At 39.0% G+C, this 72,089-nt stretch overlaps 1 protein-coding gene and 2 long non-coding RNA genes across 3 annotated transcripts in view; 2 read left to right on the top strand and 1 right to left on the bottom strand.

The window, feature by feature from the left end:
- Positions 1 to 29,091: 29,091 nt before the first annotated feature.
- Positions 29,092 to 55,633, top strand: LOC136848564 (DNA ligase 1-like). Its single transcript, XM_067120852.1, has 7 exons — positions 29,092 to 29,271; positions 35,347 to 35,735; positions 36,745 to 36,820; positions 46,128 to 46,333; positions 49,479 to 49,653; positions 52,220 to 52,357; positions 55,548 to 55,633. Exons 1-7 carry the CDS (start codon positions 29,217 to 29,219, stop codon positions 55,610 to 55,612), a joined length of 1,104 nt encoding a protein of 367 aa, XP_066976953.1. The 5' UTR covers positions 29,092 to 29,216; the 3' UTR covers positions 55,613 to 55,633.
- A 4,454-nt stretch (positions 55,634 to 60,087) lies between these two features.
- Positions 60,088 to 68,788, top strand: LOC136848418 (uncharacterized). The gene is made up of 3 exons (XR_010856012.1): positions 60,088 to 60,389; positions 64,629 to 64,754; positions 68,134 to 68,788. It is a non-coding gene; the product is annotated as an uncharacterized lncRNA (long non-coding RNA).
- A 119-nt stretch (positions 68,789 to 68,907) lies between these two features.
- Positions 68,908 to 72,089, bottom strand: part of LOC136848417 (uncharacterized) — a 10,495-nt gene continuing 7,313 nt past the window's right edge. Inside the window, exon 4 of the long non-coding RNA XR_010856011.1 lies at positions 68,908 to 69,213. This is a non-coding gene — a long non-coding RNA (uncharacterized lncRNA). The remainder of the gene's footprint in view (positions 69,214 to 72,089) is intronic.

Genomic DNA, 72,089 nt, shown 5'->3' with positions numbered 1-72,089 from the left:
AACTGAAAACCAATAGTTCAGTTACAGTCTCCTACCTCACCTCCTCTCTCTCTCTCTCTCTCTCTCTCTCTCTCTCTCTCTCTCTCTCTCTCTATAAGCATAACCTCATTGCCAGCATCGTACGGGATGTAAGAACCAAATCTTCTCCCGCCTGCCAATAACCACAATGTTTGGCCACACGAATATTTACAAGAAATCCCTTATATTCACCTCCCTTGTATCTCGTTCCTTCACAAACGAAGGGGTTTATGCAAATCACAGACGTGATTTTTATTCAGGGACTTCCTGAAGGAGACATCAAAGAACCTACTTGAAACCAAGGTTTGGATTTCAGCCAGTTCCTCCCCAGCCAAGTGGCTGTTGGGATGAATGATAAACAAGATTGTGTGTCGGTTCTGGAAACCTGAGTCTATAGAATTTTGACAACGTGTTCCTAATGAACACCATAATATTCTTTGGAAGTTTGAATTTCAAGTGAATGGCCCCTGTGGGCTTGTTCCATATGGATTGGTTTCATCTTCTGAATAATAATAATAATAATAATAATAATAATAATAATAATAATAATAATAATAATAATAATAATAATAATAATAATAATAATAATAATAATAATCTGCCTCCACTGAATGCCGGAATAAAAGGAAGGTATTTTGGAAAGGGGGGACGTCTGGAATAAAAAACTTAACACTGAATTTGATCATTTAAGTTCTACAGAATTCTGATAACGCGTCAAGTTGGAGAATCTGATTCCAGTGAATGCCGGAATGAAGAGAAAGGAAAATCTTGCAATAATAGTCCCTGTAACATCTGAGGAAAAATTAGACATTGAATTTGATAGTTTTAGTTTTACAGAATTTTGATCTCGGTTAAGTGGGGGAATCTGATTCCACTGAATGTGGGAATGAAGAGAAAGGAAAATCTTGCAATGATATCTAGTTCCTGTAACATCTGAAAACAAAAAAAATGGACATTTAATTTGACAGTTTCATTGATGAGATATTCGACCGAAAGATTGTCAGCGAGAATATAGCTCCAAATTTTATCGTTAATTTTTCTTGGAATATCAACGTTAGGCCAAAGGTCAATCGCTGGAACCTGTGAGGTCATTCAGCGCTGAGAGGGAAACTGAGAGTGAGAAGGTTTGAAATGTGTAACAGGAGGAAAACCTCTCAGTTGCACTGTGAAACCAGTGTTAGGAGAGGGTGGAAAATAAGATGGAAGAAAGAGGATATCAACGGAGGTGGTGGCCTATCCTATATCGTTTCCAGAAGCTCGATTATGGCTAACTTTAACCTTAAATAAATTAAAAACTACTGAAGCTAGAGGGCTGCAATTTGGTATGTTTGATGACTGGGAAGGTGGGTGATCAACATACCAATTTGCAGCCCTCTAGCTTCAGTGGCTTTTAAGAAATGAGGGCGGACAGAAAAAAGTACGGACGGACAGACAAATCCGGCACAATAATTTTCTTTATCACCGGCTTTATCACTAAAAGGAAGTGATAAAGCTTCTTCTTCTTCACAATAAAGGGCTAAATGGCATATCACTCGTTCTGAAGAAACTCAGTAGAATTAAACCGTGTGCTTAAGAAGTTTTAAGTTTTAGAACTCCGGAAATAAGATCATCACACGTTAATCAGGCTTCCATCCAACTACTTTTAGTTAGTGAGAGAGAGAGAGAGAGAGAGAGAGAGAGAGAGAGAGAGAGAGAGAGAGAGAGAGAGAGAGAGAGAGAGAGAGAGAGAGAAGATTGATAAATTTAATTTTATGTTAGCTGGTGTCAAAACAGCAGAGAGAGAGAGAGAGAGAGAGAGAGAGAGAGAGAGAGAGAGAGAGAGAGAGAGAGAGAGAGAGAGAGAGAGAAGATTGATAAATTTAATTTTATATTGTCTGGTGTCAAAACAGCACAGAGAGAGAGAGAGAGAGAGAGAGAGAGAGAGAGAGAGAGAGAGAGAGAGAGAGAGAGAGATTTAATATTTTACTGTCAGGTGTCACAACAACAGAGAGAGGGAGAGAGAGTATTCAGTAAGGCTTACATTTTGCCTCCTCTTTCTGATATTTTTTAATTAACCAGAACTCGAAATATAAGTGAAAACTTTTCGTAGAGAGAATACCTCAGTAAGCTTTAGGTCCTCTATCTTTAGACGTGGGTCCTGAACGCACACAGAATCTAAGGCCCTAATCCCTATCTCGCAGATGTTTTCATCTGGATGGCTTCGTGAAATTCCTTCGATGGAATTTGCAAAAGGAAAAACATAAAACAACCTTACAAATCAACCGACCAGCACCAATATGCAGTAAATGTGTCTCGCTACCGAACTACTCAGTTCCAGAGGTCTTTTATTCCTCACACCGTTGGACTGTGGAACAGCCTCCATGAGGATGTCGTGCAATTGAAACTTCAGAAGTTCAAGCGAAGGTGCAATGCATTAAGACTCTAGTACAATTCTCCTTGCATTTCGGTAATTTACTTACATTTTTCCATGTTATGCTTTCTTTTCTAATAAGTAATCTCTTCTTTCTGTATTTCCCTTTATTTCCTGCTATTTTTTTCTAAAGAACACCATACCCTTTGGAAGCTTGAATTTCAAGTCAACGGCCCCTTTGCTGGGGTTGTTTCATATGAGTAGGCATCTTCTGAATAATAATGGTAATAATGATAATAACAGTAAAGTGTGTATGTGTGAGTATATGTGTATGTATGCGTGTGTGAAAATGTAATTTCATCACGGCTCCGCTTTTCCGACTGCGAATTCCTGAGATGTATGCTAGTATTGTATCAACCCTGGTTTTTTTTACATGCCCCTAGGTTAGGTTAGGTTAGGTTAGGTTAGTTAACGTTAGGTTGGGCTAGGTTACGTTAGATTAGAATCTCTAGAGCAATTTGGGTGTGGGAAACATAATGAGATTATTTTCAAGATAATTCTATGGTTAGTTTTTAAGGTATGGCGTCCCACTTTTTTCGGGGAAAGGTCCAGGACTCTGTCATGTCAGCAAATAGGTGAATATTCACCAGTTCATAAAAACGATTCACATCTAATCAACATCAATAAATATTACATCTAATGGAGCAAACAAAAGTGGGAGCCAGCTGACATTTCAATCTTTTAACGAAAAACTTGAAGATTATCAGAACAGTATCAGAGGGAACAAAATCTTACTGCAATAAAGATTGAATTTACGTTTCAAGTTAATAATTTGATAGTCATCAAATCCACAGATTAACTTTTCTTTCTATTATACTTATAAAAAAAGTATAAAATGCGACGAAGTTCTTCGGAGCAATCGAGTTTTCTGTACAGCTGCTACAGTGCATAATCAAGCCCACCGAAAATAGATCTATCTTTCGATAGTTTCGATATAGGCCGCGGCCCATGAAACTTTAACCACGGCGCTATGGTTGCCTGGCCTACATCGTTGCCAGATGCACGTTTATGGCTGACTTTAACCTTAAATAAAATAAAAACTACTGAGGCTAGAGGGCTGCAATTTGGTATGTTTGGTATGTGGATGGTCAATATGCCATTTTGCAGCCCTCTAGCCCCAGTAGTTTTTAAGATCTCAGGGCGGACAGAAAAAGTGCAGACAGAAAAAGTGCGAACAGAAAAAGTGCAGACAGAAAAAAGCGCGAACAGAAAAAAGTGCGGACGGACAGACAAAGCCGGCACAATAGTTTCTTTTACAGAAGCTAAAACATGTACGGCTAAAGTGGAATATGTACTATTTTTACATGTGCACAGTAGAAGCTACTGAACAAGGCCGTATTTATTTCATTTCTATTAGATTCTGCCAACAAACTCGGAAACAGTATGCAATGAAACTGAATATATTTGCAGACTAGACTTAGAATGAACTAAATCAAGAGAAAATGATCTATTCCCCTTATAGATCTTAAATTTAATTGAATAACTATAGAACAAAGATCTATAACTCTCCTCTAAGCATTTATGCAACAGAACTGTCATCAAACAGAGAGTTAATTGTAGAATTAATGCCTCTGTCCTGCAATCAGTGTTACTGACTCTTGCAACAAACTCCACCAGGATGATGTTTGAAGCAATTATTTATAATAACACCTCAAAGCAGGCAGAGTAATTACAAGGTCTTATCTCTCAGCTCAGCTCTAAGCTTGTATCCTAAATTTGCATGTATTCCATGTGTCAGTATATTGACTGTGCTATAGATGCTGTAGATTATTATTATTATTATTATTATTATTATTATTATTATTATTATTATTATTATTATTATTATTTAGAAGATGAACCCTGTTCATATGGAACAAGCCCACCAAATGGGCCACTGACTTGAAATTCAAACTTCCAAAGAATATGGTGTCCATTCGGAAGAAGTAAGAAGAGGTAAAGGGAAATACAGAAAGAAGAGATCTCACTTATTAAAAAAAGAAACAAATAATGAACAAATTAATAAATAAATAAAAAAATGTGAATGAATCACTAAAATACAAGGAGAACTGTATTGTGGTAGAAATGTATTATATCTTCCCTAATACAATTCTCCTTGTATTTTGATAATTTACTTATATTTTTTTCTATTTATTTATCTATTTATTTATTCATTTATAAATTGGATTACGTGTATTGCGCTGGAATAACTTTCGATCTCTTACGGTGCGCTCCTTTAGGGGGATGGTGCCGTCAGTGCCCCTCACGCGGTACACTGTAGGTATTACTTAAGGTTCTTTGCAGCGTCCATTCGGCTCCTAGCTGCAACTCCTTTCATATTCTTTATCTTCCATCTTACTTTCCTCCACCCTGTCCTAACAGTTGTTTCGTAGTGCAACTGCGAGATTTTTCTCCTGCCTATACCTTTAAAATCTCTTTACTTTCAATTTCCCTTTCAGGACTGCATGACCTCATAGGTCTCAGCGTTTGCCCTTTGGCCTAAATTTTACATTCCATTCCTCTGTATTCTTACAGAGCGCTGGCGTGTCATCCAAAATCCAACGGCCGAGTCGTTTTTGACTCCTGTTTCGTCATTTTCTGCAATGTTGTGAACTCATTATTTTGAAATTTTGTTTGTTTGTTTAAATCTTTTGAACTAGCAGCTATACAGAACAAGTATTCAACTTTCAAACGACACATGAATAAATATCATAGCTTGCGTAATAACTTCCACAGGCAGTGAATAAAGTAAAATATCTCTACTAATCACAACTCAGGCTCTGAGACATACGGCGCTTCCTAGGGAAATGGTGCATTGTATGTTTCACGTGATCACGAAACTTAACAGATTAATTATTATTTAAAATATGAAATTATTCATATGGATTAAGACCAACAGGCCACTGATTTGAGAGGCAAGCTTCCTCAGTATAGAATGTTCAAATTTGAAGGCAAAGAAAATAGAAAGAATTAATTGAATAAATAACAAAAAAAAAACAAGTAAAAAATGCACAGAAGTTTCTTCGGCGCAATCGAGTTTTCTATACAGTGTATAATGTTGTATGAGCCGCGGTCCATGAAACTTTCAGCTACGGACCGGTGGTGGCCTGCCCTATAGCGTTGCCAGATGCACGATCATGACTAACTTTAACCTTAAATAAAATAAAAACTACTAAGGCTACAGGTCTGAAATTTGGTATGTTTGACGATTGTAGGGTGGATGATCAACATACCAATTTGCAGCCCTCTAGCATCAGTAGTTTTTAAGATCGGAGGGCGGACAGAAAAAGTGCGGACAGAATAAAGTGCGCACGGACAGACAAAACCGGCACAATAGTTTTCCTTTACAGAAATCTAAAAAAAAACAGACACAGTTGAGTGTGCGTAAATGCGTAAATATTAACGCCACTTTGAGCCAGGAAAAACGTCATAAGTGTTCCACGGGATTTTTAGTTTTCTGAAAAGAAAGCTATTGTACCGGCTTTGTCTATCCGTAAGCACTTTTTCTGTCCGCCCTCACATCTTAGAAACAACTGGGGCTAGAGGGCTGCAAATTGGTATGTTGATCATCTACCCTCCAGTCATCAAACATTCCAAATTGCAGCCCTCTAGCCTCAGTAGTTTTTATTTTATTTAAGGTTAAATTTAGTCATAATCATACTTCTGGCAACTGTATAGGACAGGCCATCACTGCCGGCTGAAAGTTTCATGGGCCGCGTCTCATACAGCATTATACCGAGACCACCGAAAGATACATCTATTTTCGGTGGCCGTGATTATACGCTGTACAGAAAACTCGATTCAGCCGAAGAAACTTCGACGCATTTTTTACTTGTTTAAGGTAATATGCGAAAAAGAATGGCCGCCAGCAGCACTACCAGACGGGCATAAGACGTCACAAACTCTTCCTTTTTTTCTCAAGTGAAATAAAATCAAGAGTTTATGACCATCTGATAATGGACCTTGACGCTTATATCTTCAAAGAAGAATTATTACGGCGAAGCCTCTCTAACCTGCCAAAGATGACACCTTTCCTGAACGTCCTTGAACTAGGGGATCCTTGGGGGAGGGGGGCGAACCTGGGCACGCGAAAAATAATGACTAAATAATAATATTGAAGATTTTTAGATAATAATGACATATATGAGAAATATAAAAATGGGAAAAAATAAAAATCTATTATATATATACAATATATATATATATATATATATATATATATATATATATATATATATATATATATATATATATATATATATATATATGGTGCTAGGACCGTTCGTTACTGGACCGTTCGTCCCCGGACACTTCGTTACCGGACATTTTGCTACAGGACAGTTCGTTAGTAGGACCCTTCGCTACCAGGCCATTACGCTACCAAGAGCTTTTTTTTTTTTAGATTTGTTGTGAGCTCATTTTTTAATTAGATAAATGTGATAATAATAATAATAATAATAATAATAATAATAATAATAATAATAATAATAATAATAATAATAATAGTTTGTCATTTTTGTTATATATAATAATACAATAGTAATACTATATATTTATTATAAAATTGAAATATTTACTGTACTAGTTTGGTCATATATTAGTTTAGTCATGTATTATAAAATAAAAAGAAAGTTTTTATTAATATAGCTTCAAATTATGAGCAATGGCTCGAAGAAAATCCAATTTACATTCAGGGTTGTAGCGACTAATAACATTAAGAACCCTCTGCTCAGAGTTCTTATACTTTCTTTTCTTTGAAGGTAGATTGCCGCAATTTACTTGTATGATTTTTGTTCTCGCTAGTCCTTCTTCGTTTTTCAAGGCATCAATCAATTTCCATATATTTGTATGTGAGCCTGTAACTGAAGTTCTAAGAGAGCTATGAAAACCCTCTAAGTTGTTATTTGCCCTGGGCATTTCATTGACTGTCCTCTGATACACATTCCACAACTGTATAGGAAACAGGGGTTCTAGTCGTCTTCTTGATCCCGGCCTCGTTCATCACCAATGTAATTTGTAGAAAAGTACGAAACTATTTCTTCTGGAATTTCATTATCATCGATCAACTCCTCAAACCCTGAAAGAACGTCATTTGGCGGTAAAAATGCCAGTGCTGGGAAACAGCGCACTTTTAAACTAAATCTTGATGATATCGTTCCTTGTACCCTGCTTGAACTGTATGTTTGTAAACATTCTGAGATAAATGAAATAAACAACAGCTAACTTCTGTTTCTTGAAAAACAGCCTTCAGTGAATTAATGACAGCCTTTTCAAAATCAACCACAATGCGATCTGGCTCATGATTTTGTACGAGGTCTTTAATTACAGAAAAAGGCGCTTGTAAGTGGCTTCGGTTTTATCAGGTAGTAGTGCAAAAGTCGGGGATACTTATGTCTTTAGTTTGTATATGCAACGTATATAATTGATAGTATATAATTGGACAACATTTGAATGTTCCATCACCTGCCCATACTTTAAACTTTTTCAAATCACTTAATCCATCTGCAGATGCAAATACCAAAATCCTTTCGAGATCGTCTTCGTCACTGTCGTATTGCAGAAATAATAACCCAGTACTCAGTTTGGCGTAGTCTTCGGGAATCAGATAACCATGCCTTACTTGTGGAATTGGATGAGATTTATTTTCCTTTTGCCTCCATCGGCGTATATTACGACTTATATTTGATGGACAAGGAAGTTCAGCTATGGCACATTCATGTAAATTCTTTAATTCAGTAGCAATCAAAGTACGTGAAGAGTCCTGGGTTCCAAGAGCTTTATCTTTGATTTGATTGCTTGCACATTTTGCACTTACAGAAGAAGCCGTGGTAGTATGATTGTGTTCACCGACTTTCTTTATTATTACATAATTATCCTCATCAACGTTTGTGTGCACTCTTGCTTTACACGTCCGATTTTCACACATCCAATATTGTTTTGTCCCATCACTATTTTCCTTCTGCTTACAGTATATGTAATTCAAATCATCCACCAACTTGATTTGTTTTCTTCTGGATTCAATCGTCCTGGGCATCTTGACTAAGGGTTCAGTCACTTTTAAAAAGAGACACTTAGCAAATGAAATACGTTGGTTTAGTTACAGTAACAAAGTAAAATGTATAATAGTATCCAGTATTTAAGTAACAAGGTAAGATGTATAATAGTAATTATGTTAACAACTATTCAGTATTTCAAGTTAGGAACTACATTAACAAGGTGATCAACATTTAATTACAAAAATAATAGTAGACAAAACTTTGACCTTTTGGTAGCGTAATGGCCTGGTAGCGAAGGGTCCTAGTAACGAACTGTCCCGTAGCGTAATGTCCGGTAACGAAATGTCGGGGTACAAACGGTCCACTAACGAACGGTCCGGACACCTATATATATGTATATATATGTATATATATATAACTATATCTACATATATATGTGTGTGTGTGCGCCCCCATGAAAAATAAAAAATAATAATACTGAAGATTTAGATAATAATAACATGAATGAGAATTATAGAAATGAGAAAAAAATACAAAAATCTCTCTCTCTCTCTCTCTCTCTCTCTCTCTATATATATATATATATATATATATATATATATATATATATATATATATATATATATATATATATATATATATATATATATATATATATATATATATATATATATATAAATATATATATATATATATATATATATATATAACATGAAAATTGGTAGCCCCCATGAAATTTTCTGGATCCCCTAGTGATTCCTTTTTAGGATTTTGTGGAATTGGCCAATCGGTGGAATTGGGAAGAAGATTCCCTTGAACAGCCAAGTTCCCCCTTTTAGGGCAACCCTGAAATATTAGCTTCCTGCACTTAGCAGGGACGTTGCTACGCCTCGTTGATTGATAGGTCTCGCATCGTCAGGCGTCTTTCAATCTCATCGATATCAGCAGTCAGAAGTTCAAGCGAAGGTGCAATGCTTTACTACCCTAATGCTGTTCCCCTTGCATTTTAATACATTTTCATCTATTTTTTAATTTATTAATTTATTTTTTTATTTTTTGATAAGTGCGATCTCTTCTTTATGTATTTCCCTTTACGTCCTCTTACTTCTTCTTAATGATCACCTTGATATCGTTTGGAAGCTTGAATTTCGAGTCAGTGGCCCCTGTGGTGGGCTTGTTCCATATGAATAGGTTTCGTCTGCTGAATAATAATAATAATAATAATAATAATAATAATAATAATAATAATAATAATAATAATAATAATAATGCTCAAAATTAAAGTATTTGTGATAAAACAATGTCTTCTGTATTACTTTTTTCTCTACTCCAAAGTCAGAATCCTCTCCTTTGGCGAGAATAGATTCCTGTAACAACTTTCTTTTTTATTATACAACGGATTGTAAGATTAATAGTTGCTGACTATCTATGCTATTTAAATCTTCTTCTTCTTCTGACTTATCATACCCACTGTACAGCAGGGAGGATCGGCCGCTCGAGTCAACTTTCTCCATCTATTTCTATTCCTTGCATCTTCCTCCCCCAGTCCCACCTCACCTATATCCCTCCTCACCCTACACTCCTCCTCCCCATCACTGGCATGTTCTTGGCTCTCTTGATTGGTTCCACCTCCTCTTTTCTTATTACACGGCCACAGAATCTCAGACGAGCTTCCCTAACCTTCTCCTTTGCAATACATATACCACACATTGTTCTTGTATCTTGACTCTCATCCTGCTATTCAAATACAGGAGATAATCCTACTGAAGAATACATCATTTAGATGGTACAAGACTGTAGCGGTAATTTCTTTATCAGAAACATATTTCTGTTGCTTTTATCAACATTTCAAACACTCACGCAAAGCTAAACACAACACAAATATGCTCTCTAAAGTACTCATTTATCATTAGTAACGTACTTTATTTATCATAAAGCACTTTATTTATCTAAAGTACTTATTTATCATAAAGTGCCTATTTATCATAAAGTACTTATTTATCATAAGTAACGTATAGATTGCATGGTTACACTTACTTCATCAACTAAATAATCATAAAAGCTTTTGTATGCTTAAGTACAATCGTCCTTAGACAGGGATAACTGACAGAAAAAGCCTGCCTAGTCTGTCGCCATTTTCTCAAATCTGACTTTCAAAAGAACGGAATTTTTTTTTTATTAATAGAAAATATTAAGCAGAAATATTAGTAAGTATCACAATCAATTCGTTAAGGAACAACTATAATGAATGACATAAGAAAACAAGTAAAAATTGCACCGAAGTTTCTTCGGCGCAATCGAGTTTTCTGTACATCGTAAATCAAGGCCACTGAAAACAGATCTATCTTTCGGTGTCTCGGTATAATGCTGTATGAGCCGCGATCCATGAAACTTTAACTACGGCCCGGTGGCTAGGGGGCTGCAATTTTCTATGTTTGATGATTGAAGAGTGGATGATCAACATACCAATTTGCAGCCCTCTAGCTTCAGTAGTTTTTAAGATCTGAGGGCTGACAGAAACAGTGCGGACAAACAGACAAAGCCGGCACAGTAGTTTTTTTTTTTTTTCAGACAACTAAAAAACTGATGTAAAGGACCTGTGTCAGATAAAACTTCCCCCCCCCCAAAAAAAAAAAACTTGGCTCAGTTTGTGTTTAAACAACCTCTTCACTTTGAATGGGGAGTGGCTGTGCGTATATATATATATATATATATATATATATATATATATATATATATATATATATATATATATATATATATATATATATATATATATATATATATATATATATATATATATATATATATATATATATGTTTGTTTTATATTATGACCACAAGGAATTTTGAAATCGATTGGTTCTAGTCACTAGCGGATCCAGGGGTATAGGGCACCTGGGCACATGGCCCTCCCCATGAAAAACAATGACCAAATGATAATATTGAAGATTTAGATCATAATAACATAAATGAGAGATATAAAAATGGGAAAAAATAAAAAATCTGTTATCGAAATAATAATAAAATTTTGAGAAAAAAAAAATAATAACAATAATAATAATAACAATAATCTTAACAGAAAAGACCTGGTTTAGATCCTGATGTGAGTCAGAAATTTATTTAATAATCTTAACGAAAATAATAATGGATTCGGTGTTTCCTGGTAGAACAGGTGATTGCTGTCCATTTCATAATTTCTACTTGTGTGTATGTATATATATATATATATATATATATATATATATATATATATATATATATATATATATATATATATATATATATATATATATTCATATACATATATATATTATATATATGTGTGTGCGTGCGTGAGGGTGTGTGTATGTCTAATAAGAACATTGGTGGGCCCACCGACGAAATTTTTCTAGTCCAAAAGAAGATTCATCGTCACTTTACAAGAAATCTCTCGAGAGGATAAATAGATGTTTTTTGTGGAAAAGAAACGAGCCAATAGCTCGAGAAGACTTGGAGTGGGATATGAAATTTAGGCCAGAGGCCAAGCGCTGGGGCCTGTGATGAGGTCATTCAGCGATGAAATGGAAACCGACAGTAAAAAGGTTTGACAGGTGTAACAGGAGGAAAACCTCAAAGCAGTTGCACTGTGAAACAACATTTAGGAGAGGGTGGAAAGGTGGAAGAAAGAGAATATGAACGGAGGTATAGCAAAAGGAATGAAAGGGGTTGCAGCTAGGGTTCCGAATGAACGCTGCAAAGAACCTGAAGTCATGTCTACAGTCCACAGCGTGAGGTGCACTGATTGCACTACCTTCCCTAAGGGATTCAGTATTTTGGGGAATATTGCGAGCTATTTGCCCAACTCAAATCACAGCGGTTTCCACAATAACGATGCAAATATGGGCACAGTTGACATTAATTAATTATATTGCTTATAATCTGTTTATCCTCGTCGACGGTATGAAATATGAAAGGAAAAATTATTTTGGGATTATTTTTTCTTGTTTTCCTGCGTCCTCGTAATTTGACAAGTCCAGCGGAAGCGTAATGATGTCCTCAGTTCTGGTTGGCAATTTGCGTAATGGAATTCTTTTCAGTGCAAATCTCTCTCTCTCTCTCTCTCTCTCTCTCTCTCTCTCTCTCTCTCTCTCTCTCTCTCTCTCTCTCTCTCTCTCTCTCGCATTACGACGCATGAAATGATTATGCTCATGGATTCTGGCAACAGGGGAATCTTTTTATTCGTTTTGGTATGATTTAAGTTAAAAGCTTTCTTACGCGTCACCAGATTTTTGGGTTGAAAATCAGAATTGCTCTTTCCAAAGAGAGCATTATTTTCAAGGAACTTGGTAACCAGATAACTGAAATCTTTACGCATAGACATGTCAGTGAAGATTGAACTTATTCATATATGTTAACTGATATATGATCATTTATTTACATTTTTTTGTTTTCTGTAAAAGAAAACTGATGTTCCGGCTTTGTCTGTCCGTCCACACTTGATTCTGTCAGCACTTTTTCTGTCCGCCCTCAGATCTTAAAAGCTACTGAGGCTAGAGGGCTGCAAATTGGTATGTTGATATCCACCCTCCAATCATCAAACATACCAAATTACAGCCCTCTAGCCTAAGTATTTTTTATTCTATTTAAGGTTAAAGTTAGCCATAATCGTTCATCTGGCAACGATATAGGCCAGGCCACCACCGGGCCGTGGTTAAAGACTCATGGCCCGCGGCTCATACGGCATTATACCGAGACCACCGAAAGATAGATCTGTTTTCGGTGGCCTTGATTATACGCTATACAGAAACTCGATTGCGCTAAAGAAACTTCGGCGCATTTTTTACTTGATCTTTTGGAGTTTCATCCCTTCATTGGTTAATGCCATCAGAGTAAACATCACCCCAAAATGAACCAGAATAAATCGTTTAGTTTTTATTTAAAAAGTAATATATTTTATTTGACTCAGATTTCGTTGATAATTAAAGTGAGCTGGAAAAATAAGGCCAGATTTTCAGAATTTAATCTCTCTCTCTCTCTCTCTCTCTCTCTCTCTCTCTCTCTCTCTCTCTCTATATATATATATATATATATATATATATATATATATATATATATATATATATATATATATATATACTTTATTTTGTATTGTATCACGTCTTCGTGTAAAGAAATATATAGTGGAAAAAGATATGCCAAAAACGCTTGGAAACATGACAAGTTAAAAATGAGCCGAAGTTTCTTCGACGCAACCGAGTTTTCTGTACAGCGTATAATGCTGTATGAAACTTTCAGCCACAGCCCATGAAACTCTTAGCCGCGACCTATGAAACTCTTAGCTGCGGCCCATGAAACTCAGCCACCGTCCGGTGGTGGCCTGTGTTGTTGGTACCTATACCGGTGCCAGAAGTACGATTGTGGCTAACTTTAACCTTAAATAAAATAAAAACTACTGAGGCTAGATGGCTGCAATTTGGTATGTTTGATGACTGTAGGGTGAATGATCAGCATACCAATTTGCAGCCCTCTAGACTCAGTACCTTTAACATCTGAGGACGGACAGAAAAAGTGCGGACAGAAAAAAGTGCTGATAGAATAAAGTGCGGACGGACGGACAAAGCCTGCACAATATTTTTCTTTTACAGAAAACATAAAAGCCTATAAATGCAAGGGGAAATCAGTCATGTTGAGAATTTTACCCACTGCAAGGCATATATGAAAAAGTGCGTCGTTATAGAAAATTTTTCAAAAGCATTGCATGCAAAGATTTTTTAATATCGAAAATGCTAAGGTTATGCAAGTGCGTGCATTAAAGGCACGGGGATATTTGTCAGCCATCAGTAATCCTGAAGATGGAATATTTGATAAATTAAACTCATCTCTTCTAAACCAAATGTATTTTGTGAATAAAACTGTGTCACATCGTATTGCCGCATAAACCTTTTTCGACTGTTGTTTTATCCGTTTTTCTAATAACGGATCTCCTTCTGTATTTCCCATCACCTTCTGTTACTTCTATTGAATGAACACCATATTATTCTTTGGAAGCTTGAATTTCAAGTCAGTGGCCCCCTTTGGTGGGCTTGTTCCATATGAATGGCGTTCATTTCCTGAATAATAATAATAATAATAATAATAATAATAATAATAATAATAATAATAATAATAATAATAATAATAATAATAATAATAATAATAATAATAATAATCTTTTATTTTATTACTTCATTTCTGATAACTAATCTCTTCTTTCTTTATCGCATATTACCTGCTGTTACTTCTTTCAAATGAGCACCATAATATTCTTTGGAAGCTTGAATTTCGAGTCAATGGCCCCTATGGTGGGCTTCTTTCATATGAATAGGGTTCATCTTCTGAATAATAATAATAATAATAATAATAATAATAATAATAATAATAATAATAAAAGTAAAAACCACAACAATATATTTGAGCGATTGTATTTTTCAAAACCCTTTTTTTGTATTTTGAAAAATACAATCGGTCTTATACATTATTGTGGCTTTTTACTTATTATATTTCAGGTCACATTATAGTGAAATAATAATAATAATAATAATAATAATAATAATAATAATAATAATAATAATAATAATAATAATAATAATATCCAAAACACTCGGCTATCAATTGACTCTGAAGAGTAGAAGGGTAACCACAGTGAACTCCGCAGACTTCTGCCGTGGCGCTGGGTGAAAATAAAGGGAACGAAATGATTGTACCTCCGAAATTGCCTGGCGTGTCACCCAGCACCCGCGAGATCGTATCGGGTGTCAGGTACTTGGTGCTCGCTCCAAAACCTCTTTTGGCATCTCCTGTCACTGGGCTGAGGATTCTTCTACGCTGGCTGCCATCCAGTGAGGCTGAAGGAACAAAGTGGTCTTGTTCAGCCTCGTCTGGGAACGTACATCGCCAGTGGCAGAGCCAATTTGGAAGGTTTTAATCTTTTGTTTCCGGTCTTTTGAAAACACTGCCTTTGGAGCTAAAGACTCCTGCAATGAAGCGTAGAGAACGAAGCCTGTCCTGCAGGTAGAATTCCTTCGTTGGGCGACCAGTCAATTGTTTAAGAATTCAAACAGCTTGCACTCTCAGTGAATTAACACCGTAAGAACGATATGTCAAAATGTTTAAGAAGCTGAGAATCACATTGGTTACACTAGTTCAGCAAATACGAAAAATGTCGCTGTTCAAACAGATAATAAAGTACAGAGATCTGAACAGATTAAGCTGATCGCTCTGAAGAGCAGATAACACCACAAAAAAATAGCAACTCTTGACAGTAAACATTGCTGACATTTTATCAAATAATTGTGATTAGATTTGATCTGTAACTGATTCTACAATCTTATTATCATTTATTATTGTTATTATTTTAATAATAATAATAATAATAATAATAATAATAATAATAATAATAATAATAATAATAATAATAATAATAATAATAATAATAAAGTCACTTCAGATGATAATTTTCGTGTCGTACCTAGTTCATATCAAAATTCACTACCACGATGAAGAAATTAATTGTTTATTGGGTAAATTGACTCAAGGTAGGAGCTAAGGATACACAGAGTCCCTTCAGAGGATTTCAAGTTATTCTTCAATCAGCCCAAACTGTCTGTAGTGATGTCTGTGACAAGATATAGGTTCGTTTTACGTAATGGAAAGAGAACTCTACATTTCTATGGGGGCTGGGTCTTTCTAGACCAGTGGTTCTCAAATTTTTTGGCATCGTTGCCCCAGGCCGTGATGCTATAGATCACCACTACCCCTACCCCATTCCTCTGTAGTTATGTGAAGTTATAATATAAAGGAAAGAAAAATATTAGAATGCTTCATTTCTAACGCATTTTATATGTAAGAAATGAATTTTACTTTTACTCAAGTCTTAAGAAATAAAGAATTTAGATATTAGACATTTTATTCCTTTGACAAAAAATTAAGATTAAAGCATTGTTCCTTTCATTACAAATTGGAATTAAAGCATTATTTCTTTGGTAATTAATAGAAAATAAAGACATTATTGCTGCATTATTCATGGGAAACATGATATTGTTGTCCTTTACTAAAATATTACTTTTAGAAAGTGCCTCGTTAACCCATGGGGGTAATTACCCCCAGCTTGAGAACCACTGTTCTAGATAGAATAAGTGTCACTCCACTACGAAATATATACAGATGACTTGCATGATGATGTTGGTAAAGTATTTACTTTGTCTGTAAAATACCGAAGTTAAAAAGGTTAAAGTCCTCCTGGGCCTCGCAAGGTTCATAGGGCCGGAGCTGAACTCCAGTTTCTTAGGCCCACAGCCAGTGGGGGAGAAGTCCCGTTGCCTAAGAGACGTGGCCAGTGTGTCACTAGGCCCACTGTTTAATCGCCCAGCCCGAGGGCTGGTACCTATTTTCTTAGTAACCCTCTCGAGTTTTCAGACCGTTAGGTTGGCGGGCCACCAGGTTTTTGCAATGGTGCCATCCCTAAGCCACCAGTGAGCAGCAGGATTTGAACTCCGGCCCTCTCGAATGGTAGGCGAGAACCTTACCACTGTGCCACATGGCAACAAAGTTTCTTTTATATAAGGCTACTGGAGAAAAAAAACTATTTATTTGTATTTATTTGCAGTAAAATCTTTCTATTAGTTATTTTGTATAAGCAACAACAGGAACTGTAGATGATGTTAATGACGATAATTGTATGAAAGCAGATATTTTTTTATTTCTTTATCTTAGAAACATTTCTTTCGCTAACCAGAAAAGACGATTATTGAGGTAGTCCACATTTTGCTGTGTTGTGTAGAATTCATCTCTAATTTCAAGCGTAATATCTTGCAATATTATACTTCGAACCTATGTCGTTAAATTTAATATATACGAATGTATTTACGTGACTGTGAGGGCTCCAGAATTTATTCCCATTTTGCATTTGTTCGTAACATTTTGATGCACTTTAAAACATGGATATTTATTCATGTGATACATTTTTTCATGGGCCACATTAATAATTAAATGTCCAAACGTAATTCTTTCTTTTTATTCTGCCAAAAAGTCTAGGTAAGAGAGAGAGAGAGAGAGAGAGCGGAAACAATGCATCGTTCATTGATAAAATTTACTCGTCTAATCGCGGATGAAATCATTGTGCAGGAATTTTCGTATGTATGTATGTATGTGTATATATATATGTATATTTATGTATGTATATATACATACACATATATACATATATATATACACACATAGATATATGTGTGTATGCGTGTGCATGCGTGTGTATAAAAAACATACACATATCTCGGGTAGTATCTCCGCCCCTTCACAAACAGACATACCTTTAGACCAGGTTCCATGTACTTTGTATACAAACAACATAAAACTCCTTTAGAAAGTCTGTAAGCAATGGTGTGAGGTTCAAGAAAGTTCAGAAGTGAGACTGATTCTTTATTGTTGTTGTTGTTGTTGTTTTATATTTAGCTGGCCTTGTGCCAGCACGGGCTCTTGCTCCTAGAGCAGCCCGTAACTCTATGTTGATGATGAGTCTGTGAGATGAGTAGGTTAGATGAAAACTTTATTATGATGCATGAAAGTGATTTTGGTGGGGGTGATTTTGAAGTGAAAACATTTAACAGGCAAGGTTGCAACCTCTTTGAACCCTAAGGTACCCATCAGATGAGGATAAAAGTATGATAGCAGTGAGTGTTGGCTAGTGGGAGAGGCCAACAGATGGGGAAAAAGAAGAATTTGAGTAGTAGGCACAGACTTCTTTATTGTTCACGACAGGTACTTATAATGCAGAAAGCGGACGGAAAGGTGGCGGGCGACCTGCGGCCCCCCACTGCGTCCGTACAGAATTGTGTTTGTTGAAAGACATAAAACGACATATACAGAGCATTACAGAACATGTACAAGGCAGATATATATATCGGTGAATAGGCCGTAGAATGATACATATAATGAGATACATAAAGAATCTGAAACAGTAACAAGTGACAAATACGACATGATTAATGTACAAATGTAGAGCAAAACACAAGGAATGGAGAGGCGGTTTGACGCCCTTACAATACTCCCCCCCACCAAGACAATAATTATGCAAGAAATTATTGGACGACACCTCTTTCGCGGAGGCGCTGAGGCAACTGGAGTGGGCCCCCACTTCTCGAGAACTGCGGGCGGCGTGTGGGGCCGACCTCTGGTTCTGGCACAGCTGTTTCCTGGGCCGTCCTGGACCCCTTTTCGGCGTGGGGGCGGCTGTTCCTGTGGAGTGTTGCTGAGGGGGAACTCTGGGTCGCCTGCCTGTCTCCTTGCTGATTTCATTGTCCAACAGGAATGCTGGTTTTAGCCTGTCGACCATTACCCAATCCTCATGCCTGTGGATGTCCAGCAGGAATGCTTTAGGCACCCTCCTGATGACTCTGTTGGGGCCCCCTGTAGGGCCTCATTAAGGGTGGCAAACGAGCGTCCACCCTGACAAAGACGTAGGCGCAGGAGTCTAAGGTGGGTGGGTTGTATCTGCTCACAGGGGAGCTGTGCATTCCAGTTCTCGTCGGTGCAACGTGCCATGAGAGCTGCCTGAAGAGAGCAGTGGGCTCTCTCGATCATGCCATTCGCTGCGGGGTTGTAGGCCATTGTGCTGTGCAGCTTCGTGCCCATCAAACGTACCATGGAGACCCAGTTTTCTGAGAGGAAGGCAGGGTCCCTGTCCGTGGTGATGCTGTCGGGCACTCTGAAGCGGCTGATCCAGCTGGAGAGAAGAGCCTCTGCGCATGACATTGTGGATGTCTCCATCATGGGGGTTGCTTCGGACCAACGGGTGGAGCTGTCTATAATCGTCAGGAGGTATCTTGCTCCTCCAAACTGCGGAAGGGGGCCGACGACGTCGACGTGGATATGGCTGAAGCGCCAACGTGGTTAGGGAAATTAGCCGATCCCTGATTCCTTGTGGCGAGATGTTTTGCTCGTCTGGCACACTATGCAGTTCCTCGTCCAACGATGTATGTCCTTGTTGATACTGTGCCAGACAAACTTGTTGCTCATAAGGCGCGTTGTTGTGCGCCCTGAAGGATGGGAGAGACCGTGTATCATGTCGAACGCCTGCTTTCTCCTCGAAGCTGGCACAAGGGGGCGAGGGCAGCCTGTGCTGGTGTCGCAGAGGAGCGTTGTTATGGAGTTTCCTAAGGGCACATCTTCCCACTTCAGTGCCGTCAGTGATGTTCTGTAGGCTGCTGTCTCAGGGTCTGCTGCTGGCTCCTTCACCAGTTCTTCGTAGTCGATGCCGAGTTGGAGGAAGTGTATTTCTACTCTCGACAGGGCCCCAGCTACTGGGTTTTTTCTCCCAGGGACGTATTTGATGGTGCAGCCGAATTCTGAGATGGTGGTTAGGTGCCGCTGCTGTCTTGCCAACCATGAGTCTCCCTGCTTTGAGAAGGCATGTACCAGGGGTTTGTGGTCCATCAGGATGGTGAATTCGGTGCCCTCCAGCAGGTAGTTAAAATGCCTTACGTCCTGGCAGATAGCCAGCAGTCCCTTGTCAAAGGTGCTGTAGCGGGTTTCAGCTGGTGAGAACTTGCGGCTGAAGAAGGCCAAGGGCTGAGGGGCACTGTTCACCACCTGCTCTAGTACTGCACCGCAGGCGATGTTCTGGCATCCATTATTAACCTGAGGGTGGCTGCAGGGTTGTGGTGTGCCAAAGTCGTGGCACTGGCGAGGGCTGCCTTCGTTTTGCTGAATTTCATCTTCTGCCGTCTTTACTGCTCACACACCATAACGTGGGAAAATGTGCCGTGTTGAGTCCGTTAATGGTGCTGATTGTAGTGCCAAAACATTCCCTTCACTAGGTACGCCGTATTTAGTCTGTTAATGGCACGGTTTCCACCAGAGAAGGAGCTATCAGAGGCCTAAACTTGACTCCGTGTTTAGTCAGTTAAAGGCTCTCTGACGGTAGGCTGCGGCTGTAGTTAGTCTGTTAATGGCTGGGCCAAAACCGCGCTACCTGTCGCTTCCCTGGGTCACCAGAGTGAGGTTCAAGAAAGGTCAGACATGAAACTGATTCTTTATTGTTCATGACAGGTACTTATAATGCGGAAAGCGGACGGAAAGGTAGCGGGTGACCTGCAGCACCCCGCTGTGTCCGTACAGAACTGTGTTTGTTGAAAGACATAAAATGACATATACAGAGCATCACAGAACATGTACAGTACAAGGCAGATATATATATATCAGCAAATAGGCCGTAGAATGATACATATAATGAGATACATAAAAAATCTGAAACAATAACAGGTAACAAATACAACATGATTAATGTACAAATGTAGAGCGAAACAAGGAACAGAGAGGCGGTTTGACGCCCTTACAAAGGTTGTATCAAGAATAGTTTCAAACTTGTTGCCAGAGTATGAAGTGCCTTGACCAGTTTCTAAATCCCGCCGACTTCAGCAGTTTGTGTATAAACAATCAGTCTCTGTCGCGCAAAAGTTACTTTCGTTAAAGTTTTTTCCCCCCAAAAGTTTGTTTCAGTTTACTTGTCCTTAGCAGATGAGATGTTCTTGATTTTTCCTTTTGTTTGATGGAAGTTTTTGAAAAGTTCTTCAAGTTATGATTAGTTTTTAAGAAGAAATGCTACTTTTCCTTTAGTGGGTGCTAATGCTGTCAGTTTATCTCACGTGGAACACTGTAGGCATTACCAAAGAGTGTTCGTGCAGCGTCCCTTCGGTCACTAGCTGCTGAGACTACTTTGTAGACTTTTACTTGACCTCCATTCCCGCTTTCTTTCTCCATTTGTGCTCGCCAACCTCTCTAACTATTACTCCTTAACGCAACTTAAGGATTTTCCCCCAGTTCTACCTTTAGATCCACGTATTTCATCTCTTTTATTTCCTGGATCTTTGCCTCTTGCTGTCCAGCCACTCTAACTTCCTCTTCATACTGTCTTTATGGGCGAATGGCCGGAAGTGCCCCAGTGCTTGGCTCGAGACCCTAAATTTTATGAAATTTATCAAATTAAATCCAAAACGACGAGATCATCATTGAAATGGAGAATTTCTTCATTGTTTTTGCGATGCTTTTCACTACCAAGAAGCAAAGCTGTGATGCTGTTCATGGAATGAGTTCATGCTCAGAGCGAAAATGCTCCAGAATTGTAGGACTGATTGCCATTTCTCTCAGTGTTTGTGGTGATGCATAAGACAAATCATTAAAAGTACAGAAATATCAGTGCAAATACCTTTTAAAGAATAACAAGACGACGAAACGCAAAATACATCAAACGCCTCTGTCGAGGATACGCTGCTGAGAAAACCAAACAAAAAATATCTTAAGAATAACAAATAACTCTTCTTTAGAAGTCAAGTAACCAGCGCTCACTTGTAAGCAACCTCTTTGCTGTTGGAGTTTGTTTTTACGAATGAAAGAAGCACTTACCATTAGAGGCACTGAGCCTGTTTTTTCGAACAAAAGAAACACGAAGAAAGAAAGTATTCATGAGCCTTTGGATATGGGAAAGAAGCACACAGAAAGAGGCCATAAGTATTCGTAGTCAAGTTTGCGATGGAAAACAGCAGTCACCATTCCAGCATACAACCGTCTCTCCCGAGATTTGTTTTCTAGCTCTAAAAGGAGGAAACAGTAAAAGGGTGTTTTGGATAAAGTAATGTGTCGTATCTTACAGAAAATGGTTGAGGAACTCTTTGAAAGCCTTGAGAATTTTTCAGCAGAACGAACATACTTCCGTTTCCAGGGAAACAAGATGAGCATCATCAAGCTTTGAGGTAGCGATCATTTCCAGGTAAGCATTACCGTAGCACCCCTTCTTCACCATCCCACCATGTCGCATGAATTGATTTCTTGTTTAATGAAATAAAATTATTATCCATACCCAAAATAAAATCAGAACTCCATACATGCAGAAATATACTGTACAAACAAAGAGCATATCAGAAGAATTAGATAAACACAATTAGAGTAGACACACTGGTAATAATTATATGAAGTCCTCTAAAAACTTTATTTTTTTTACAAATGTTCATTGAGATATCTAGCCAAGACGAAATTCATGACAATCTTGTGGCACCCCTAGGCACTTTCTTTGGCACCCCAGGGTGCCACGGCACCAGTTTGAGATTCACTGCTTCAAGGAGTTGAATACCTAAGACGAAAGGGTGTGACGAAACAAAGGAAATAATGAACGCATAAAAGAGGTGAGTTGACCAGCAGATAATACAGTAGTTAAACAACTGAATGATATCAGGAGAGAAAGTAGTTATTGTCATTCAAAGAACGAAACAAGTAAAAAATGCGCCGAAGTTTTTTCGGCGCAATCGAGTTTTCTGTACAGCCGCTACAGCGTATAATTAAGGCCACTGAAAATAGATCTATCTTTCGGTGGTCTCGGTATAATGCTGTATGAGCCGCGGTCCATGAAACTTTAACCAAAGCCCGGTAGTGGCTTATTCTATATCGTTGCCAGAAGAACGATTATGGCTAACTTTAACCCTAAATCATATAAAAACGACTGAGGCTAGAGGGCTGCAATTTGGTATGTTTGATGATTGGAGGGTGGATGATCGCCATACTTATTTGCAGCCCTCTAGCCTCAGTAGTTTTTAAGATCTGAGGGCGGACAGAAAAAGTGCGGACAGAAAAAAGTGCGGACGAACAGACAAAGCAGGCACAATAGTTTTCTTTTCACAAAACTAAAAAGGTTAGATTTTCTTAGCACAGTTGAAAATAATTCTCCACAAAATCTTATGTATAATTCTTCGCTTGATTAAATACTAGGAGTGAATTACGCTTGCAATGAAAGCAAATTATTATATTTCTGTTCCCGGTGGCAAATTCCTGAGATGTATGCTAGTATTGCACCAGCCCCGGTTTTTGTGCCACGGCCCTAGGTTAGTTAGGTTAGGTTGGCTTAAATTTAGAGACCACTTCGGAATTTGGTGTGGGAAACATAATGAGATTATTTTCAAGAAAATTCTATGGTTACTTTTTAAGATATGGCGTCCCGCTTTTTTCAGGGAAAGGTCTCGGTACTCGGTTACGTCTCGGGAAAATGCTTCCCGGCCATGGCGTCAGCTAAATCTACTAAAAAACAAAAAACAAAACGATGTTTTCATTTTAACGTAAGATTTGTGTAGTGATGTTCCCTCCTGCGCAAAAGAGCATCTTTCTCATTTCTCTGAATAAAATTATCATTCGCTGACATTAAGCAAATTGGATTTTACTTTTGATTAAGCTTATGATTTAACTGAAAGGTTCCTTTAGCGAGCAAACATCATGCAGTTCACTGAAAAATCTGGTATGCACTTTACGAAATTAATGCATTTTTATGTCGTAACTCTGTCTTGATATTACTAAGGAAGGATATGTGTGTGTCCATATATAAATATATATATATATATATATATATATATATATATATATATATATATATATATATATATATATATATATATATATATATATGTGTGTGTGTATGAGTGTGTGTGTGTGTGTGTATGCATATTTGTATGTATATATGTATGTATGTATATATATATATATATATATATATATATATATATATATATATATATATATATATATATATATATATATATATATATATATATATATATATATATCACAACCCTTTTCTATTTAAAACTAGTTGTGCTCCTGAAGGAAACAGAACCTCAACAGTCAAGCAATTCGTAGGAGACAGAATTATAACCGCTAGTATTTCCCCAAAGGCTGAATGGCTGAATAAAACACCTGGCGGAAGGAGACGGATGCGAGTATTGGTTTTCCTTTGTCTGTTTCCGGCTAGAATAACAGATGTGTTAAACTTTCCTGTTCTTTCTTTTAGCTTATGCTAAGTAGATGGCGATTTAATGAGCGTGTATGATCGCGTGGAATATGTACAAAGAAAGTTAGATGAGTATGGTTGTGTGGGTCTAGGAGTATTGTTGACTTGTGACGTGTTATCGTATGTACACACACAGATATATATATATATATATATATATATATATATATATATATATATATATATATATATATATATATATATATATATATATATATATATATATATATATATATATATATATATATATGTGTGTGTGTGTGTGTGTGTGTGTGTGTGTGTGTGTGTGTGTGGTGTCTAACTGGGGTAAATATTCAGAATTACATTCAGCATGCAAAGCTAACACCATGAGCCCTGGAAACCATAAAAAAAAAAAAATCAGTCTCACTCTAACCATTTGATAAGCAATTTGATGCAAAGCGTTTCAAGGAAGAACATTTTTAAGAAATCCTGAACACATTACACTAAAAACTCACACAGAGATCTTGGTAAATCTATCGGATATCTCTGGGCCTCAAAGGAGGTATTCCTTTACGAGCTAACTTTGTAAATTTACTGAAATCTTGAATTTGTTTCGCTCTGCTAACTTCGTCTGTTCTTCTTCTTCTTCTTCTTCTTCTTCTTCTTCTTCTTCTTCTTCTTCTTCTTCTTTTGAGGTTAGGGCTCAGCCATAGACGTTCCTGGTTCCTGATTCCTAGGCGCTAACTCAAGAAACACAGTTCCTGGTTCCTGGTTCCTGAGAGCTCACTCCACAAACACAGTTGCGGGCACACTACGCTATTCGTGTGAGGTACAGAGCTTTATTCCCCTTTTTTTTTCTTTACAGTTTTAGGGGTCGTTATTTTTACTTTATATTATTGTACTTCAAAATGTTTATTTTAATACGTGACCATTACCCTTTTCTGCAACAAGAACCCCGAGAAGTTAGAGATCTTTCTAAACTAGATATCACAAAATATTGTCAGTGAATTACTGCTTTACTTCTAACCCTTCCCCCTCCTTTCATTTCTTTGTCTTTTCAGCTGTGGCAGAGCCACGCTATTAGCTTTGACATCCAGCGCTTCCCAGGTTATCACAATTCTTAATTTTTCAGGGATAGTCTCTGTAACTCTTCTTTCTTTTTAGTTTTCTGTAAAAGAAAACTATTGTACCGGCTTTGTTTGTCCGTCCGCACTTTATTCTGTCAGCATTTTTTCTGTCCGCATTTTTCTGTCCGCCCTCAGATCTTAAAAACCAATGAGGCTAGAGGGCTGCAAATTGGCATGTTGATTATCCACCCTCCAGTCATCAAACATACCAAATTCCAGCCCTTTTGCCTCAGTAGATTTTACTTAATTAAAGGTTAAAGTTAGCCATAATCGTGCTTCTGGCAACGATAAAGGATAGGCCACCGCCGGGCCTTTGTTAAAGTTGCATGGGTCGCGGCTCATACAGTATTATACCGAGATCACCTAAAGATAGATCTATTTTCGGTGGCCTTGAATATGAGCTGTAGCGGCTGTACAGAAAACTCGATTGCGCCGAAGAAACTTGTGTGCATTTTTTACTTGTTTATTTTAGCTCTTGAGTTTAGGGTTCCGCAATAGACGTAACTCGGTAATTTGGAACCCATTTTCGAAATGCGTCACAGATCCAACTTCTGGTTTTATTATTTTCACCTTGAGGGAATTGATTAAAATGACTTCTGAAAATAAATTACTTTGTCGCCAGGACATTTTTCCGATTGATATAACGAAATTCACGAATAATTTCATATGTTAGCAATGACAGATGGAGTTAGCGTTCCTGGCTGCTATTAGTATAATATAGTTATTTAGAAAACAGAAGAATTAAGTATTTTATTTATATCTGTAGTGAAAATTCATGAGTATTCCTCTTAATTTTTGTTTGCCGAGATAAAAAATGGCAGTGTAATAAGCGTACTTTTTACTCCGTATCTTAGTTTAATATGAAAAATGTAATACAACACGCTTGTAAAAAAAAAAAAAAGAGAGACGTTTCTATGGCAAAGCTTGTCTGAAAAATGAAAAGTATTAATTTTTATAGCCAGAATTCATACTGCGATATAGTATGCATCATACATCACAGAATTGTATAAACAGTAGTTTTCCAACATTGTTTCAGTTTTAGATATCAAAGGCAAATCACAAACAAAAGTACAGCTTATTACTGCAAGGTCTTTCAGTATAAAGCAAGAAAGCATGTGCAAAGCAATACATTACCACCTTAATACTATTCTCCTTACATTCCAATACATTTTTATCTATTTATCTGTTTATTAATTTTTTTTTTCTTTTTTGATAAGTGAGATCTCTTCTTTCTGTATTTCCCTTTACTTCCTCTTACTTCTTCCTGATGAACACCATATTCTCTGGAAGCTTGAATTTCACGTCAGTGGTCCCTGTGGTGGGCTTGTTCCATATGAATAGGTTTCATCTTGTGAATAATAATAATAATAATAATAATAATAATAATAATAATAATAATAATAATAATAATAATAATAACAGTGCATTATTTTTTTCACAGTAATGCCTCACTCCTCACTGCAAGCTTTCGCGTGCTTCCAGTCATGCCCTTCTTGGTCCTCTGCCTTCCAAAACTTCCAGATTACGTCCTTTTATCACCAGTTTATGATCTAGCATGCTTCGACAAACCACCTTAAGACACCTTGACTTAATTTTATCACCCAGGCCTATGTTTTTGCATCTTCGTGTCCATGAATTTCTCGCCTTTTCAATCGGTTTTACTTCGTATACATATAATTATTCTGTTCATCAGCTTTCATTCTTTTTTTATTTATCTCATACTCATCAACTCCATAAAGGGTAACTTCCCGTAGGAGGGTAGTGTCGTCAGTGCACCTCATGTGGTTCGCTGTAAGTATTACTTGATGTTCTTTGCAGCGTCCCTTCGGCACCTATAGCTGCAACCTCTTTCATTCCTTTTACCGTACCTCCGTTCATAAATTCTTTCCTCCATCTTACTTTCCTCTACCCTCTCCTAACAATTGTTTCATGGTGCAACTGCTTCGAGGTTTTCCTCCTGTTACGCATTTCCCATGCAATGCTGAATGACTTCATAGGTCCCAGCGCCTGGTCTTTGGCCTAAATTTTATATTCCATTTCATTTCATTCCATAATGGATAATTAGTAAAACAATCCCTTCATGCATTCGTGTTCTTGATTTTCTTAGACACTCTTCTTCTCATCAAGACCGTTCAAGCGAGAAGATGTTTGGTCGTGCTCGCTTCGTCTGTCCTGCGATTCACTCACTCTTCTATCATTTATCATTTCTCACACTTACTGTACTGCTGAAGGCAAAATCTGCGATAGAATAAAAAAAAGAAAAAAGGTATTTTAGTAAGCGTCCGTAAAAACGGCTACTGACTTTAAAACTATTAGAGATAATGAGCTAAATTAAGTCTCATTTAATAGCTACAGAATGTGTCAACAATATCTGGAGAATGGGTTGCCATGGTAACGATGTATTTGATGCGAGATTCACTAAAGATCGGCTTTTTTTTTTCAAAAAATTTCGTTAATATTTGACACCAGTCCCTTAAGAAGAGTTGATAGAGACCAACATACCTTCCTTTCAATTATCCTTAGCTTATTCTCTGCTCTTTGTGACCTTTTTCTCTCAGATGTCACATTTAGTCGCCTTGGGTCTAGTAGTAACAATACAAACATTATTTTGGGAAACTGGTCTGTGCTGCAGACTTCAACAGCCTTGTGTCTGAGTTGGCTTGCTTAGGGTAGGCTACACCGAAACACACTTTCCTTATACATTTATGGGCTCAGTTATTCATTTGTGTCTTCAGTCACATATTCAGTTTGACTGATAGTTACTTGTTTTCCTGAATGTTATAACGACATATATTCACGTATTTATTGCAATTAGGCAAAAATGCGACAGCTCAACTGTGTTTTGCTTGTGCATATCATTTAGTCAAAGACAGAAAAACATTAAACAAGTACACATATTAAATGTGAGGTGCAGGAATGATTACATAGATCTGAAAGGTATAGACACGGTACAGATAGTGGAGGAAGTAATTTTACACTAAACATTTCTTCAGAACAGTTTTCTTTCGAATATGTCTAGCAGAATTACCATTTAGTTATTCGTGTCAGTCACGGAGTCAATAAAACTACAAAAAATGTAAAGCTTAAAAGTATTTGACAACTAAATATATTCTGTAAGTAGACAATCGTCCCCCGCCTAGCGAAGGATGCACAGAACAGATAGACCACTGCCGATATTCTCATCTACCTAAAAGTCAGCTTAAAAAAATGAAATTGCAAACCACTAACTACTATCTAAGGAACACTAGAGCTGAAAAGCAGCACCAGCATACAGTAACTGTGCCTCGCTGTCGAGGTTCTCAGTCCCAGAGTCCTTTATTCCTCACACCGTTGGCCTGTGGAACAGCCTCCCTACTGGGGATGTTGAGCAACTGGACTTCAAAAGTTCGAGCGAATATGCAATGCATTACTATTCTAAAGCAAATCTCCTTGTATTTTAATCATCTCTTTATAGTTTTTATTTATTTATTTATTTATTTATTTATTTATTTGTCGATTTATTTTTTCCTTTCTAAATAAGTGATCTCCTTCTGTGTCTCCTTTTACCGTCTGTAACTTCTTTCTGATGAACGCCATGTTCTTTGGAAGCTTGGATTTCAAGTCAGTGGCCCCTTTGGTGGATTTGTTCCACATGAGTAGAGTTCATCTTATGAATAATAATAATAATAATAATAATAATAATAATAATAATAATAATAATAATAATAATAATAATACAAAGTGAACTAGAGAAGGTGAGCTGTTACAGAGGCGCAAGTCTGCCATTACTATTATCATCAGTACTTTGGAAGCAATGTGCGTCCCGTTATTCTCACATAAAGCGTTGTAAAATTTCAAACTCTCTACTTTGAATGTCGAATTGAGTGAAATAATTGAAAAACATGACGAAGAAAGTCAAAGTTAAGAGTAAAAAGGAGATGACAACTGGCAAGAAGAGTAAGTAAAGAGTAACCTAAAGCCTCAATCGTAAATTCCGTCCACCGGAAGCTTATTTTTTGTTAATTCCGAATAATTGCGCATTTTATACCATTTTAGATTAATCATATGGTAAAATACAGATTAGAGGGTCATGAATTGCATAAGGGATCCATTGTGGGCGAAGACTCCCGGGGTCAGGTTAAGACACGACGTCTTAGGTTAGGTTAGGTGAAGGTCAGTTTGACTAGGTCATAATATTCCCTCTGAAACGCTTTCGGGAGTTTGTATTATTAATTAGTTTAGGCAAGATTATGGAGTATATATAGTTCACTTTTAAGCCTAATAATAATAATAATGAACAGCCATCTTTGTAGATACCTGTAGCCTATTGCAGATACAACTGTTCCCCGTGAACCAACTTCCAGAATGGGTAGAACTATAGGGTAGCTCCGCTTCGCCGACGGCACTATAACTTGACTTTTTCTACAGTTTTTTGGTTGCTAATTATGAATTTACCTTTCATTTTTGGCGCTCGAGTCTAATTAACCTGTAATTAACCCCCGAAGTCCATCCAACAAGGGGTTTCCATACGCGATCTTCACAAGACAGAGCACGGCTAGGTCTGTTTCGAACGGTTCATATCCTGTCCGGCAAGTGCTATAACTTGCTAACGTATGGATACCCCCCTTCCCCGGGCCAGTACTAAACACGGCGAAGGGACATTCCATTTGGCCGACAACAAACAGATGCACCGCCAGTATCAGAAGCCCTAAAAGTGTAGAAAAAAACAGTTGAAAAGGTAAAAACAGGTGCGGAGCTAATATATAGAATTACCCCAGAATGAATCATTTGGGTATCGTGGCCTGATTTGGTTAGCTTGGGCTGATTTTGTCTGTTTGGGATGAGAGCGATACAAATCCGACAATAATTTTGGTTTCACCAAAGACATCTATCGCGGCCTGGTTCCTGCCGTTGCCGACTGGAATACTTACTGCCTTTTGTGTAGCCTATGTTTATGCTTTTTATTTTTGTTTTTAATATTTAAAGTTATTTATGTTTTTACATTCATCCCCAAGGGACTGGTACTAAACGCAGTGCCCAATTTGCATGTAAACTAATAGTTATCGAACTGGGGGGATGGTGTGGCAGTAGTTTTCAGTTTTACCGAGAATGATACAAACCCGACAATAATTTCTATAAAACCAAAGACTACTGCCACGGCCTGGTTCTGCTAGTTGCCGACTGGAATACTTAGCCTACCACCTTTTGTTTATGTTTATTGGTTATGTTTATAATTAATGGTATTTTGCGTCTATTGATTATGTTTTTACGTTCATCCCCAAGGGGTTGGTACTAAATGTGTCTATTTGCATGTAAACTGGTTGTTACCAAACCAGAGAGGCTCAGTAGTGGTCTTCAGTTTTACCATTTCTGCCAAAAGTAAGTGACAGTCTAAGATTGAAGAGTAGATCTGTACTAATAAAGGGGTGCATGTGAATGTCAGCGGCACGCCCAATTTGCCGCCAAAAAAACGATATAGAAAATGCAACGAAAATAGCTCGTTATGTGTTTGATATTTGTAATAAAATCACTGCTGTATTTGGTGGCACAACAAAAAAAAAAAAGCAACAGGAAAACTACTAATGGGGTTTTGGGTGAGGGAAGCCAAAGACGGGTATACTCCGCCTGTAATGTACAGAATTCCCGATTTTCTGACCCGCTAGTCTGCATACAAGGGGCTTGCCTACATAAACATTATTTGTCATTGACAAAGTGACCCACTACGCTACATCCGCTTGTCCCGTCATCCCAACCGGCGGGACTAATGTTGCGTTTGGACACATGCTCCAGCACTGGCTATGACCTAACCAAACAGACCAAAACCTTACTGAACCTGGAATAATGTGTCCTGACCTAACTTAACCGGACCCAACCTAACTTGACTTAGGGCGCCGTGCCCTGACCTGGCCGGGGGGCCGAATCCCCTCAGTTTTTAGCCAAATACTTGGGCGGATGGATTGGCCTAGGCCACCCCTTAACAGTAGTAGGTCCAAATCATCATAATTCATCATGCAATAACATAAATGCCAAAGAAAGGGAAATGCACTGCTTACTTTCTTCAAAACTGCTGTTGTCCAACCATGGGGGTACTAGTCTCAGCTTCTTTGCAGCTGCTGGCTGCCAATCAGGTGAATCGGAAGTACTTGGTCGGGTCTTTTTGTATTCGGCCGGGAAAGTAAATCAGAGACGGGATAGTCACCAAGCATTCCTTCTTGGTAAAGCCACTTAGTAAATTCACCTGTGTAACGTAAAAACTCAAGAACGATTGGAATGTACAAATCTGCGAAATAATTAATTGTCAATGGACGTTACTTTGTGAAATAAAATTCTGTTGTGACTCTCTATCTCGGCTATTACAGAAGGAAAGAAGGGTAACTGTGGCTAGGGAATGGGCCCATGACTCATATCAGTCAGACACATTCTGATTGGTTCTATGTATTTAATCCGTGGGCCCTAGGGTGAGGGGAGTGCCACACTTCGGCCATCTTAAGAACTATGGGAAAGCGGTGCTGCATGACACCATTCACGTCAACTTGGTACTTCGAAAAAGTTACGCTAAATTGTCATTCTGCAAAGTCAAGCAAACTGACCAAGTATGTTACTTTTCTAGTAGATTTCCGCATGCTGAACATTTTTTATTCTATGCAATTATTCGTTTAGAGTCAATATTAATGCAGTGTAGGCACGTCCCTTGGATAGACAAACTACCCAAATAAAGGTTACTTTTAAACCTATAATTGGATACTAATGGAAGACTGCAGTGTGAAAGAGGTTTTTCAGGTCAGCGATACAAAATCTAGCACAGAGGTGCATCCAAACAAAACCTTCCTTTGCCTAACCCGACTTAGGATTATAGGTTTTACCTAGGAAACCCCCAATCCAAACCCATAAGTCATTTAGTGAAATATGTGGATGTATAGTATACCCAAGCATACTATCTCTGACCTAATCAGGGACACCATGAGGCATTAAAATAATTTATTTGTTTGCTTTTGTGACTTCCCTACAAAGTACCCTGACCCTGAGATGATGGTTTCATTGTGGTTCCCCATTTCTGTTAGACTTGCTTATGTGTAATGGGTTACCAACCATTTCTGACTGAAATGAATTTTAAATTTGATAGTATTTTATACATAAAACTATTAGGAAAAGCCTATTTCACATTTCAGATTACTGCTCAGTTTTTAAATAGGTTCTATTTTCTGAACCTACACACATTCAAATACAGTGTGCTTTTCTGGTTAAAGTAAAACACATGCAGAAAATCAGAAAAACCTTGACCATTTCATGTTCTCAGTCATTTTCCTCAGAAGAAAACTATTTCAAGTGCTTATGGAGCCTGCAAATATACAAATACTGTACTGTATGAAGTTTTTTTGTCTAAAGACATTTTTATCACTCAGGAATACAAACCATCACCATTTATGTATGAGTATGCGCTCAGCACTAGGTGGAAACGGTTGTTGAAGCCCGGTAGCAAGGTGGTTAGTGGTAGGTGGGTGAGTAGTGGGTCTCCCACTCATTTCCTATAAGTCAGCACTTTCTTCGCCACTTGCCAAGTGAAGACATATTGCTGTGCTCTTGCTGATTGCCAAGTTTAAGTTTTTTTCATAAGTATTTTGTATGTATAGTGATTTGTTTAAACTTTTATTATGGATATGAACAAAAAAGTGCATGATGGGAGCTGGCTCGTGGCAGCATTATGTCCTATCGTGTCTATGGATCCACATCAGTTTTGTTCTTTCTGCCAGAGAAGGATCTGCATCTGTTTCTCTTACAATGGTTTTTCTGGCTAGTCTCCGCAGTGAAAGAGGTTTAGAGAAGGGAGTACAGTAATTCGTTGCTGTTGACACTGCCAAACCTTTTTGGTTCCTTCTGTCCGTCTTTCTGGACTACCCTCCCTCTTTCCCATCCACTCCTTGTTCTCATCAGTCTTGGTCTGAGAAGAAAACTTCCCGGAGGTAGCAGGCCAGCATGCATGCTGAGGTTTCCCTGTGTCTGTGGCTCGTCATACCTTACCCCTGCATCATTAGCTGCTTCAGACATGAGTGATTTAGAGGACTTGGAGATACAGCCTTCCCCCTAGTATCCTTGGCAAACCCTCTCTTTTTTGGTGTTTCTTTACCAGTTAGCCTTGTGTAAGAGGTCCCTTGTTCCTGTTTCTGCTGCTTCCATGGATCTCAGCCCCATCAGCTGTGTGGCTGGTGTGTTGCTTTTGCGATACTTTTGCAGTTTTAAACGGGTTGAACTCCTTTAATGCTGCATATCTTTTTTTCTCATCCCCCCATCATCTGTTTATTTTTCCTTATTAAAAAAAAAAAGCTTTTAAAGCCCTCTCACAAGAGGCCGCATGGGACTTAAAGTGAGCATATTCCCTCTCAAAGGGCTGATAGTGGTGTTTGCTCACCTGCAGGTGGGAGGTTTGCCGCAGGTCTGGTTGTCACCAGGCTTTCTCAGTATGCTCATACTCAGTGTCCTCGTGTTCCATTTGAGACTCAAGGAGTTTCCTGGATTCTTCCTTGTAATCCGTTTTTTTTTTTTTTTTTTTTTTTTTTTTAGAAGTCAGCAGAGAAGGTTCAGCTCTGCCTTCGTGTTGTGTGTGCTTAATCCTTGGGTTGCATGAGTAGACGAGGGCTTCATGCACAAGAGGTCACTGTTATACAGTACCTTTGGGTGTTGTGACCCCCCCCCCCATGAAGGTGTGATTGTGCCAGCACTTAGAATGTTCCTAGCCTGTCCGGAACTCTCAGTGTGTGCTTGCACATTGCATAGTGGTGCTTGCAAGTGATTGCCTGTAGTCTTCTAGTTCAGCCCATTTCATTTGTAAAGAGACCTATGGGATGGTTGACAAGTCAACCTGGGCTCATAGTATGGTATTTAGCACATCCAAGTCTGATTGTTCACATCCACGATCCAGGGAATTTTTGCCTTTGAAGGCTTGTGTGTTTGACCCTCTTTCATAAGAAGATCCTACCTGCTTTTTAGGGGATCTGTTAAATTGTTGAGTCCTAAGGGTCATGATTCTTCAAAACCCCATTCATTCCAATTTGCAAGTGTACTTTCAGGGATCAGTGGGCTCATTCATAAACATGATGGTCTTGGAGAAGAATCCATTTATAAACTGTCTGGTTTGTTTTGGTGGTGAGAACATCGTTTTGACATTTGTGGTCTCGACTTGTTCATGGTGGTTTAAGGCAGGGGAACTGCCTGATCTGTGGGTCAGAAGGTTCCACAGATTCCATTAGATAGAGCACTGTGCTTCCTCTGCCTTTGACATGCCATTGGAAGCTCTACATGCTGGAGGATTCTGACACTACTCCCCTTCAGGTTGACTCATCAGTTTGTGGGCTAACAAACAAGCTCTCCCTGGAGGGGCTCAGAGAAGTAGGCATGCCCTTCTTCCAGGCAGCATTACGGCTCAGTCTATGGTTAAACATATGTCCTGGCTTTGCTGTTGCTGGTGTTTCTTACGGGGATGAGAGGGTGACATTCCTGAGGTTGTTGGTGTCGGAAGGAAAGGCTTTAACTTTCCTCTCTCATCAGAATGCAAACTTGTAGGCCAAACTATGTCCTGGGGAGATGTGACCTCATATCCATATCCTTCCCAAAACAAGTTTTGGCTAAAAGTCTTCTGTCGTAAAATAGATCTCTCATGGGTTCCAGTTTATCCACCATGAAGTATCCTGCAAATTCTTTAAAGGGTAGCACAGCCAAGCAGTGAGGGCAGTCCTTCTGTTTTAGGTATTGGGAGTTCAAGGCCCCTCAGATGCTCAGATCCTCAACAAGAGGCTCGGTTGTCTCACACACCAAAGTGCCAGGAGTCTTCCCATCCCATTTATGTCATCCCATTTTTATGGAAAGGAGATAAGGTGTTTGTAAAATTTATGGTTTGTGTTTTATAAATCACTGAAACTATTGTAAAGTTTATGGAGGATTTAAATGTAATTATGACAAGTATAACTAGTCAGTATTGTACTGAATATGCCTTGTTTTGTGTATTATAGACCTCATCTCACAGAATTTTTCTTTCAGGTAAGGTCATGAAGAAAAAGGTAGTGGGAAAGAAAATGAATATCAAAGTTGCTAAGAAGAAACCCCTGGATAAAAACAGTAAAGACAAACCCATCAAGAAAAAAGCCATGGGTAAGAAAATTAAAACAAAGAAAACAAAATCCGTTAAAACTGCAATGAATTTGGAAAATGATAATGCTGAAGCCAATTTGGAAAACACAGAATTGGAAGACAAGCAAGGAAAGGAAATATCAAAACCAGAAGATGATTTAAATGTCGATGATGGCATGGAAGTGAGCTCGGAAGGTGAAGAGGTTGAACCTTCAGATGGTGAGGATGACCAAGAAGACGAAGGATATGTTGAACCTGTTGCAAAAGATATATTTAGTGAGAAAACGATTGCATTGAAAGTAAGTTTTCGTTCTCGTTTTGATACCACATGAATTACTGTACTGTGCATTTTATTCCACGTTTAGGCAAAAGGGAAGATTTTCTAATACTACATAACTTTTAGATTTAGAGTCCCAATAGTGGTATGAAGCAAGCTTGTCAGAAGAGGTGTAGGCCTATGCCAGTAAGTCTTTTTCTTTGTGCATTGTTTCCAGACCTGTTGATTGCCAGTTATTTCCTTTTTGTTCATCTCATGATCACAAGGTAGTTAATATTGGGGTTTGTTCATATGAATGCATTCGTACATGCTGTAGCCTATGACCCAGCTTAATATATCTTCTCAACACATGGAATCAGATATTGTTAAACTAGTTGTTTATGTAGCTGTCTTTTCTGATTATCTAATCTCGTTTTGGATCTGGTCATACATGTGTAGTTTTTGTGTGATGGTTACTATTTTAAGATTGTGTTGTGGACAGATCAGAAGTGAGTGCTATCTTTGTTATAGACTCAAAAATTATTCATTGTAGATTAGGAAAAAGTATTAAATGTCCAAACGTACTGTGCTTAAATTTTGGAATGGTAGGAACATTCGATGACTGGCAATGACTGTGTTTTCCAAGAATCCAGTAACTGAGTTATTTGTGTCTTCTGCTTCTTTAATATTTTGTAGCTTTTTCTTTTGGGGTAGCCATATGTGTAACACCTACTGCTGTTCATGTGACTGATTCTCCAAGTGTGGTGGATGTAGAAATATGTTACCCATGCTGTGACCGAATGTTACTCCCAGATGGAGATTACTTTGCTTATCAGATTTTTAGTTCTTATTGGATGCCAGATATTTGTTGCTTCATCTTGTACTGGCATCATCAGAGTGGAGGTGTACCAGACAAACAAATAGATTACAGTAGCTAACCGTTCTCTTAGAATTTCTTGAATTTTGTGGATTCAGCACTAATAAACAGCAACACTATGGTTGGTGTATTATGATGATTACTAAAGATATTAATACTCTTTGCTCTCTTGCAGAAACCTATGGGGGGAAATCATATGATTTTCAATGATGATGAAGACTTTGAAGATTTGACTTATCTCATTCCTAGTGGTAAGTTAAGTAGCATTCTTTATGTTCACAGACACCATGTTTCATAGAAGCTTGAAATTTCGACTGTCCCAAACAATCCTATTTCTGAGCTCGTCCCTGTGTCAGCCGGTGAAATATCCATCCAGCACATATTTCTAGGTAAATACTTTGCTAAATATACCAGAGAACAAAGCTATCAGGAATGCTGGGGTTACTACCCCCAGATCAATCATCTATAATAAAATAGACGTCGATATAGGTAAGGGTGAGTGATTGTTGTCACTGCCACAGGACCGCGCTCTGAAGATATCCCAATGACAAAACCCCGGAACGTGGGGAGCTGATCCAGCGCCCATACTCACCCGCCCGCCAACCGACGACCCCAGCGCCATCTGAACTCATTCCATTCTAGTACGTGCTTGTTTACCAAAGCGTTTTTTGTGCTGCCCCTTTTTTGGCAAATTTTGGATTGAATTCGTCATGTCATCGAGTAATTTTACCGTGTCTAAGTTAAGTACCATCTTCTTGTGGGGTTTTTACTACTTGTGAGGCTTTTATAGGCCCGTAAATTAATATTTACAGGGTCATATATCGGACGCTCCCCAGCGTTTGCCGCCTCAGCCATGATGACCTTGAAGTACACTCTTGCAGCTGGTTTCTGCAAGGGTTTCTTTCGGTCGCTTACATTTTCATTCAGGTTTTATAATTCCCCTTCAAGAAGTTCCCTTTGGAGACGTTTTTCTATGTCGAGCAGGTCCTGGTACCTTGATTAGCGTTGTTCCTTATGGAGGCCTCCTCCTCTTATTTTGGTTCTTATAGTTAATTCATAGCGTGTACCAGGCTCTCGTTCGAGTAGATTCCCTCTCCAGGGTGGTGCTTTCTTTTGTCAGCTTCTGACCTATGGTGTATTGGATGTCATGAATAATTTAGCTTTATTATGATCCAAGCTCGGCGTCAGGTGCAGTCTAATGGCTGCCTACTTCCTGTTCGCCTTGCTCAGTTAGGCTATACACTTAGCACAAGTTCTTATAATTTTGTATATTTATTGATATTACGGGTACTTATATGTATACTGGTTAATTTTAATTATATTTTATTAGAAATTGGGGATCCTAGCCTAACCCTCTCGTTCCAATCGGTGGGTTAGGCCATTCAGGTTAGGTTTCACATTGTCTTAGCTCCCATCTCTCCCGACTATGTCGCTTGAGCGGGGGAGGGAGGGGTAGGCTGGTCGAGGGAGTTCCTGTTTGTTGTTCCATCCGCCTTACTGCTTGTTTTGGGTTTCCTGGAGTATCTGAAACCCCTGTCCCCTCCTCCCTCTGATGAGGGAGAGAGAGAAGACAAACAATATGGGGAATCTTCTTCGAGCATTGCCCTTCTACCCTATGGGTCGGTTGCTGGTTGGACTACGTTACAGGAATTTCTCTCCCGTTCAACCCTCTCCTTCTTCCTTCTCTCCTCCCCGATTGTCTAGGCTGCGCCTTCATGAGGAGGGTGAGAGTTTGGTGATTACTGTAGATTAATGCTGTTACCCTATCCTTCCCTAGTACTTAAGTGAGTCATGAGTCTCCCTACGAATAGGTAGTCGATACGTTTGTTTCGGCGCCCCGCAGGGAGTTACAGTCAGTGTGTGGGGGTATCCCCCGCCCTGTTAAAAACAAAACTCGGTCCCACTTTCCAAGTACTGTACAAACCACCACCACCACCACCACCTCCTCCTCCTCCTCCTCCTCCTCCTCCTCCTCCTCCTCCCCCCCCCCCCCCCCATCTTGCCAGTGGTATGTCATCTCCTCACGTGCGAGACGTCGGTCTCTCCGATTGTCATCCAGAGGGGGACTGGTCAGGTTCCCAGTCGAGAGTCACCCACCCTCCTGGCCCCGTCCCAATGTCATCCGCTCGGCTAGTGTTTCGTTGGTTCGCTCTCCGGTGGATCGAGCTGAACTCCGATCACTTTCAGGGTTCAAATACTTGCTCGCTAATTCTGCTCCGCCGTCCCCGGCCCTCCCGTTGCCTCCGGTGCTTTTGGTCTTCCGTGGGTTGGCTTTAGTCACATCTAGCTCTTTAGCTGTGTAATGACTCATGGTAATGATTTACCCCGCCTTCCCTGCTGTAACCAAGTGTCAGAGGTACGAGATCCCGGAGGGGTCTGCGCCGGAACACGGCGACCTACAGTGTATTGTTATCCTATATTGTTAACCAGTTACTTAGTGCCGTTATAATTTATGCATATATCATGTTTTGCTCTAGTTTTTTACCCCACCAGAATACTTCGGTGGACCCGGTATAAACTAAGGCCTGCTGCCGGGCTCCGGCAGTATTTATTCTTAAGTAAAATTACTATTAAGAGTTGCATGATCCTAGATTAAGGTCCTACTCCGCCGAACTATCTCCGGCACTCCTTGATCTAGTGTGGTCATGTTTTGCTCTAATTTATCGTCCTGCCGGAATGCTCCGGCAGGTCCGGTATAAATTATTTTAACATACTCCAATACCTACTATAGTTTGAAGTCCCTTAAATTAGTAGGTTCATATACTGTTATACTTACAGACGGTTCGTTGTGAGGAGCCTGGGTGCTCTGCGGTACTGCACCAGCCCTATGGGCATGTCGTCTGTCGATCCCATGCGGGCTGTGCAGTCTGGGTGGATGACCTAATCGTGTGGCACCCGGACGGTTGTGAGGTCTGCTTCGCTCTTTACAAGCGTGTCCAGGACGAGTCGGTAAGCTTATAGTTACTGCCTTTAGTTTTCCTGGTATCCTCACTTGTTTTATTTACGTTATGGGCTTAATATATGAATTATATATCTCTCACCAAGCGCTCGGTTGTTAAGTCCCTCCCCTCTTCCAGGCCGACGAAGCTTCCCGGAGTGACGCCTTGGGTTCTCTTCGAGCCTGGGTGGCTGGGTTCGGAAGAAATGTTCCGTCGGGGAAACCGTATGTTCTCAATGAGAACATCCGGAACTTGCTTTACCCCGGCGCCCGGATTTCAGCGGCTGTCCCTGCGGTAGTCGCTGCTCCTGTTATCGAGCAGATCCGGGTAGAAACTCAGCCTCTCCAGGACGAAAGCCTCTATGCCAAGGTGTCGGAGGAAGTAGTGGCCATAGATCTCGACCTGGAACCTATGATCACGGAACAGGACCAGGAGGTAGGTGGGGAGGTAAGTGAGGCAGTGGGGGCGGGCTCCCTTTTTGATTCTCCTTCTTCCACCACTTCTTTTCAGGGATTTCATAAATCTTCTCTTTTAAGGGACGGTGCACAATCCACTGTCCCCAAATTGAAGAAGACTTGGAAGGCGAAGGGCTATAAGTCCGCGACTTCCCGCAAAGCATCCCCCTTCCCTCCGGGGAAGCCACGAGATGATAGTCCGGTGGCTTCCACAGGCAAGGCCACTATCTCAGCTAAGAGTGCGAGTTCGAGGGCAGCTAAGGCTAGCCCTCCTCGCCAGCCTGCCTTTGACCCGGAGGCTTTTGGAGGGATGCTCTTGCAAAAATTTTCTTCGGAGGTGGATGCTAAGCTGAGTAAGCTTACGGAGAGGCTGCAGAGCCAGGAGACCATGCTCTCCGGGTTCATGCGCTCCGGCGGGTCCGCAGTACATTATCCCGTTCCGGACGCCTCCGCCCTCCCTCCATTCGACAAGGGGAATCCATGGCGATTTGCCCTTCATGCTCCCCGGCATGAAGATACCCTTACCATCGAGGGTCTAGGCACGCGCAGACTCGAGGAATTAGAATTCTTTCCTCCTGATCTGCTGTCCCCCTACCCAGGCTTCGCCAGACTGACGGAGGAAGCTTGGGTGAGGTCGGATAGGGTCCCAAAGGAGACAGTAATCTTCCCGAGGGACCAGGCGCAGTCCGCCTTGATGCACTCCTGTGATGAATGGCAGGCGGAGAACACAAAGTTGACCCCCTTCAAGGGCAACTTCACAATGTTCTCGTTGGGTGATAAGATCCCAACCCCCTGCATGACTAAGGTAGTCCTCGCGACGGCCCAGGCTTGCTCGGAGGGTAAGCCGTTGCCTCAGCTCCGGGAGACTGATCCCACCTCGCTGATCTTCCCCGGAGACAATGAGTTCTGGAAAGATGCCCCGGCCACCTTTACTTCGGGTAAGCTGGACCCGGAGTGCGCATCTAATCTATTCAGTGAACAGCTTCCCAAATTGCCAGAGGCTCTCCTCAAAGCAGAGTTTGAGGCTAGGTGTCGGCTGAGCCGATCACTGAACTCACTTTGCCTGGCGGAAGCAACCGCTGTGACATTCGCGGAGGAGCAACTCTTCCAAGTCCTGACGAAGTCCCTATTGGCGGGATTTCAGGCGGACTTGTTTGACTTTATGGTAGCACGATTGAATTGCCGCAAATTCATCTTCAACGATGCTACCATCAGACATAAGCCTAATAAGCTCATGAAAAGTTCCTTCTGGGGGCTAACATCTTCCCGGAAGAAGAAGTCAACAATGTCCTGGCAGAGGCAACCAGGGCAAATCAGAGTCTGCGCTCCTGCTGGGGTATCCCCGCCTTTAGCGGAAGACCCCGAGTCCGCGGCCCTCAGGGTAGACCTGGCAAGCGATACAGGAGGCACAGGAGACAACACCAGCAGGCTGTTGTCCAGGCCGTACCTGTCTCAACAGTTTGCCAGCCTTCTACCTCGAAGGCCCAACCCCAACAGTTCGTGCTGGTGCAGCCAGCTCAACACTCTCTTGCTGCTCCTTCCTTCGTGACGTCTCCGGTATTTAACCCTTCTTATGAGGGCCAGGGGTCGTTTCGGGGTCGCAAGGGGGACTAGAGCAAGAGCTTCCTTCAGAGGCAAGGCTGCCTCGCGACCCCCCTCCCGGGGAAGAGGAGGTTGTGGTAGAGGATGCAAGCCTGCTCCCTCCCAGTGAGAACAATCAGGTAGGCGGCAGACTTTATCTGTTCAGGGACCGGTGGACCTTCAGTCCATGGGCCCACAGTATAGTCTCCAAAGGTTTGGGCTGGAGCTGGATCAAAGGACCTCCCCCTTTGACCAGATTTCATCAACCGTCTTCCAAAGCTCTGCGGGACTTTGCGACGGAATTACTCCTAAAGAGTGCCATAAAGAAAGTGAGACACCTGAAATTTCAAGGCAGGCTGTTCAGTGTTCCCAAGAAAAACTCCAGTCAACAAAGAGTAATCCTGGATCTGTCGCGTCTCAATCTTTATATACAATGCGACAAATTTCGCATGCTTACAATTGCGCAGAGTGCGGACTCTACTTCCTCGTGGAGCCGTCACCACCTCTGTAGATCTTTCAGACGCATATTATCACGTCCCGATTGCGCGGAACTTCTCTCCCTTCCTAGGTTTCAGACTGAAACAGGCCTACTCGTTTCGGGTCATGCCATTCGGGCTCAACATAGCACCCAGAATCTTTACGAAGCTGGCGGAAACGGTAGTACAACAGTTACGGTCCCGGGGGATGTCGCTAGCCGCATACCTAGACGATTGGATAATCTGGGCATCCAACGTCGAGGAGTGCCGGAGAGCTACGGCCATAGTGATCGAGTTTCTGGAATCCTTAGGCTTTCAGATGAACAGGGTGAAGTCCCGCCTAACTCCGGAGGCTCGATTTCAGTGGCTAGGCATCCAGTGGGACCTAGTTTCACACAAACTGTCTATTCCACCAGCCAAACGAAGGGAGATAGCCAAAGCCACCAGGCAATTCCTCAAAAACAGGAAAGCCTCTCGCAGAACGCAAGAAAGAATCTTGGGTTCCCTTCAATTCGCATCTGTAACAGACCTGCTTCTAAAAACAAAGCTGAAAGACGTAAACAGAGTGTGGCGAAGACGAGCCAATATCAAACTCAGGGACAAAGTGTCATTGGTTCCTCAAGTGCTAAGGAAAAGACTCCGGCCGTGGTCCACAGTCAAGGGTCTCTCAAAGTCAGTTCCCCTTCAATTTCCCCCTCCAGCTTTAATAATCCACACAGACGCTTCATTAAGCGGCTGGGGAGGATACTCACCAAAAGAAAAGGTACAGATGGTCCACAATGTTCCGTCAGTTCCATATAAACATTTTGGAAGCGATGGCAGTATTTCTAACCCTGAAAAAACTTCGCCCCGCCAACCAGGTTCATATCAGGCTGGTGTTGGACAGCGCGGTAGTAGTACATTGCATAAACAGAGGGGGTTCCAAATCAAGCCGGATAAACCAAGTGATGATAGCCATCTTCTCACTAGCGGAGAAACACGGCTGGCACCTGTCAGCTACCCATCTAGCAGGGGTCCGGAATGTTATTGCAGACTCCCTGTCCAGAACAGCTCCGCTGGAGTCAGAATGGTCCCTGGACAAGGCTTCTTTCGAATGGATCCGCCGTCAGGTTCCGGGCCTTCAGGTGGACTTGTTTGCCACGGAGAGCAATCACAAACTCCCTTGTTATGTTGCTCCCAACCTGGACCCTCAAGCTCACGCCACGGATGCAATGTCCATAGACTGGAACAATTGGCAGAAAATATATCTGTTTCCGCCAATAAACCTACTGATGCCGGTGTTGCACAAGCTCAGGTCATTCAAAGGCCAAGTGGCCTTGGTAGCTCCCAACTGGCCGAATAGCAATTGGTTCCCTCTTCTTCTGGAGCTCAAGTTACGATGTCATCAAATACCCAAGCCACAGCTGACTCAAATAGTGCAAACAAGGACTGTGTCAGCTTCCTCAAAAATTCTGAATGCCCTGGCTTTATGGACTTTATGAAATTCGCCGCTCAGAGAGGGGCGGATATTGATCCCATTAATACTCTGTTTCTTGAATCAGATAAAAGAGATTCTACCCTCATACAGTATGACTCAGCAGTTAAAAAGTTGGCATCCTTTTTAAAGGAATCTGAAGCCCAAACCATGACCGCCAATTCGGCAATATCATTCTTCAGGTCACTGTTTGAAAAGGGTCTGGCTCCGGCCACCATAACCACAGCAAAATCAGCTTTGAAAAAGGTGTTTTTGCATGGCTTTAAGATTGATTTAACAGATTCATACTTTTCATCCATTCCTAGAGCATGTGCCCGTTTGTGACCAGTGACCCGTCCACATACGGTTTCCTGGTTCCTTAATGATGTTCTAAAATTAGCCTCAGAAATTAATAATGATCAATGTTCTTATTTAAATCTGTTAAGGAAGACCTTGTTCTTAATTAGTCTAGCTTCAGGTGCCAGAATTTCAGAACTGTCTGCTCTCTCTAGAGGTGTCAATCACGTAGATTTCCTCCCGTCAGGAGAAGTTCTGCTTTCCCCAGGTCACAGATTCTTAGTAAAAAACAAAGACCCTCAGGATAGGTGGTCTCCCTGGAAGGTTGTCCCTCTTCCACAAGACCTGTCCTTATGCCCAGTCGCTACCTTGAGGGCCTACTTACAAAGAACTTCTCAGTGTTTGGTCCTCTTTTTATCAGGGAAAAAGGTGGAACACTTTCTTTAAAGGCTATAAGACAACAAAACCTGTACTTTATTAAGCAAGCTAACCCGGATTCAGTCCCTAAGGTTCATGATATCCGAGCGGTGGCTACCTCTACTAATTATTTTCATAATATGAATTTCGCTGAGCTGAAGAAGTACACGGGTTGGAAATCTCCATCAGTGTTTAAACGCCACTATCTGAAATCACTGGAAGCTCTGAAATTCCCTGCGGTGGCTGTAGGGAGCATTATCCCTCCACCTTAAATTAATCCTTAATCCCTATCCTTTCCCCCCCGCCCGCCTGCCTCATTTATTTGCCCTGCCATTTTCTCCTGGACCAGACATGCCTCACAGCCTGGCTCCTAATATTATAATGTACAATCTTGCGGTGTTAGTTTTAAGTGTGTGATATGTTATGCTCACTGTGATTTAGTTTTAAGGCCGGAGGTACCCTTATAAGTTTTGTCTTTTATTTAGTGTCAGTACCTCGCCACTATATTATTAATGATGTATATAGTTGATTCTCATGTCCCTTATTATAGTATAAATTATATCCCTAGTCATAACTCAGTTGTTCTGCTATACCTATAGTATTTCATTATATTTTGGGGATAATTAAAATTATTTTTAATAATGGTGTTTTTATACATGATCACCTAAATGTTTATCACTTTTAGACTTTCACCAAGACTTGGTATGATTCTCTGTTATGATTTCACTGGCTGACACAGGGACGAGCTCAGAAAAGGGATTTTGACAAAGGAAAAATCTATTTCTGAGGGAGGCCCTGTGTCACCCGGTGACCCCCCCAGGATCTAGGTTTCCCTCCCCAAATAGGCATACCAAGCTTGTGGGGGGGTGCTAGCCTGGAATGAGTTCAGATGGCGCTGGGGTCGTCGGTTGGTGGGCGGGTGAGTATGGGCGCTGGATCAGCTCCCACGTTCGGGGTTTTGTCATTGGGATATCTTCAGAGTGCGGTCCTGTGGCAGTGACAACAATCACTCACCCTTACCTATACCGACGTCTATTTTATTATAGATGATCGATCTGGGGTAGTAACCCCAGCATTCCTGATAGCTTTTTCTCTGGTATATTTAGCAAAGTATTTACCTAGAAATATGTGCTGGATGGATATTTCACCGGCTGACACAGGGCCTCCCTCAGAAATAGATTTTTCCTTTGTCAAAATCCCTTTTCAGTAGGCCCTCAATGTATGTGCAACTAACTTAACATTTTTTGAAAGCTATCCAAGAACAATTGAGCATCTGTTTGCTAAAGCAGAGGGGAGGAAATTCATTGAATTAAGAATAGCTGGTTATACAACATCAAAAATTATTGGTCAGCTTTGTGTAAAACACCTTTCAGGGACTGAGAAAGGTTCAGGTTTGTGGGTTAGAATATATGTCAGAGAAACATGTGCCTGTTGATCTTAGATTTTTGCTTAAAAAAAAAAGTGTGAAGAGGCTGAGAGGAAGAAATTTAAGGCTAGTAATAGATGGATAGCTAGTTGTGCTAAGCAGTATAGTTTGAATGAATTGAAAATCTTGATAGAATTAATATTGGGTAACACAGAGGCAGTAGCGTTGTTTCCAGATACCCTTAAGAACTCTCTGAAGAGAAAGGCTACCTTTCAGAGCAAGTCTCCAGTTGTGATGAAACAATCTTGCTGTGGAAGATGCAACCCAAATCTTTTGAAGCATGCTGGTAAAAATGGAGAAATGAAGTAAAAGGAACAAATGCTTGATTGATTATGAAACAAAGAATTAAATAATTAAATCCTGCAACAAATTATTTTAAAAGTCTAAGGAATTGTCACTTTGTTACAGGTGTCTAGGATATTTCTAGGCCATGGATTTTGGTCCAAATAATTGATACTGGTTTGTTGTGAAACAATTTCATGCCAAAACTAAAAAATTCCCATACAAATTTCAGGTTCTGTTGTGAAAAAGCCTTCAAATGACGTTGCTGAAGAGTCTGATTCTGACGCACCTCCAGATGAGGGAACAATATCGACTGGAAAGAATGCACTTGTGGATGATAATTTGAAGATGAAGAAGGAAATTATGCATATCAAGAAACAGGTTAAGGAAGCAAGAAGATTAAAGCATGAGAAGAACAGAGAGCAGCAGATGAAAAAGGTGGGGTATTAGTCATTAGAAGTTACCTGCATGTTAATTAGTATGCTTTTATTTTCTAAGACACAGGGAACTAGTACGTATAGCTGTCCTTGTTACAGGGTGTTTAGTCATATAGTTAACAGAATAGTCACACATTTTGACTGGGAAAAATCTGAAGGCCCCGTAGGGGGGTAATGCCATCAGTCCACCTCGCACAGTTCGCTGTAAGCATTACTTAACCCTTAAACCCCTATTGGACGTATCATACGTCGACTAAAATTGTCTGTTGGGTGCCAAGTGGACGTACCGTACGTCGACTACAAAAAATTTCAACCTTCGGTCAACTTTGACTCGACCAAAAACGCAATTGTAAGCTAAAACTCTTACATTCTAGTAATATTCAATCATGTACCTTCATTTTGCAACAGATTGGAAGTCTCTAGCACAATATTTCGATTTATGGTGAATTTTTGAAAAAAACTTTTCTTACGCACGGGCGGTAACTCAGCCGAAAATTTCATAAATTCTTTCGTCATTTTGTCGTAATTTTTGCACTGTTCTATATTAGCTGTTACATAAAGTTTTATATATGAAAATGTGCGCAATTTCATGTACAATACAGCGAAATACAACCCATGGTTGTAGCTTTTATCAGTTTGGAAATATTTTCATATAAACCACGATAACTGCCAAAATTTCAACCTTCGGTTAACTTTGACTCGACCGAAATGGTCAAAAAATGCAATTTTAAGCTAAAACTCTTACGATCTAGTAATATTCAATCATTTACCTTCATTTTGCAACCAATTGGAAGTCTCTAGCACAATATTTCGATTTATGGTGAATTTTTTAAAAAAACTTTTTCCTTACGTCCGCGCCAGAAATTCTTTCGTCACGTCGTAATGTTTGCACTGTTTTATATTAGTCGTTACATAAAGTTTTATATATGGAAATGTGCGCAATTTCATGTAGAATACAACAGAAAATAACTCATGGTTGTAGCTTTTATCAGTTTTGAAATATTTTCATATAAATCACGATAACTGCCAAAATTTCAAGCTTCGGTCAACTTTAACTCGACCGAAATGGTAAAAAAAGGCAATTATAAGCTAAAACTCTTACATTCTAGTAATATTCAATCATTTACCTTCATTTTGCAACAAACTGGAAGTCTATAGCACAATATTTCGATTTATGGTGAATTTCTGAAAAAAAAACATTTTTTTCCTTACGTCTGCGTGCGGTAACTCGGCCGAACATCTCAGAAATTCTTTCATCATGTTGTCGTAATGTTTGCATCGTTTTACATTAGTCGTTACATAAACTTTTATACATGAAAATGTGCGCAATTTCATGTAGAATACAACAGAAAATAGCTCATGGTTGTAGCTTTTATCAGTTTTGAAATATTTTCACATAAATCACGATAACTGCCAAAATTTCAACCTTCGGTCAACTTTAACTCGACCGAAATGGTAAAAAAACGCAATTAAGCTAAAACTCTTACATTCTAGTAATATTCAATCGTTTAACTTCATTTTGCAATAAATTGGAAGTCTCTAGCACAATATTTCGATTTATGGTGAATTTTTTAAAAAAACATTTTCCTTACGTCTGCGCGGTAACTCGGCCGAACATCTCAGAAATTCTTTTGTCTCGTTGTCGTAATATTTGCACCACTTTAAATTAGTCGTTACATAAAGTTTTATATATGAAAATGTGCGCAATTTCATGCACAATACAACAAAAAATAACTCATGGTTGTAGCTTTTATCAGTTTTGAAATATTTCCATATAAATCACGATAAATAGAAAAAATTCGACTTTCGGTCAACTTTAATTCGATCCGAAATGGTAGAAAACTGCAATTGTAAGCTAAAACACTTACAGTCTAGTAATATTCAATCAATTAGCTTCATTTTTCAATAAACGGGAAGTCTCTAGCACAATATTTCGATTTATGGTGAATTTTTGAAAAAAACATTTTTTTACGTCCGAGCGTTACGAATTCATGCATCAATTTGTGATAATATTTTCTCTGTGTTGCTTTGATCGTTTTAAAATTTGTTATATACCAAAATCATCGCAATTCAGTGTACAGTACAACTAAAAAAAATTAACTCATTAGCTTTAACCGTTTTGCTTACAGCGCGATTTGTATACAATTATATACGAGTTTTTTTTTTTCCCTGTCATATATTCCAATATTTATATATGATAATGATATTTTTTTTAATTTCTGATGGTTGCATACTAAACTTCAGGCAATGACAAAAAAATGAGCCAAAAATGAACTCTTAATCTTAAAAACTAAGCGTGCTGTGATTTTTTGAAAAAAACTTTTTTTCCGCTTTGGCGCTAACTCACCGAACGCCGCCGGCATACGGGAGACGTTTTTGTAAATAGGGCTTCGGCGTTAAAGGGTTAAGGTTCTTTGCAGCGTGCCTTCGGCCCTTAGCCACAACCTCTTTTGTTTCTTTTACTGTACCTCCTTTCATATTCTCTTTCTTCCATCTTACTTTCCATCCCCTCCTAACAATTGACTCATAGTGCAACAGCGAGGCTTTCCTCCTGTTACACCTTTCAAACCTTTTACTGTCAATTTCCGTTTCAGGGCTGAATGGCCTTGTAGGTCCCAGTGCATGGCCTTTGGCCTAAATTTTATATTCAATTCAATTCAATTCAATTAAAAAAATCTCAAGGGGTAACTGCTCCCATAGAGCTAATGTTGTAAAAGGAAAAAATTGTGAGTTAAATTATTGCATGCACAAGGTCATGTGTATGTATTTTTTATAAATAGCTATTTATTTCAGTCAGAGTAAATAGTAAAATTATTGTACAATACAATACAAACAATTCCAAACCGTGTATGGTGCATCACAACCCAAAAAATAAATTTTTTCTTGGTAAACTGTTAATTGTGGTCACATTTTTTTAATGACATATGAAACTAAGGTTCCCATAGGTCATCGTAGGGTTAAGACTTGTCCATAGCCTAATCATATTTTCTTGGAAAACTCCCAGATATGTTGTTTATTGTTTGTGTGAAGGGTTTTTATCCTTAGTCAATTATCGATCGAGCAAATTGGCATTTGCTCTCAGAAACTCAATTAGTATGATAGCTGTAACTATATGCATTCATTTCAAGTTTTGCCATTATTTTCAGCGAGAGCGACTACAGAAGCTGGAGAACTCTCGTCTCCCGGAAGACTTGTTAGATGCTGTAGCAAGAGAGGAAAAGCAAACTAAGGAAACGGTTGCCTCAGAGCCCAAACGAAAAATAATTACGTTTAGTGATGATATATTTGATGACCAAATGTTTACTGATGCGGCTAATGAAGGTAAGTGCAAAGTTTTCCACTTATATAATGATTGTTGTTCATTTTCAATGATTGTATTCAACATGTATGGATTAGCATCCAAAAAATTCCTCTGAATCACGGACTACTTCCATAGATTTCGTAGGAAAACAAATCCAATAAATTCTCTGTTTCAGGAGGTTTACATGGTAATAGTGTCATACATGTGTGTGCTATAAAACAGTAGATTAATATTTAGTACCACTTGGTAATGCAGAGGCTTTGGAAAGTTAAGTATATCTTAGTTTAACCAGACCACTGAGCTGATTAACAGCTCTCCTAGGGCTGGCCCGAAGGATTAGACTTATTTTATGTGGCTAAGAACCAATTGGTTACCTAGCAACGGGAACTACAGCTTATTGTGGAATCCAAACCACATTATGACGAGAAATGAATTTCTATTACCAGAAATAAATTCCTCTAATTCTTCACTGGCCGGACGGCGACTCGAACGCTGGGCCAACATCATGCTAACCGAGAGCTCAAGCCACCCCTCCAAAGAAGAACTTACAGAGGCTTTGGACATTCCAGTTGCCCCTCATCATACACATATGCATGAGTTCCTCCATACCCCTTATAAGTTTTTGATACACAGCATATGATGTGGTTTTGTTAATTAAATATTCCACAGGAATAAATGACAACCCAGGATACTGTATTACATTTGTATAATAAAAAAAGGTAAATAATGATCAATTTCTCTCTCTCTCTCTCTCTCTCTCTCTCTCTCTCTCTCTCTCTCTCTCTCTCTCTCTCTCTCTCTCTCTCTCCCCATATCTGCATGATTGATTTCACTTTCCATATTTATCCTCACTGTCCAGACAGAGTAATGTACATCTTTATTCTACAGTAATATACTATAGAATAAAGATGTATATTACAGTACATTACAGTGATTTATTCTGTATGTTATCAGTACATGTACTGTAATAAGAACGTTATTCCACATAAAAGTGATACTGATCATCAAACAACTCTCAGTGAGTTGATGGGCTGACACCAGGATCGATCTGACCCTTTCACCACTCGGGATTTGGTTGTATAGCCTGTTAATGAGGCTCTGTTATTATTATTTGTGGACCCCATCACTGAAAAAACCTTGGTTTTGTTGTCAGCTCAGTCTTTTGTGCAAGAGTTCGCAGGTGTGTCTGCTCTTGTAGTTTCTGTTAGCATGGCCTCTGCTGTAATTTTGATCCTCTGCGAAAGAACCCACCAGTGTGGCTGCTAGTTCAGTTTCCATCAGTAGCGAGGGCCTTGTCATGAACTTGATCCCTGATGCAAGATTCATAAGTGAATAAGTGAGTTTTAGTGTGGTTCCTGGTGGTAGCACAGTTTCTTCTGTGAACTTTATCCTTATTACATGAGGTCTTACATGTGTTTTAGCTTGGTATCCGTTATTGTGAATGTAGATACTCAATGATACAGGAGTTGAGTATGTTTTGTCCCCTCGCAAAATTTTTGTCAGTAGCACGACCAGTGCTAGGAGCTTGGTCCTTGATACAAGAGCACACAAGTAAGCTGTTGTGTGGGTGGTATTGCACCACTGGAAAGAAATTACTCAAGGTTGAGCTATTGGGGAAGCAATTGTCAGACCCTTATTGGACTTTTAGCATACTTCCTTTTCTAGCACAATTGCCAGATTCTTCTGTCAATTGCAGCTGCCTAAGGTAGCCAGTACCTCCAGCCACTCCTTCATTGTTGAGAATATCAGTCAAAAGGCCTAGGAAAACAGGAGTTTTTTATTGAAGGCAAGACACATGGAGTGAGGCTCTTACTTGCCCCAAAGAGGATCATAGAGGTACAAAAGACCTCTGGGACTGAGAAGCTTGACAGCAAGGCTCATTTAATGCATATTGGTGCAGCTGTTCAGCAAATGTGGTTGCTCTCAGCAGGAAAAGAGGATCAGGGATCAATTGTGATAGTGAAAGTTCTCTGCTAAAATACAAAATATGGAAAATTGTTCCATATGAACAATTTTCCATAAGTTGTTCCTTATGGATAGGGGTTCACCTTTTAATAATAATAATAATAATAATAATAATAATAATAATAGTGCAGAGCACTGCTACCCTGCAGATAATTTCCTTATTAATTTGGAATTAAATATCTGGGAACTTTGCAGACCACAAAATTTGGTTGACTTGTATTAAATATGCTGTAAATCTAAACACAAAATATAAAGTAAATGTAAATGAAGTTCATATTAATGTTTCATATTCATAACTGTCAGCCAAGGTATGTGATTACTGTACCAAGAATGTTTAGGAGCTATAAACTCACTATCATTCCGAGCAACTTGTTTGCTTACCATACTGTGGAATGATTCCTAGTTGGTGCATTACAGATTAATTCAGATGAGTTTTGTAAAATATTGGGATTAGCTACTATAGAAAAGACGCTTAGAAATGTTTCGGTCTCCAGATGAAATGAATTTTTTGAAGATTTTGGTTACTCAATACAGTACATATGTGTAAATTGCTAGACTTGTATTTTATTGATTATGGTTTATAGTGAGTAAATTGATTATTTAAATTCATGTGTTTTAAAGGTGATGTCATCACTCTTAACGAAGGGGTACAAGTTAGGTCGATCCAGCGGGAGTTGAAGAAACATGCCTCTATTGCCAGTATTGCTGCTGACTTCCGTTACAGAGCCCTCTATAAGAAAGTATCAAATAGAATGACAAGTAAGTATTTGCTGCCTTGTATTTGTAGCTGTCATATCTGAGTATAGATTAGATTATTAGAACCTTAGAGTGCTTATACAAGAGTATAAACCGTTGATTTACCTACCTTATTTCATGAATCGTGACTGAGACTGAACCCTGAATTGCGCATTGGTGGTACAAGTGAATCACTCCACTAGTGGTCATTCACAATGTTAATTTGTTTTAACGTATCTCATTCTTTCATACCTATCTCATAGAGTTATGAGTAAAAAATGTTTCTTCGGTGTAATCGAGTTTTCTATACAGCGTATAATCAAGGCCACTGAAAATAGATCTATCTTTCGGTGGTCTCAGTATAATGCTGTATGAGCTGCGGCCCATGAATCTTTAACCACGACCCAGTGATGGCCTATCTTATATCATTGCCAGGTGCACGATTATGAATAACTTTAACCTTAAATAAAATAAAAACTACTGAGGCTAGAGGACTGCAGTGTGGCATGTTTGATGATTGGAGGGTGGATGATCAACATACCAATTTGCTGCCCTCTAGCCTCAGTAGTTTTTAAGATCTGAGGGCGGACGGACAGACAAAGCCGGCACAATAATTTTCTTTTACAGAAAACTAATACGAGTAAAGGGTGAACTCTGGGCATTTGCTTTGTCTGTATGCTGCCTGCTAATAAGAAATTATATGTAGAGGCGAGTGGTGCCTTTGTGACTATTGGGGATACTATACTATAATTATAAATGTCATCCCATGATAAATACTGTATCTGCTCCTTGTGCCAAGGGTCCAAACTGAAGGACAGTGGCTGGTTAGGTATATTATTCTGACATTGATTTCTTCATATGCTGATGCATCAGAATAAAATAAATGCTCTAAAAATCCCCCCAGTTGTTGAGTCTGCTGATAAGGAGCAGAATGTTAAGCTAGAAAGAAAAACATAGATAGTATAAAGTTTTATATAAAGTTTTATATATGACACGAGATAAGTTCATATGTTTCTCCTTTAGTGTTAATGTAATATATCCTGACAAACAAGGTTCATATTGCAATCAGTCAGTCATGACTTTCATTGAACAAGTTTTTAATGATTTAATGCAATAAAAAGTGCAGCAAAGCATAGAACAGGTGGTTTTAATTTTACAGTTAAAAAATTGCATGAGAGATTTCATAAGTCAAACATGAATCATCCACTGAATTAGAGATTTTGTAAAACACTAGAAGATGAAATTGAGAGCATTAGAAGTGGAACTGATTCTTAGTGGTGTAAAATCAAATTTGGTTTCAAAAACATTCAGTTAGTAGGAAATATGTAATTAGGAACTCAAGACTCCATTAATGAAATGTTTAATGTTTTAACTCATACTTATGAAATATTTATCCAACTTTAAACTTGTCACTGATGTTACACAGTGGTACATGACATTAAGCAGTAGAGAAAATACATTGGGAAAGTCTTACGAGATTGTGGATATCAGTAAGAAACAAATGGAACTGAAATAGTTGATTTGAACACGAGACTTGAATGTTTGATTATAAGAAAAACTGGCTATCTGAGGAGGTTGGGAGATGTTTCAAGCCTCAGCATCTGAGGTACTATAGTTTTTGTGTTGAGATCAGTTAAAGATTTGAGAGTTATACTAGACAATATTAAGCCTTTGAGTGTTCATACTTAACCAGAGATAAAACATCCTATTTAGTGACAGCTACACCAGCAAAAACAGGATCAATGTTTCTTATGTACTGATACTGACCAATAACTAAGAGGTCCATTGATAGAGGAATTACTTTACAGTTTACTGCGTTTCTCACACGGGTACAGGTGCTTACTGTCAAGAGAATTATAGTCTACAGCTCTTCTCACAATGGTACAATACAGAATTCTTATTCAAAAACAAGAATTATATGTAAATTTAAGTTCGACTTCAGAGCATCTTAGAAATTTAAGTTCCAGGCAACTAGGCCTGTTGACTCTTAAGGATATTTCAGTGTGGCAGTGACCAGGGGATGTCATCTACAGCTGTTGGTACTCAGTGCATTATACTTCTCTAAGAAAGAGTCACTGCTGGCAGGGAGTTCATGAAATTTATATCTTTGGCCTTGAAAATGGGAACTTTCCAAATATTTACTAAAGGGTGTCAATTTCAGGGAGTTTCACAGCTAAGTAAGAGATTGCATTGGCTACTGTTAACTTACAGTTTATTTCAGGGGAACTGTAGGAACTAAGTATGGTTAGTAGACTTGAAGGCCATAGTTTTGGCTGTCCCACATAGTGAGGAAGAAATTCATGTTCACGATCTTGATGAGGTCTTACCACAACCAGTCAACTAGGTAGATGGAAGCATTTCTGGAAGAACTGACAGTGTATATGATGGAAAGCATTGTTGTTATAGACATGCATATCAATGCATGAGAAATGTTACTGATTCCTGCATGACTGCCAAATCAAGTATCTGAGGCTCTGCTGCTCAAGACACAGTATCTGTTACTGTCACCATTAAAACAGTCAAGATGGACTGGCTTGTAAAAGTAACAACTCATACAATGCTTCTCATTGGTTAGCATTTTATTTACATTTAAGATATTATGTTTTACAGAAATCATTTAAATTAATGACAAACCCTTCAGGCTCTCCATATGGAAGTCATGTATTTTGCATTATTGATTCTGTTAGATACCGAAAGTCCATCAGAGTTAAAGGTATCAATTGCAAATCCAGGATAAAATAAGACTCTTGTCTTGAATGTAAACTGTTTTGCTCTTCATTCAGATGAAGTGATTGAAAGCTACTAGTGTTGAATCCTCTAATCAAGAATGTGTCTTGCATTAAGTAAGAAGTTTGCTTGGTGAATGAAAACTTGAAAAAATATAGTCAATAATAACCTCATATCTATGATTGTTGCCCCCCTAGAAGTAACCCAAAGTTGAGAACAATCACTTTTGTTCACCAGTCTGTTCAAAGAGGGACCTCGTTGTGGGGAGGTCTTGCCAGAGAAAGTGCATCTAGATTTGCCATCATTTTTAAAGATTCACCAGAGAGCTACACATGTCTTTGAGGTGTTCAGACTTAAATTCTAAACAAGAAGTTTGTGTGTATGGAACAAAAGTTATTTTTAACATTTTGCATTCACTAAGGCTGTAATGTAATTTTGTCATTTGCTTCTTTCTACTGGTTCAAAGGTAATTTTCTCTTATTTTCAGGCATAGCCCAGAGGCAGATGCTAGTGAAGCAGAGGAAGAGTGGCAAATGTAATATGTTGTCTTGATAATAAAGATGTCAAATTTGTGTACATATTGTATCCTTTCAAAAATTATTTCATCCTGTTGTGAATTTTCAAGGCAGCCATTTAATTTTGAAAGTTTATGTGATACAATCAAATATTTGTAACTTTAATTGCAAGCTTCTATCATAGCTATTACTGTATAATCAAAAATGTATTATGAGAAGCTGTAGAACACAGAGGCCTAAAGAGTCAACTAAGTAATGTATCTTAAAAAAATTGTTACATAAGCAGGACTCTGTACATAGGTACAGTCAGCTTGGTTCAGCTTTACTCTTTTTTTTATATTGTCCAATGTTTATCTACATTTGTTAAATTTGCTGGTAACAGATGAAGCTTATTTAATTTTATTACTCACGATGTTTTATCAGTACAGTAAAATATTGGGATGAATCTTGCCTACTGTTAAAAATTGCTTATATCTCTGTGCCATTAGGCAAGGAGCTATAGGCTATCTTTAGCAGTAGGCAAGTACCCAAGTAATCAATTTTATTATGAAAACTGATATTTTTTGTAGAAAAAAGCTACACAGATTATAATGTAAATTTGCAAAATAGTGATGATGTTCATAGTTAATTTTATGGGCACCTGTGTTATACTTCACAAAATTCCCAAAGAACTGTGTCATTGCTAAAGTCCATTATAATGCTTTAATGGTAGTCTTTGTGGAATGAAGTTGATAATTTTGAAACAAAGCCAATCCTGACTAGTATTTAGGAAATCATGGATACGAAAAAGAAAAAAAAATTAGAAGCCATTATTAATCTATTTGCTCCTGACTTAGAAAGGTCATAAAGTGTAATTGAGAGGTAACTAATAAAACGAAGAAAAGATAGAGAATAAGGAATGCAATGAACCTGAAAACTGCACCCACTGTACTGAGGAAGGCACACTATGGTCAGTTGTCATTCGTCTATTAAAATTTTCAACGACCGGTGAGCCACATTTCTAGACACAAACTGGACTCACTTGCAGGATTTGTTCTTAAATGAGAGTCGTAAATTGGACCATGGTCATGTTGAAGTAGATGGGCATTTCAGTGGGAAGAAGCCAAACGGAACAAAAAATAAGAAGAGCGGAATGCGCCTGGGTGTGCAGCAATGCTTCAAAGAACCTTCAATATCATCTACACTCCCATGCAGTGTATACTGTAAGTGGTACCCTTGATGGAGATGTAGAATCAGTGTTATTTAACCAAGGTATTTGGCGCACGTGACCTATGATCAAGTACCAGCCAATCATTGTGATCCTGTCCCCTGAGAGTGCAGTTCCTTTGTATCACTTTGTGTAGTGACAAGACGAAGATTGAAGGTAAAGCCTTAGACAGAAATCCCCCGTGGAAATTTTTCGGGAATACTGATTATGTTCAATTGCTTTAGTTACGATTAAGAAATAATAATTAAATATGGTCGAATGATTTATCGTTTGTTAGAATTAAACACTTTTCCTTTTAGAGTTAACATTTTAACATTGTGGTCTGCTTAGGCTACTCTATATCTAATTGGTAGAGACACTTGCAAAATTTACTCACGCAGAAGCACTCAACCTGCTTATTTGCTTAAGTTTATTTTTACCTCTGCCTTCATATATTATCCACTCTAATGCGAGGCCTTTTGTTATGGACTTGGACTCTGCTTATTATTATTATTACAGTAAGTAGTTTAACCAGACCACTGAGCTAGTTTATTTAGCTCTCACAGGACTTTCCTGACCAAAATGATTTGGCAAAGGATATGCCAGGGTTTCAAGAGAGGTCTCCAAGAACTGTCGGACCACCTTCATGAAGTCTCTCACTCGTTTTAAAATACCGTTCAGGTCCAAAGTACGACCCCTTACAGGAAGCTTCCTTGAGGGATATGTCTATAATGACTGCTTTCTTAGTAGCAGTTACCTGTGCAAGAAGGTTGAGTAAGTTGCATGCCATCTCCAATCAAAGTTACCAAGAACTGGCACAATATGGGACTTTTGTACAAATTAGGTTTTATCGGCAGAAACCAATCTGCGCTTCACAATTTATGCTGTCACCTCATTATCAGTACATATAGGGCAGTATCTGTGTCACTAGCTTTTATGTTGTCATTCTATTTCTATTGGCCCTGTCATTGCTGCAAACCTCTTTGACTGTTCCTACGTATCCTTATAACCCCTATCCATAATCTTTAGCATTACAGTATATACAGTAGATGGATTTTGTTCCTGTGTGGACTTTCTTCAAATTCTTCTAGCTTAATAAGCTACTCTTCACTTCCATCAAAATAACTAGGACTAGGGCTTCACATGTCATGCTAATAGTGGGACTTGTGGTGAGAATGTCATCCGCTGATGATGTTTGGACCTGACAAACAGTTATTTTACATTGATTTGTCAGGGTAAGACTATCTTAAAACTGGTCCCTGGATTTCAGAAGTGGTCTGGTTGTAGGGGATAGGATTCGAGGCAGTCATCTAAAATGTTTACAAAGATGATTAGTGTTGATCGTATTCGTGTACTACGCAGTCCCATCAAGCAGATTTATTCTACACTTGAACAGCCCTAATCATGACACTGGTTACAAGTGGTGGTAACAGTAGCATTGCTATTAGTAAAAGGAATAGGAGTCTTTAATACATTATAGATTGCAAAAGAGAAATCTAATACCCTCCAACCACAACTCATAAGTTTAGGTTGAAATCACTCTGTGATAAAAGTTAAAAAAGAGAATGGAATGCAGGAATTCAAACCAATTTAGGGGGATAGTACCATTAGTGCACCTCATGTGGTGCAGTTTAGGCATTACTTAAGGTTCTTTGCGCCGTCAGCTTCGGCCCCTAGATGCAACCCCTCTCATTCCTTTTACTGTACCTCCATTCAGAGTCTCTCTCTTCCATCGTACTTTCCACCCTCTCCTAACAATTGTTTCACAGTGCAACTGCGAGGTTTTTCCTCCTATTACAACTTTAAAACCTTTTCATTCCCGATTTCCCTCTCACTGCTGAATGACCTTTCAGGTCCCAGTGTTTGGCCATTGGCCTAAATTTTATATTCCATTCCATTCCTGAAAGGCAACAGAAAAAGTGCCCCACATGGAATTCCTGCTATCAACTTCCTCTTTGGCTTGGTAAGTGGCTCTGGCAACTCTACTACCAAATCCAAATTACGAAACTCTTCATTCAGCCTAGGTTTGGTGTATGGCCAGTCACTACGACCACGATCTAGGTAGCCTATATTTATACCTAGACCGTGACTACGACCATTGTAACCAATGATACCTTTACTGTGTTTAAATTTCTAACTCTAAAGAATGGGGTAATCCTTCCAGGACCCATTTTTACAAAAGGTATACCTCCCTCCGACATCCTCCTACCATCTTACCCTCCCCTGTAATTTTGTCCAGATTTTCAAATGTTCTTTTTCATCTTTCTTTTATTCATTTACTGGGAATGGAAGTAGTCTGTGCTTTGAATGATAGGATAACCGTGCTTTTTGATATCTGGATTGAAAATCCATCTCAAACTGTTAAAAACTCTCTCTCTCTCTCTCTCTCTCTCTCTCTCTCTCTCTCTCTCTCTCTCTCTCTCTCTCTCTCTCTCTCTCTCTCTCTCTCTGTGTGTGTGTGTGTGCGTTAGTCTTTGCTGATAATTTCTGTTGGACAGGTGTGTTTAAATTACAATGTTCCGCAGCAAATGTATGTTATCTATGTTACTGCTCTCTCTCTCTCTCTCTCTCTCTCTCTCTCTCTCTCTCTCTCTCTCTCTCTCTCTCTCTCTCTCTCTCTCTCTCTCTCTCAAGATCGATAATTCGTTTTCCAGCTCAGTCATTTTTCCATCCAAACCCCATGTTAAAATCTCCCTCTCTCTCTTGCTCTAATACATACATACATACATACATACACGTACACATGAATATTGTTATAACCTTGATAAAGAGAGACATTACTATTTTTCCTATTTTGTGACGCTGGCGGGCCCGGTCGAGAAGAAAGAAGAGAAGAGAAAACAAGAAGGGCAGCTAGATCATGGCAATAACTCTAGGTGTAGTATATTAAGATGTAAACCTGTACCATAGGAAGGGACAATAAACAAGTGAGTACTTTACACGAAGTGTGTATTTAATCCACCTTAAGCCCACGAAAGTCTTAAGTTATGACAAAATATATATATATATATATATATATATATATATATATATATATATATATATATATATATATATATATACATAACGACTCAGGTATTGCCACGGTCTAGAAGGCTTTCTAAGGATGTGAAAGAGAGAATTTGTGAGGATAAACATTTGCCATAGTGACCCTTCATTTCCTCGTTTTCTTCCGTAGCCCTTTACCCCAGCTCTTGAGATTTTGTAACTAAAAGTGGCTCTCGCGCCTATATTTTCAAATGACATCCAAGCCTTTTCCTAAATGTCGGCGCATGCGCACTACAGAGGTCAAGAAAATTTTTACTTTCCCCAAAGTCAGTCCGCCATCTTGGGCACCTGTCAGTCTAGTTTGGCGGTTTAGCAGGCTGTCGTAAATCGGTTGAGAATCAAGTTGCTTGGCTACATTTGTGCAATAACTTTTGTTTGTGCAATGGCGATTTCATCTGTGACCTTTGCAAGGATGCTTCTCGTAATGACTGGACTGTGCAGAAGACATGGTACTATTTTTATCAAGTAGACAAGAGTGCCCCTTAGATAAAGCAAGAATGTCCAATATCCTTGCTATAAGTTACGTGTATCGAGGCTCAAGATACAAGAGATTATCCTTTTGGGTTTCTATTATTCAAAGGTAAGTTGTTTTTGGTCGCATTTTGATATATATTAAAAAAACAAATTTTAAGGGTTGCGGTTGCAGTACTAGTTTGCTTATGAAATCGATGTAACTGATTTGATATTGCAAGGAATAACAGTTAGTTATTGGTGTAGCTGTTATCTTTTAAGTTGGAGTTTATCAAATGATCCAATTGACGAATCTAGATTTAGCAGAAGAAAATATAGTATGGGCCTCATATTTTGCAATTGGCTAAAACGATTAGGATTAGCAGCTAATACGTGAAAAATTATATGAAGTTACTATATGTTTTGATGGCGATATGAAACGTTTTCAGTGAAGAGCTATAGATATAAGACAGTGGTATGTAACAGAAAACTTAAGCTAAGAGCAACGTCAGCTTAATTTTCAAGTCCAGGCTTTTAATAGTGGCAAGTAAACTAACACACCTCGTCAGGTAAATCACACCTGTGTTGTTTTACTACTTTTCACTTAACTTTCTCTGAAGACAGTCTCAAGTGCAGAATGGATGGCAGTAAAGTTAGGCTGTAGGAAGAAAGTTTTTTCTTTTTATATTAGCGACAGACCTAAGAAACGAAATCTAGCTTATGGAATTGAGTAATATTTGCTTAGAAAGATGGCAAAAAAAATTATGTTCGTGGAGGTCAGGCCAGGTTAAGTGTTATTTGCCACTCGTCAATTGCAGCTTAAGGCAGATGTGGTGCGGGGAGGGTAGGCTATATTTGAAGTCTTGGAAATTGTTAGTATTGAAATGCTTAAAATTTTAACGCAATTTTTCTTAATTTCAGCTAATGTTGGTTATTTTTAAATGTATTACTACAGCAATACTTTTTAGCCTTCAGAAACTTGTTAAAATTCTCACGATTCTGACACTGGTTAATTCTGACAATGAGAGTTGTTTCACTGATTTATTTCTGGTTATTAGGATTCAATTTTATTACGTAGCAAAATTTAATCGATCTAATATTTTTATTGGCTTACAACCTTGTCTGGTCTTTGTAAAATATGCAGAGGTGCTAAATAGAGCAGTTCCCTCTTAGATTTTGGACCCGTATAAGTAACAAGAGAGTCAAGTAGTATTATCACGGGGGAAAAATATATATGTATAACCCATAATAATACCCAAATAATAGTTGAAAGAGAAAATCAGAATAAACCAAATGCAGTTCATTTTTGTAGGGGAACTTTCATTTGTCAGTGATTTAGTATTGAGTGTGTTGGTCTCTGGGCAGGTTAGTGAGTGGTGTTCTTTACATATTCTTTTAAATGCTCATAATACTGAAAAGTTCTGGGTTCTTGTATTACCCGCCAGCTGCTGAGATGTCAGAGTCTAAACCCGAGAAATATGACTGTTGCTAAATATTTTAAATTTTGGTTGCAAGCGAGGTTTTAGAATCGTTGTCCCCATGTTAGGTCTCGAACCAACAAGAGGAAATGTCCCTATTTTTATTTTTTTTTGTTGGTACTCCAGCGTTAAACTTTGCGTTGAGAATTAGCCCATGGTAGTCCTGACTTTGGTGCAGATAAGTGGCACTTCTGGCCAAGACATCTTCCTCTTTATTGCTCTGGATTCCTATGTGACTATGAATCCAGATCAGGGTAATTTATCGTCCTCTGTTCTTGGGGCTGTGATGGCGAGTGAGTAGCTTAACATTTCCTTCAGATTTGCTAAGCTTCTTATTGCTAGCTCTGTTGTTCCCTGTCACTATTCAGGTGCTTAATTACTGATACTAGCACTGCCTACTGGGTCGAGGCATTGTCTATCAGCCTTCAGTTTCCCGTTTAGTGGCGCCGAGACTTAAGCCGTTGCTGTAGGAGAAATGTGTGATAGTGCCAATTGATCCGCACAAATATTGAGCACTGGATATTACTGTGCTGTTGAAGTGTGTATAGGCTTTTAAATTATATTTTAGATCCGTAAAATTGAGCATGGAATGAATATGGTAATCTTGTATCGGTTTTTACATGTTTATTCAGCAATATCATCTCTTGCAGAGGCTACCGATTCTTGCATGTACAGTCTCCCACTATGTTTCTTTGTGTGCTCTGTTTTTTCATGCAGGTTTATGCACCCTTTAAGTCAATTTTTCTACTAAAGATGGTATTTGTTACTTTTGAGGTATTTGACAAAAATGGCAGTTCTCTCTAGGTTGTCTCAGAGATGGTGAATTTCCATATCAGGAATCTGTTATAGCCTGATCCATACAGGGGCTCCTTGAATGTACTAGTTGACATTATTCTGAAAAACTTTTTTTTTTTTTTACATATTTTTTTCAGTTAACTGAGTACTGGGTAGCGTGTTCAATTAATGTTAGAATTATTTGTATGCTAAATAACCTGTGTAGGTAATATGTGGCCCATTCTTCTCTGGAAGAAGTTTTTCTGAGGGCACTGATCCTCGTTTTTGGTTTTATCTCTGAAGGTTTAAATTTTTTCGCACACTCAGAGATTAACCAAGTTTTCTACTCATTGAATGGGCTCCTCCACACACTTGAGACTTTGATATCCACGGTGGTGGTAATTAGCATGACTTTTATTTTATCTGCGTTGAAATTTAAGTTCAGTTCCGTACATTTTAGGTGAGCATGCTTGTGGAGATAACGCATACATCACCTGCTTGCTTAAATATTTCAACTTTGAAAAGTTTTTATGGGCAAGGTTTTCCTTAAAGACATTAAAGAACAGGGCCTCATATCCTTCTCTGTGGAGTTCCTTATTCCAGTGGGAGGAATCCATTTCTTGTACCTTGGCTATTTAATCTGTTTTTGCGTGTTTTCGCGGCCAGAACGTTAGACTGCTATTTAATCTCTTGTTAACCATAACCAGAAACGTATAGCTGCAGCAATACTTGGCAGTGCGTAGTCTTTAACCAGGTTTAAAAAACAAAGAACTTTTGTCTACCATTTATGGTACACTCAGGACATCGGTAATGCACTCGAAGTGTAGGCCTATGTAACCCCACTTCATTGTGATAACAGAGCCTTTGATTGGATTGGTAGGCGGGTTTTAGGTTATCCAGAGCAGTATGTTAAGTTCCGTTCTCTTGGGACTTTTCTCTGCAACGTCTGATAAATTGGTCTATAAGACCCTGGCTTGTGGGCTTTTGGCATGGGGTGGATATCTTGCTGATTCCATTTCTATGACCCCCATAAAGGAGTGGTGCCGTCAGTGCACCTCAGACGGTGCAATGTAGGCATTACTTGAGGTTCTTGTCAGCGTTTCTTCAGCCCCTAGCTGCAGCCCCTTTCATTCCTTTAACTGCACCTCAGTCCATAGTGTCTTCCTTCCATCTTACTTTCCACCTTCTCCTAACGATTGTTCCGTAGTGCAGCTGCGAGGTTTTCCTCTTGTTGCACCTTTCAGACCTTTTTACTCTCAATTTCCCTTTCAGCGATGAATGCCTCATAGCTCCCAGAGCTTTGCCTTAGGCCTAAATTTTAATTCCATTCTATTTCTGTGATGATTGTTGCATGTATATGGATACTGACTGACTAGTAAGTAGGTATAGTTCTGTTGCAGTCCTACCAAATTTAAAAAGTTTTTATACCATAGCTGTTCTTACTTGTTGCTCATGCTGTGGCTAAGTTTGTGTTAAATTGAGCCAAATAATGTGGTGATGTTCATAGATTGAATCTAGACCTCGTGGGTACAAGCTATTACAGTTTTGACTTAAAATGTTCCCTAATCAATTGGGTTGTTTAAGGCGTAAGTCATTAGTTATACTGGCTTGTTTTTACGCCCATCAGGATTTTTGGATAAATTTTACTGGTCCTTGTTAAGATATAGAAAGTATTTTTGGGCTATGCACATATTATGTAACATTGTTGCGTCCAAACGGATTAAAACTCGGGTCTATAAATATTCCCTCTTTTTACTCGGAATTTTAAAGTGGATTAATATGCAATCTTTTGCCTTTCATGCAGCTCGCATTTTATTCCTAATTTGTATTCATTAAATTAATGGAGTTTTGAACGATATCTTTACCTTTACAAATTACTTTCTTTATAATACTAAACTGTACCCGAGTTACTGTATATGCAAATTAGTATAGTCTACAATATGCCCTCCATTTTCCATACGTACAAAACTTATTGAAAGTTTTGTACATATTCACATTTTTTCTCTTTCAATAAAGTTTTTCTCTTTCTCTCTCAATAAATCTATTAAATATGTGAATATTAAATCCAGGTTTGGTATTACGTATATGAATATTATTAAGCTCTTCAATATTTTCAGGTAAAAGGCCGGACCTCCACAGTACTTTCACCTCAGGCTTGTGGCTTTGGACAGATACTGACGTGGAAACCATTTGAAGCCAAGAAAGGAGTTGAAGACTTCAGCTTCAGGTACAAATCTCGGGAGGTAAATTTTTACATAGATCTCTCCTTAGCCTTTCTTCAAATTTATAAAACCTTCCAATAGCTTCGTATGACTTTTCATTTCTGGGTGGTGGGCGGATTTAAAATTCTGATATGGAATTTTCAGGAATTTCATCAGCATAACATGGGTTTGCATTCCTCGAAAGCTGTATTTGTCAATTAAGTTAATGATGGTACTTGAGGAAAAATATAAAGATTAAGTATATATTTTTTTTATTGAGACGTTTAATCTTGATAAAAGTAATTAAACTGCCATCAGGGGAATGAAGATATTTTCCTAACTTCATAGCAGCGAGACTCGACTTTGAAATCAAGGGTTGCAAAATCAGAAGGCGTATTTGCTCAGACATATTTAGAATGGATTTGTTACATTTTTTCCCTAGTTATAACAGTCAAAATGGCTGAAAAGGACACTCGATCCGTTTTGTGTAAATGTATAGATTTTTCTCAAACAGTTAGCAACAGTTAGGTAATTAAATAAAATAGATAGTCAGGCCAACTCTTGGCTGTCATGTATCAAAACAAAATGAGGAAAGAGAGAGAGAGAGAGAGAGAGAGAGAGAGAGAGAGAGAGAGAGAGAGAGAGAGAGAGAGAGAGAGGTAAGGGTGTTGAATAAAAGAGGTTTAGGAATTCTTCCAGTGTCTGGTGAGTGGAATTAAAAGTAGTACAGTTTGAGTGGCTCATTTAGAATTTTTTTTTTTTTTTTTTAGAAAATTGTCTAAAATAGTACTAATCGAATAAATAGTTTCAAAGTTATTCAGCATAGAATCTTTTATTGTTAAATGTATATTACAACATTCTTTTGTTGTTTATACATATACAAGCTAAGTTTGCCATGATCAAAGGTTAGTTAATTAGTTTCATATAGTGATTATTTTATTAGGGTTTGACCTACTAGCAAGGATGTTAAGAAAACTAGCGGGCATAAATAAAAGTTGAAAATATACAATAGCATTTTATAGATTTCAGAGAGCAAAGTTAGTAGATATACTCTTAGGACAAAGATTTTATATTGTACGGCAGTCATAGAAGGGTGGTTTGTATATTAGCCTAAGAATTTTTAAATTGAATTGAACTGAATATAGAGTTTAAGCCAAAGGCCAAGCACTGGGACCTATGAGGTCATTCAGCACTGGATGGGAAATTGAGAGTAGGTAGGTTTCACTAGGAAAACCTTGCAGTTGCGCTGTGAAATATGTGTTAAGAGAGGGTGGATACAAGATGAAAGAAAGAATATGGATGAAGTACAGTAAAAGAAATGAAAGGGGCTGCAGCTAGGGGCCGAAGGGACGCTGCAAAGAGCCCTTAGTAATGCCTACAGTACACCGCATGAGGTGCACTGACGCCACTACCCCACTACGGGTTAGAATTTTTAAAATACATTCTTGGAAAAGAAGTTCTCAGATCCATGAGTACGTTCTTGCAATTCTATTGACAAGCTTCTAAATTGGATATTTTCCTTACCAGTAGTCTGGGAATCTCTCCTCTATTCATCCAGTATGTAATTACTCCTCTTCTCTTCCCTCTTAATATTTGGTTTGTAGTCCAGGATCGAGGGAACTTTGCTCAAGATATTTAAAAGGTCCTTCATTAACGTTGCATGCGTAAAAAGACCAAGCGCTATCCGAAACAGTAAGTGATTTACCATAAACAATCTGGTGGAGAGTCGGTCATTGACAAGTTAACTCGAAGAGATGATGATGATGTTTATAGTGTTAGAAATTTAGAGGGAAAAACTACGTGTAAATTCTAGGTAAATCACTGGAAACGGTAATTAAGGAAGAGATGGACAATAGCTTCAAAACTGATTGATTATAACTTTATTTGTTCTTGTACGAAATTCTCGCACTCCGTTGATATCGAATAGCCCTGAGCGTCTCCTGTGACATGTTATGTTATTTTTGGTAGGCATTCAACCCTCATCTATTACCCACAACTGCGCCATGGCCACATTCCTACGTGTACCTTTACGTTTGCACTCTTTTCTTTCTCTTAAATTCGACATAATCCCAAAACTGTAGTTCTGGTTTGCCCTCATCTTTCCTACAGCCTCGACATGGCTACTTTCCTCAAATTACTTTTGGTTTGCACTCTTGTCAGTCACCGTAAGCTTTTTAACCTACCTAAATTGATTTGCAATTCCCTGCTCTCAGTTCCACTCTTCATTGGATTCTGACTCTGCTGTTAGCTTTTGGTAATCTGGTTATTTCATCTCCCTTGGGCCTCCCTTCCTGCACTCTTTTATAGCTTACTCAGTTACTAGGATACACAGAAAGGGACTGTCTATGCAGTTGTTTGCTTTTGGTACGTTGGGGGAAATCCTTTTCAGGATGTGTGGTACATCCTGCCAATTATTTGATGACTCCACTGCCAGGTAGCCAAAAACTGGTAATTAATCAATTTCCTCAAGCACCTTCTCCAGTGTTTTGTTAAGAATCTTAGTCCATATAAAGTTTTAACGTTTCAGATTATTCCCTTTTACCTTTTATTTCATAATTTCATTACATTATCATTGTTTTTTTGGTTAATTTATGCATGATCTGATCTCCTGTTCGTATGGTAAATCACTTGATCCAGATAGTTCTAGGAATTTTATACTTAGCTTCCCAACAGACCCTTTGTCTTCTTGAATTGCTGTATTTTCCGTAAGTTCCTCTTCTGCTAACATTCTCCAGTTCAGAATAACTTTTAGATGTCCCGTATGTCTTTATCATTATTTCCCAGATACAACTTTTACCTTTGCTATAGACTGATTCCATTCTTTCCTACTCTTTTTCGCCACCTGCTCGTAGTCTGACAGAGCTCGAAGACTCCTGTTTTAACTGTTGACTTTTGTACATACATTATTGATGGTATATGGTATATCCTATTAATTTTTTTGGTACTGGTCTGACTGTTTCCATCGCTGTCTGCCAAATTCCCATTTAGCAATCTTATGTTAGCCCCATCTGTTAAATTTTCCTCAACTTTTGTGTGTGTGGCCGCTTTAAAATCCCCTATATTCTATGCTTGGTCTATCTAATATGAAAAGTATAACCAGAACAAATTTTTTCATTAATGTAATTTTCGTTTTTTAATTTAACTTTTATTACTTATGACATTTCATCCGTGAATAGAACGTTAACTACTGTATATTATTTTAGGCTTAATGCTACCACTGTTAATTGGTGGTTTTTTGTACTCCGTCATCGTTGATTTCCAGTTATTAAAATCGTTTCAGGACTTGTCATAAACAATTTTAGTAGGATAGGAATTGCGTATGCAAATGCATTTGAAAGATTTAATATATAGCTTGCTATATTTGAGACCTTGATTATGTACGAATGAACACGTGGTAACTATATAATTATGTCTATTTCAGGAGTGTTGGTTCCGGCGGGGAGAGATGTATGGAAAGAGTAAGTCTGAAGAGGCCCCAGCAAGTATACAACAGACAGTCTTCAAGTCTGAAGAGGCCCAAGCAAGTATACAACAGACAGTCTTCAAGTCTGAAGAGGCCCCAGCAAGTATACAACAGACAGTCTTAGACATGACTGAAAAGGCCAGAAACCGGGATATGTAGGCCGATGCTGGGGGCTTGAACGTTAAAGAGTTAACTTCTTAAGATGTAGGAGACCCAGCGAGTATACTGCAGATCCAAGACTGTTTCACGGTAGCTTCATAAGAAGTAAGGGCCCCAGCGAGTATACTACAGCTCTAAGGCCCTGTCCACACTAGCGGGCACTGTCCGACGGGCAAACACTTCCCAAAACCGTTCCACTATACTGACCGACCGAGTATGGAGCCAGAACGATGCGATTGTCTGGTAACACTGCTTCAGAAGCGAGAGAAAATATAAACAGCTGGAAGTGCCCGACGGGCATGGCCGCTAGTGTGGACAGGGCCTAAGAAGTTGGGTACCCAGCGAGTATACTTCGGATCCCAGAAGTAGGGCCCCCAGCAAAAGTATATAATACTACGGCCCTAGCAAGTGTCATTATAACGGCATAAGGTCCCAGCGAATATTTCCATTATAGAGATATAACAAGAAAAAGCCCAGGAAGTATGGCTGCCATTGCTGGTTCAAGTGTTTAATTATCGTCAATTTCATATTTTCTGAGAAATAAAAATACTTAGGTATATTAAATTTTTTTATTACCAACAAAACAATCCTGCTAGTAGTTCACATGCTACGAGCACTGCTCACAAAAAAAACAAAAAAAAAAATTTTGAGGCGTCCAGAAAGTTTAAAAATGTTGCCCTGGATTACCGGCTGCAAATAATTTCTTCGGCGTTCTTCTTAGCCTCCTCAGAACAGCTGCTCAGTTGTTCTTAGCCTCCTCAGAACAGCTGCTCAGTTCTTCTTAGCCTCCTCAGAACAGCTGCTACTGTCAGTTCTTGGCCGCCTTACAGAGCTTCTCCACAGTAGTTCTGAGCTTCTCAGTTCCTCACACACGACTTTCTGTAAGAAAAAGGAAATTGTTGAAATTTTCGTTTTTACAAAAACTTCACACCATTTGACTACACTTTGCAGATAAATTATATTGAGTAATCATTCAGTGTTACTGTATTCATGCCGCTTAGGCTGGCAGGAAAGCTCCTGCCAACATAACTGACATGAATAGAACTAAAATTGTCATACTTAAAACTATTATTCTTGTCAACATAACTGTCTCCCATTTGTTGCTATATAAAATACCATTAAAACTCGCTCGCTTAAAGAAATGAGCACAAAAATCGAAATCTACGCATTGCACAAACATTATCATAACAGCTCTATGGTAATCAATTCCTTAATGCCTATGCAATATCTGAAGTGTATTATACAACTTGAATGGCTTTTCAAACACTACATGTATTAAAATCTGTTCACTATATGCAGTTCTTGAATTAAATGTTTTAGCTATAAATGGAAAAACTCTCTAGGGCGTGGTTATAACTAACACAAACTTTCTGAAAAAAGTTTGCTTATCCCTTAGGAAATAACGAGAGCTTTAGAGAGTCCATTTTCTATTCCATCTAGACATTCTATACACTCCGTCCTCTTTCTTTGCTATTGCAAACTTACGTGAAGAACGATCTGGACTTTAAAATGTACATTTTAAATTACATCAGAGCAGATTTACCAAAAGCCCAAAGAATAACACCTGCACAGAGAGAGAGAGAGAGAGAGAGAGAGAGAGAGAGAGAGAGAGAGAGAGAGAGAGAGAGAGAGAGAGAGAGAGAGAGAGAGAGAGAGAGAGAGAGAGAAAGGAAATTTACAGATTATCAAACAAGGAAAAAGCAGTGGCAAGATATGCTCGGTCAGTCAGGTGTCATTAAGTCTGTGAAAGAAATATCTTGCATATGATGACATGAAACTAAGATGCTTTTAAACTCTGAAAATGAAAGATTTGGAGGAGGGTATGAGGGACCGGCGATGGAGATACAATATATAAAAGTAAAGACTACAGGTCAAGTGAAGAATGGCAAAGTACCAGGTCCCTCAGAGGTGCAAAGTGAAATGTTGAAGGTATATGAAACAGAGTGGTAAGATTGGAAACTGGAACTATTAACAGCAATCTGGGAGGAGGAAATAATGTCAAAAGACTGGGAAGAAAGTCTGACGGCCTGTATGTTTGAGCAGAAGGGAGATATTACGGAATGTGCCAATCACAGAGGAATCAAACAAAACATTTGTTGAAGGTCTTAGAAAATTTTGAGTGATTACGAGCAACTGTGAAGATTGGTGAATAGCAGAGCGGTTTCAATAAAGGGAGAAGTACAGTTGATGCTATCTATATTGACAGTCACAAGAAGAGTGTCTGGAAGGTAATCACGAGCTATCTTGTCCATTTATTGATCTAGAGAAGGCAGCTGGTAGAAAAGCAAGGAAGGTATTGTTTTGGTGTTGAGGGTAACAGTACAAGGCAAGTTAGCTAGGTTGGCTGAAATGATGTATAAAAGAACAAGGAAAGCAGTAATAACAACCTGTGGCACAACAAAAAGGTTGGAAGTTTAAGAGTTGGTTTTCATAAAAAATCGGCACTTAACCCATTTCTGTTTTTACAGGTTATGGATTTATCAAGTGAACGGATTAGGATGGAAAATCTATGGGAATCATATGTAGGGATCTCCTGAATGGGGTTCAAAGATGTGTAAGCTTGTGTCAGGAATCTCTTGAATGGGGTGCAAATTAGTTTAAGATTGTGGCAGGAACCTCTTGAATGGGGTGCAAAGAAGTGTAGGATTGTGGCAGGAACCTCTTGAATGGGGTGCATAGAAGTGTAGGATTGTGGCAGGAATCACTTGAATGGGGTGCAAAGATGTGTAAGCTTGTGTCAGGAATCTCTTGAATGGGGTGCAAATTAGTTTAAGATTGTGGCAGAAACCTCTTGAATGGGGTGCAAAGAAGTGTAGGATTGTGGCAGGAACCTCTTGAATGGGGTGCAAAGAAGTGTAGGATTGCTTCAGGAACCTCTTGAATGGGGTGCATATTAGTTTAAGATTGTAGCAGGAACCTCTTGAATGGGGTGCAAAGAAGTGTAGGATTGTGGCAGGAACCTCTTGAATGGGGTGCAAAGAAGTGTAGGATTGTGGCAGGAACCACTTGAATGGGGTGCAAAGAAGTGTAGGATTGCTTCGGGAACCTCTTGAATGGGGTGCATATTATTTTAAGATTGTGGCAGAAACCTCTTGAATGGGGTGCAAAGAAGTGTAGGATTGTGGCAGGAACCTCTTGAATGGGGTGCATAGAAGTGTAGGATTGTGGCAGGAACCTCTTGAATGGGGTGCAAAGAAGTGTAGGATTGCTTCAGGAACCTCTTGAATGGGGTGCATATTAGTTTAAGATTGTAGCAAGAACCTCTTGAATGGGGTGCAAAGAAGTGTAGGATTGTGGCAGGAACCTCTTGAATGGGGTGCATATTAGTTTAAGGTTATAGCAGGAACCTCTTGAATAGGGTGCAAAGAAGTGTAGGATTGTGGCAGGAACCTCTTGAATGGGGTGCAAAGAAGTGTAGGATTGCTTCAGGAACCCCTTCAATGGGGTACAAAGAAGTGCAAGATTGTTTCAGAAACCTCTTGAATGGGGTGCAAAAAAGTGTAGGACTGTGGCAGGAACCTCTTGAATGGGGTGCATAGAAGTGTAGGATTGCTTCAGGAACCTCTTGAATGGGGTGCAAAGAAGTGTAGGACTGTGGCAGGAACCTCTTGAATGGGGTGCAAAATAGAAGTGTAGGATTGTGGCAGGAACCACTTGAACTGGGTGCAAAGAAGTGTAGGACTGCTTCAGGAACCTCTTGAATGGGGTGCAAAGAGGTGTAGGATTGTGGCAGGAACCTCTTGAACGGGGTGCAT

Source organism: Macrobrachium rosenbergii, chromosome 19, assembly GCF_040412425.1.
Source record: "Macrobrachium rosenbergii isolate ZJJX-2024 chromosome 19, ASM4041242v1, whole genome shotgun sequence".
Taxonomy (NCBI): Eukaryota; Metazoa; Arthropoda; class Malacostraca; order Decapoda; family Palaemonidae; genus Macrobrachium; species Macrobrachium rosenbergii.
The sequence above is the reverse complement of the archived record's forward strand: the minus strand, read 5'-3'. Positions and strand labels throughout refer to the sequence as shown.

Excerpts from the sequence above, each read along its gene's own strand:
- LOC136848564 (XM_067120852.1), top strand. The coding sequence starts at position 29,217 with ATGACGAAGAAAGTCAAAGTTAAGAGTAAAAAGGAGATGACAACTGGC. Across the intron at positions 29,272-35,346 it reads GATGACAACTGGCAAGAAGA|GTAAGGTCATGAAGAAAAAG; the intron begins GTAAGTAAAGAG and ends TTTTTCTTTCAG. Across the intron at positions 46,334-49,478 it reads GAGAGCAGCAGATGAAAAAG|CGAGAGCGACTACAGAAGCT; the intron begins GTGGGGTATTAG and ends CATTATTTTCAG.